Source organism: Echiichthys vipera, assembly GCF_963691815.1.
Source record: "Echiichthys vipera genome assembly, chromosome: X".
Lineage (NCBI taxonomy): Eukaryota > Metazoa > Chordata > Actinopteri > Perciformes > Trachinidae > Echiichthys > Echiichthys vipera.
Genome location: NC_139825.1, coordinates 40,550,066 through 40,622,154, shown reverse-complemented (window position 1 = coordinate 40,622,154; position 72,089 = coordinate 40,550,066). Strand labels below are relative to the sequence as shown.

The 72,089-nt window shown below is 39.7% G+C and overlaps 1 protein-coding gene across 1 annotated transcript; it reads left to right on the top strand.

Moving 5' to 3' along the window:
- Positions 1 to 65,276: 65,276 nt before the first annotated feature.
- lrrn1 (leucine rich repeat neuronal 1) lies at positions 65,277 to 67,430 on the top strand (the record flags this gene model as incomplete). The annotated part of the gene is made up of 1 exon (XM_083938935.1): positions 65,277 to 67,430. The coding sequence occupies one exon, from the start codon at positions 65,277 to 65,279 to the stop codon at positions 67,428 to 67,430; it is 2,154 nt and encodes a 717-aa protein (XP_083795061.1).
- Positions 67,431 to 72,089: the final 4,659 nt, after the last annotated feature.

Here is a 72,089-nt window from a genome sequence, read left to right as displayed (position 1 = left end):
CTTTAAAAGTTTTCCGTCCACACGTCCTTGCCTCAAGAAATATCTGTGTCCACACGAAACCATTAAAACACTGTGGTACTCATGCCAGGCATATATGTGGCGCTGTTACTCTGCCACAGAAATACACTTTCAGGGACAAGAGATGGAGCATGTGTATAAAGCTGCCGAAGAGGTTGCAGGGTTAGAGGTCGGGTCGAGAGGTGGGGCGATAACATAGTCGCTTCACAAAATAGGCTGATTCGCTCCACACAACAACAAAAGGGCGGCCTTTTTCTTCTAATCCACTCTGGGACCCGGTTTCAGAAAAAAACTGTTTCAGGATCCCATATAGCTGCCTGCCGTCGTTTTGGCCAAAACGATAAAAAACTTTTACGGACACAGCAAAACGTGTGGACACCCTCTAAATAAAGGCTTTTCCTGGTGATCCCTGATTGATTGACACCTCAGTTCAAGCGGAAGTTGGTAACTTTCAATGGAAAATACTTTTTTTTCATATGTGAGGAAACTTACTATATCCTGACAGCACAATGAATTAATCAGTAAAAAAGTCTGTTCCAGTCTGTTTCTAAAGCCCTCTCTATGTGCTCCTGCTTGTTTCTAGCACACCCGTAGAAAACAGCCATCCGAGCCAAGCTAGTATTAATAACTGCTTTGAACTCTGTCATAATCAGGCAGCGCTGATCAAATATGAATCAGTATTCTGTTACTGTATAGCCTGTTTCTCACGTAAAATGTGTTTTCAGACACATACACATAGTGTTAGTGTAGAGTTTAACGGTAAAACAAGAAAGTTTGTGACCAAGTTGTGCCAAAGCCAAGCCCCGCCCACCAACTGACCAACCAGACAAACTTTCTCCAGAGACAAAAGAGGTGCTGCATGTGACAGGAATGACGTTTGTACCCTGCATTGATGCAGACTTACTGTTAAAGGTGTTTCTAACCCACTTGCACTCCCTGCTAACTGGTTTGGAATGACACTACCCTCCACATCAACACGCAAATGGATTAAAGGTGGGTAGGGGGAGTGTATGGGGGCTGGATTGGAATTGGGCCCAATTATTTTTTTTCACAGATCGTCAGTCTCTTTATTCTCTCTATTTTGGGATATAGTGACATGTTCAGCAGAAAAAAAATACTTTTTTTTTTTACAGAAAGCTTTAAACACTTATTCTGCCATAGCTTGCCTTACTCTGTTCTCAAGTGTAAGTGTCTTTTAATGTACAATACTGTGCAAAAGTGTAAAAAAATTCTGTCAACTAAGGATGCTTTCAAAAATGGAAGTGTTGATAGTTTATTTTTATCAACCATTAACTGGCAGTGACTGAACAGAAGATAAATCTAAATCAAATCGATATTTGACTTCAATAAAGCATCAATACTTCTAGGTTCACTTGCACAGTTTTTGAAGGAACTCGGCTCAAAGGTCGTTCCAAGCATCTTGGAGAACTAACCACAGATCTTCTGTGGATGTCGGCTTCCTCAAATCCTTCTGCCTCTTCATGTAATTCCAGACAGACTCGATAATGTTGAGATCAGGGCTCTTTGGGGTCATACCATCACTTCCAGGACTTATTGTTCTTCTTTACGCTGAAGATAGTTCTTAAGACATTGGCTGTATACTTTGGGTCGTTGTCCTGCTGAAAAATACATTTGGGGCCAATCACACACCTCCCTGATGGTACTACATGATGGATAAGTATCTGCCTGTATTTCTCAGCATTGAGGACACCATTAATCCTGATCAAACCTCCAACTCCATTTGCAGAAATTGGGGATGCCTCCACCATGCTTCACCGTTGCCTACAGACACTCATTATTGTACCACTCTCCAGCCCTTTTGGTGAACAAACTGCCTTCTGCTACAGCCAAATATTTCAAATTTTGACTCATCAGTCCAGAGACCCGGCTGCCTTTTTTCTGTACCCCACTTCGTATGATTTTGTGCATTGATAAGTCACTTGGCCTTGTTTCCATGTCGGAGGTTTGGCTTTTTGGCCACAACTCTTCCATGAAGACCACTTCTGGCCAGACTACTCAGGACAGTAGATGGGTATACCTAGGTCCCACTGGTTTCTGCCAGTTCTGAGCTGATGACACTGCGGGACATCTTCCAATTTAGAAGGGGAAAAAGCTTGATGTGTCTTTCATCTGCTACACTAAGTTTCCTTGGCCGACCACTACGTCTACGATCCTCCACGATGCCTGTTTCTTTGTTCTTCTTCAAAAGAGCTTGAGCAGCACATCTTGAAACCCCAGTCTGTTTTAAAATCTGTGTGTGGAGAGAGTTTGCTGATGCAGTATAACTACCTTATGTCTTGTTGCTGTGCTTAGTCTTACCATGGTGTTTGACCTGTGACATGAAACTGTCTTACACAACCTCAACTTAGTAGCCTAAAACGTTTGCATAGTATTGTATATCAGTTTCTTTTGCAAATCACATTTCACATCCACTGCACAGCATTTGCTGTAAAATCTACCATTTTCGAAACCAGTGAGTTTTCATTAAAAACAAAATTATGACTGATGTGTGAACTGTCCAATGCAGTCACTCTACTACCAACAGGGCTACACTGCATCACTTCCAGCTAACTTAACGGAGAACAATGAGGGTAAAATGGCATCAAAGATGTACTATTCTCTGGTTTAGCTCAGCTAAAAGCACAGAAACACTATTACAACAACGATGACCAGTAGACCACGAACAACGCTCCACTTCTTCACCTCACCTGTCCAACTACCTTTAGTAGTCCATAAACGGACACACGACTGTCCTACTGTTATTGCAGACATTTGAACTAACCACAGACACCACAGTTAACTTGCAGTAGATTTAAAAGAAGTGATAGGTAATCAGCACTGCAGCAGTTTAGAGTAGAATCCATTGGTTTCCTTGTACGATTTCCTGCTACCAGTGCTTTAATTGTTCATTCATGCTGGGATTTTCCCCTTTCTGCAGAACCATCTCATGTATTGCATGTATATTGATGAGTCCTGCAGTTTTCTCACCTGTTTTCTGCTCTAACCCGCCTCTTATCCGGAGGATGGTAGCAACGCTTCCTATTCAAATCACAGCAGAGGTTTCCCTTTGGATGAGTAAAACAGAACCATTTCTTTCTTTTGGTGTTGCCATCAGGGATACAAGCTAAATTACATGTGGGCCGAGTGAGATCACAGTGAATTATTTATGTTCTTCCTGCCCTGTGCCCTGCTCATTTCGTATTGCATTGCAAGAGTAGCCGAGTCAGGCAAGGACATGCCTTCTAGCTGTTGTTACAACCTGGTACTCCTCAGGCAGCCATCATAGCAATCAATATGGTCTCTCTTCCCTTGGGGTTTACTGTATTTCAAAAGCAATACAGGGAGCATGAGTTGAGTAAAACAGATGTAGTGGTTTTTACAAAGCTATATCTTCATTTTTAGATCTAAGCAGGTAATGAAGTGATCATTTCACTGTTTGCAATCAGATTTGCCATTTGAAGTGTCCAATGATTATTTCCCCCAAGCGATCCATTGCATTTGTAAGATCACTGGACAGCAGTTTCCCATGTTTCTCACAGTGACACAGATACATTGTAGAAGTGATTGGATTGTTGGATGTGGGTAAATTGGTTTGGCTGCGAGTGCTGTGGCCTCAGAGCAGGGCTGGAGGACAGGCACTGAGGGAAGGAGATAAGGGACAATGGCACCTGATGAAGATGATGACTAAAGGGGAAGTCTTAGGATTGAGCACAACATGTTATGTTTGTCTTTTCAAGACCACAGCTAATCAGATTACTGTCTCCATGCACTGTGGGATGTCATTTGGTCTGGGTGCAATAACAGAAACCACTTATACGTAACTCAGGCTTAGGGCTGTGTTTTGATGCCTATTTGATTTGTTTGGGTAGAGGAGGGTTGGTTTATTTTGCTGTAATATATGAAGAGACTCACAATGTTCTTTCATTCTTGAAGAAAAGTTTCTCAAAATGGATTCTAACAGATTGACAGGCCATAAGCCAAGCAGATTAGATAGAGATATACTTTTTACTGCACAAAGAATATAAAATACAGTATATTGAGCTTGTAAGACCAGGGCCAGTTTAGTTCATTAACCCCTTTTATATATACATACACTGGTGATCGAAATTAGTGGACAAATTATCAATACTTGATTTATTCTGAAATACTGTTATTTTTTAATGTTCAGAATTTGATAGAATATCAGTTCTGGCCATACCACTGCTGTACTAGGATGTTTTTTTAAATAACCAAGGCACTTCAACATAAACCTTTATTTTTTGGAAAGAAAATATCAGTGAGCAAAATTAGAGAGCAGTAACCTATGATGGTGTATTAGGGCCAAGTATGGGAAAAAAAACACGGACCGGGGGAGGGGGGTAATATTTAAAGAAAAATGTTGCAGATTTAAGAGACTCAAGTCACAAATCTACGAGAAAATAAAGTTGCAGATTTACGAGTTTAAAAACGAGCAAATCTACAAGAAAAAACACACAAATTTACGAGTTTAAAAACGAGCAAATCTACAAGAAAAAACTTGCAGACTTACGAGTTTAAAAACTATCCAATCTAAGAGAAAAAAACTCACAGATTTACAAGTTTAAAAACTAGCAAATCTATGAGAAAAAAACTTGCAGATTTGCGAGTTTAACAACTAGCAAATCTACTAGAAGTTTCCATTTCCACAGTAAAGCAGCTGTGAGGGTGGTGCTGTTCCGGAGAGGGATTTATGCTTCTTATTTGATATTTTAACTTGTGACCACACACCGGTAAGGTCCTGAGGGGTTTGACTGTTTTCTCGTAGATTTGCTAGATTTTTAACTCGTAAATTTGTTGTTTTTTTGTTGTAGATTTGCTAGTTTTTTAACTTGTAAATTTGCAATTTTATGTGCTCGTAGATTTGCCACTTTAATCTCATAAATCTGCCACATTTTTTTCAAAATATTACATCCCTCCCGGGTCCATATTATTATTATTTTTTTCATACTTGGCCCTAATATGCCGTCGTAGTAACAATTGTGTCAGAAGAGAAGATTTAAACAACGTGTTCTTAGGGCTATAGGATTAAAAAATTAATAGGAAGTGTAGAGGCCCTTGCTTTGAATGACTTTAGCACATCTGCGCCCACAGGACATCACTAGTTTCTCACACTGCTCTGGTTTAATCTTGGTCCATTCTTCTTCCAATCTCCAATCTTCTTCCACAGTTCAGTAAATGTAGTTGGTTTCTTAGCCAATACTGTGTTGCCAAGGATCTTCCAGAGATTCTCTATGGGGTTTAGATCTGGACTCTAGGCTGGCGATTTTATTGTTTCAATATTCTTAGCTTCAAGGAACTGCTTAACCTGTTTGGCAGTGTGACAGGGGGCATGTCTTGCATGAAAATTGCGGGCTGATTGGGAGACAATTGCAGTGAAGGTATTAGGCAAGGCAAGTTGCCAAAGGAAGTTCACATAAACATTTGCTTTCCCCTGCCTTATAGCTGTCTAACTCCTGATGCAGAAAACATCCCCCAATCCATGACATGACATGCAGCAAAATGCAGGTGTATGTTTCCCCTGGTACTACATTTTCCTAACATATTCCTACACATAAAGGCAACAGTGTTGTGGACTTCGCAGCTGTTTGGGTCGGTTTCAGCAATGACAAAATGCCAAGAGGTCACCTTTATAAACCTGAGCATACAGAAGAAGAAGTTTTGCAGAGGGGGACTGAACCAAGGTATTGTGGTGAAAATATTCTAAAGATATACGTACACACAAACGGAAACTGATTTTTAGGTTTTTTTAAATATGCGTTGCTGCTGCCCGTTCAGCAGTATGCTGCTAAGCTTTCATGCCTCTAGTCTTCCCTGTTTCTCCAAACTCAAACTGCCATCTGCTGTAGGTAACACACTGACTTCTGAAAAGTACCTCATACAACCAAACTTCAAAAAAGCTGAACCATTACTTTAAGAAAGGCATCCAGGAAATAGTCTCAAGTACTTCCTGTATCCAGTAAATTAGTTTGTGTAATACAACCATATGACTTGCATGGGATCTTTGCAACTTATTATGCAATTTATCTTTACAGTTTATTTGTAAGATGTTTGAGATGACAGTATCACAACAGGAAATTATTCTGTAGCCTAAACCGTACAACATTCCTCTGCATCCACACAAACAGCAAATCTTTGAAGAGAGAAGTGAAAAAACAACAACATACCAAAGCATCACTTTGATGGTTTTGTTTCATTTTTGGGATGGTGACATTTATATTTGTGTGCTCCCATTTCTTTGACTGACTGTCAGAAAGTCTTATATTTATTTTGCATCCTATCCTTTTGATCACTGAATACTGAACACTGAACACCATGCATATCCCACTTTTAATTATAGAAAGGTTGGTGTTTCATTTTCACATTTTTGAAGAGAAAAACACAGGTATCTAAATACATGTGTTGAAGATCTGTTTTAAAAATAGCATTCACAAGATCAAGTCACGTGTTATTTTCAGCTGTTGAAGACCGACTATGGAGTGTTTTTTGCTCCAAGTCAAATCCACATGACTGCATAGAGATAGGATTTCAAATCAATACTAAATATAATTAGAACTTTTAACAAAATGCTCTCACACTTCATCAGCTCAGCACACTGCAAAGATGACAATTTCCAACATGGATCACATCTGCTGAGTTTAGAAATCATCTTCATCTGGTTATGGGTTTTCCTGCCATACTTCCACTCAGATGAATATTAAATAAGGAAGAAATAAGACAAAAAATCTGCAAGAAACCTTATAATAAAATATCACATTCAAAATGTACGTCTTTTGAATTTTGCAATCAGTCTTTATTACCTCAATGGACACAGAAAAATGCAAAGGTGGTCAAGGTTTATTTTACACATCTAAGTGTTTTCTGATCTGAAAACACTTAAGGTTTGGTTTAGGGAAAGAAAATATTGTTTACGGCTAAAAGAAACCAACACTGACTGTCAGTCAAACAGGAAGCAGACCGTATTCTCCCATGTTAAAGTCATATTTTATTGACACAACCAACAACCTTGAACTCCTACCTGTGGTAAATGTTTCGTTCCATGATAATGTCAAACTAATTTCCTCCTTTGCTCTAGATGGACAAGAGTCATAATTCTTCCGATCACTAGATCACTAGATCACTAGATCACTTGAACGTAAAGCTATCTCTGAATTTGGCGTTTTGGTTAAACATGTTTTCTTGAAAGAACAGTGTCGATTTAAATCCCATGTGGTGTTTCCTTTATTAGAGTAACTGTTTGAGTAATGTGACCTGTAGCTAATTAGTAAAAGGCTACATCAGGTTAGCCATTGAGTGGACTAGAATGAAATGTCTTTGACCAATGAGAGAGAAGAGTCATGAACAAGCCAACTACATTACTTATCTACTTTCGAGGGTCATGGGCAGTGTCACAACCAGTGTGCCGACTGTTACTTTTACTTTTACTTTTACCATATTTAAAAGATTCCCATGGTGGAATCTACATGAATCCAAACTGACCACAACCTCAGTTCTCCAGGAAGGGTGAAACAAAATTTTCTTTACAGGAAGTTTCACTCACAACACATAAACTGTTGGGTGGAAAAGTTGAGGAAGATACAAAGGCCTAGTCTTTTGGGTATACAGTAGCTAGACATGCTGGTGACAATTGACTTAATTGTTGGACACACCCTATTTATCTGGCAGCTAAGGGGACGGAAATCCAAATTTGTGATTTCAAGAATATTGAAACTTTAAAAGGACACAGATTAATTTAAGTCCCTCAAAAAGGCCAGTCGTCCAAGTAAAGATGTAAAAGTGTACGACAGGACAGGATGATGAAAAGACTCAATGGGGAATCGGTTCAACACTGTGGCTGGAGTTGCTAACCAGTTCAGTGCTGAACAGGGCAAGAATCTGTCTCGGCACACAGTGTTGCGTCGTTTAAGACAGTTTGGACTGAAAGCCCACTCTGCAGTGACCAAACCTCTCATCAGCAGAAAGAATAAAAAGGCTAGACTTTCATTTGCTGAGGAGCATGTTTTGTGGACAGAGGAGAACTGGTCTGGAGTGCATTTCAGTGATGACAGTAAGTTCAATTTATTTGTGTATTATGGGAAATATTATGTTCAGCGTTGGACTGGGGAAAGACTGAACCCAAAGTGTGTCAGTCAGTTAAATTTGGAGGAGGAAGTGTCATGGTTTGAGGGATGTTTTCTGCAACATGCAACGCCTCCACTGCAATTGTCTCCCAATCAACTGCAATTTTGACGGCAAGACAATGCCCTCTGTAACCCTGCAAAACGGGTTAAGCAGTTCCTTGAAGCGAAGAATATTGAGAATGATGTCTAAGAAACCCACTATAGTTACTGAACTATAGTGAAGAGACTGCAAAATGAATGGACCATATATGTATATAAATATAAATATATAGTATTTGTTTGAAAAAAATCCAACAACAATGCAGTTAATTCAATAAAGATTTGTCTTTGCTACATTGTTTCAGAGCACTGCATGTTTGGAAAAGCAGCAGCAGGATTTCAAGACACAGAGCGGTGTGAGAAACTTGTGATGTCCTGTGGGTGCAGATGTGCTGAAGTCATTCAAAGCACGGGCCTCTACACTTCCTATACATTTTTAAATCTTATAGCCCTAAGAAAACATTGTTTAAATCTTCTGTTCCTACACAGTGGTTATTGTTCTCTAATTATGATCACATTTTTTTTTACTTCACAAAATAAAGGTTTTTGTTTTTGTGCTTTGGTTATTTAAAAAAATATATGCTAGTACAGCAGTGGTCAAGTATTTGTAATTTGTTCTATAATTTGATCTCCACTGTATGTCTGTGAATTAAAGTTCCACATTAGTCACAGCGATCTTAGTTGTTTTAAACAAAATTGAGGTCATCACGTATTTTACGTAAGGCACGAAGGCTCCGAGAGTCATTGTCTGAAACCTGCCCCAGACAGTTGTGATTGACGAAGTCAGGGTGTTGTTGGCTGAAAATCTGTCTGAATGTATCTGCCAGAGCAAATTGATCATGAGCTCACAGAGTCATCTGGTTCACAGGCTACTAAAGCTCACTACTTATCAGGTTATATCGTTTGCTCTATCCATACAAAAACTGCGACAAGTCTTTTCAAGTTTTGAAATGAGGATTGGGATGTGTTGCAGCACATACTATGGCCCACTTCTGCCAGCTTCGACAAAGAGTCGACAAATATCAGCAAAAAAAATGGTTTAATCCTTGTAAATAAAAAGGGAAAACAATGACACAAACAATGGTGAAGCCTCAGTTTGATGCTCATAGCACTCTAAAGCACTTGTCCACATCCAAATAATCCACGAAGACCAGCTGGTAAAATTTAAATATTTGACTTAAAAAATGGAGGAAAAAATACAGAGAAATTAATTGTAACGAAATTAAATATTAATTGCGTCCTATACACGAAATGAGTGAGAAAGTGAGCAATGGAGAGTGAAAGAGAGAGGTCAAAAAACTTTACGGCTCCAATCCCTTCTTGTCCTGCCTCACCACCAAATTCCCGTTACCTATATAACACTCAGGAGAGTGACATATTAAAGGTGTAGTCTTCACTTAACAAAATGCATCTGTCCACAACTATTGTGAATACCAAAACATGAACATATTGCTCCATTTTAAGCAAACCATATTTATAAACTGTACATTATGTAAATATTCGTATTCTTAATCCTCCTAATGAACCTAAATTATTCAACAACAGAAAACTGCATTTAGGCTTCTACATTACCGGCCCCTAATTGTTATCAATCTTTTTTAAACAATTACCAGAATTTCAACTTAAAAAAGTTGTTGTTCCATGCTTATGTAGTTTAACTCGGGTCATCTATCAAAAAAAAATGTATTCTTTTCTTCACCCCATAACAAATAAGGTCTTGGCTTCTATGCAGCTCAGCTTAATTGTCCTCAGTTTCTTGAAGAAGACATAACTTCGATATTGGGCGACAAAGCACATTGGTCCTGGTCTTCACCTTAATCTGACGAACAAACCCTCTGCTGTCAGGAAAAGTCTCCATGATGTTTCCTAGTGGCCATGAATTCCTGGGTGATGAGAACTACATCACACACATGGAAGTGGGTTCCAGATGAAGACCATCTTTGACGTTCTTGAAGCTGTGTGAGGTACTCTCTGCACCAACACTTCCAAAAGATGTCCACAAGGTACTGGACCTGTCTCCATCTGCGGTTAGAATACTGGTCGTCCTAGTTAAATACCCCTTGTGGCAACTAAGGCTAACCTTGATCAGCACCAAATGTTTGGGAGTTAAGGCCTCTAAATTGTTGAAATCTGAAGATTCCTTCATGATGGCCCTGCTGTTCTCCTCTGCTTAACACAGTAAGGTATGAAGACCCTTTTCATCCAGAAGTTGTTCCTTTACTGTGATGTTTAGAATTTTTCTCACTGATCGGATAAGTCGCTCCTAACTTCCTCCATGGTGAGAACCTGCTTGGGGGCTGAAGTGCCAATGAACACCCCTTTGTTGCAGATGTTTGGTGGTCTTGCTGGTGCTCCATTCCTCTATTGACTTCTTCAACTCGCAGTCAGCTGAACGAAAATTAGTTCCATTATCAGAGTACATCTCCTTGACTTGTCCTCTTCTGATTGTGTTGTGCCATGCATCTGTGTCAAGAGAAGATGCAAATGTGCGGCTCCCATGGCTACACATGTAAAAATTACACCATGCCTCTTGATTTGTCCTCTTCCCCTTTTCACCAGGAAAGGGCCGAAGTAGTCGACGTCAACTTTTGTGAATGTAGGATCGTCAGGCAAGACTACATTTTGGCAAAGCTGCCATGAGCTGCTTTCCAGTTGTTCCATGGAGTCTTTTATAGGCAACACACCTGGACAAGAACTTCCTGATGACTCCATTTGCTCCAGGGATCCAAAAACGTTGACGAAGTTGGGCCAACATGTGGCTCCTTCTGGCATGGGCTGTAATCTCGTGAATTGTCTTGAATATTTGTTTCTGACAGTATTTGAAGATATGTGGTTTGGCTTCTTTCAAATCTTCACAAGTCAAAAAATCTGTTCCTTTGAAAGCTATCTTGTACTGCTCCATTCTGCTTTTTTTATCCTGCGCTTTTATTCATTTTCTCTTTGCTCTCAGTTCCTTTAACAAGTCTTTAAATCTCAGAACTCAGGCAGCAGCATACTTCAACCTTATCCAAGATGAATAGTGAGTCATCAGCTGGCCCATTGAGTCTTTGGTATCTGCCGCTTGAATGGAGTGCACTTGAACCACTCTTTTGACCTCTAGGTTGTCAACATCCAGCATTCCATAAATTAGATTCTTAGGCCACTGGTACTGTGTGCAGAGCAAGAACTCCGCTCCTGAGAGCCCACTTTCAAATTTCAAGAAAGCCTCAACAGTTTGTCCTCTTGAGACTTGATCAGCAGGATTCAGAGTAGTGTTGACATACCTCCACTGAGAACTCTGAGTTCCCCAGGATAGCTGAGGCCCTTTTAGTGACAAAAGATTCATCTGGTGCTCTTACTGTTCGGATACTTTAGCACAGATGTGCTATCTGTCTTTTGGTCTTTGACTCCTGAAGTTCCAGTTCAAGCTCTTTCTTCAGGAGCTTGTCCATCTTGACTGAAACTGTAGCAGCAGTCAACTCCGTTATTGGTATCATTGGAGATTTCAAGGTTGCAACGCTTACCTTTGCCATCATCAGAGTGGATTGCACTTTGCTGGTTCCACTGCGCAACAGCAGGTAGCTTGTTGTTCCATAAGCATCTTCACTTGCATCAGCAAAAGTGATGCAACTGTGCAAAGGCTGGTGCACCAAACTGCTTTGTTTTGATGCATCCGTCAACTCCAAAATTCTCCAGTTGTTGCAGGCCTGAGACTCACTTCTTCCAGCCTTTAATGACGTCAGCTGACAAATCTTCATTCCAGCCATACTTTTGCCGACCACCTTGTCAGTCGAAATCCACCTTTTGCCAACATGGTCCTCAAATCAGCACAAAGGGGGATTGCAGTGTCTTCATCTGTAGTTGATGCAAGGCAATAATCTATGTACATATTGGTCTTGACCATTTTGGAAAGTTCTTGACAAAACTCATCCTCAAAGTCTGTTGCACATTTCTGCAGCATGAAAGTTTCACATGTTGCCCCAAAAATGTCGACCAACATTTTGTGTTTGACAAGCTCTTGCTCATGGTTCCCATCGGGCCACCAGAGAAATCTGAAGAGATGTGTCCTCACTGTTGACTGGAACATGGCCTCCCCGTCAGCCATAACTACCACAGTCTCTTGTCGAAACCTTACAAGGATCCCTGCCAGCGAGCTTGTTCAGTCAGGTCCCTGTAGCAGCTGCTGGTTCAATGATGTTCCTTGAAATCTTGCTCTGCAGTCAAAGACCACGTGCAGGTTTTGTCTGGCACCATGGTGAGGCAAATTCCATTTTTGTCCTTCTGTAGGCTCACTTTCAGTACTGTTGAGCTTCACAGCATAACCTTTCTTGAGGAGGTTCTCCATGAACTCTCCATACTCTGAGAAAAACTTGACATCTTTAGAGAATTTTCAAATTCAATGCGTGTTGCTTTGCAACTGACCTGTTTTTTGGCATGCTCAGTGACTTGTTTCTCACCAGAAGTAATGTCCATCTACAATCCGTGTAGATTGAGACGCCATGCTCAGGAACTGATGATCATCTTTGAACATTTAAATATCCTCATCTTGTCCAGCGTTGGGAAAGACCTGCTTGAATTGTAGTTGCTAGCTTTGCTACTGAGATCTGAATTGCAGTAACTCTAAAGTGTTTGCCTGATTCCTTTACATTGCTTCCACCCCTGAGTGGTCCATTGACTGTCAAGCCTATTAGAGTTCTCACGGCGTATGGTCCACCGTTCTAGCTGTTGATGACTTGAAGTGGTTCCATAGCCTTGGGAATGTTAGCTCCTATAAGTAATCCAATCTCTGCTTGGATAGTGGGATGATTCACATCCTTCAGGTGAGGCCAACTTTTAATATCCCCTTGGCAGGGAATATTATCCTTTGTTACAGGGATGGTGCTCTGTGAATACACCTCTGAAAGTTCAAGAAAATGGTTGCCGTCCAGGCTACCGATTTCCTACGTGTTGAGTTGGTTTATTAGTGACTTGGTGAAGGTAGCTGAGCTTCCAGGGTCCAGAAAGGCATATCCTGTCACTGCTCTGGTTCCCTTTTGTGCCTTGACATACACTGGAACAATTTAAAGCACACAATCTTTCCTATCTGCCCTATCTGGTTACACCAACAGTTTCCATGGTTTATATTGGTGATAGTGATATGGATTGTCGTTCACAACTTTCCTGTGTTGTTTCACCTCTTGAATCCTTAAAGTTCATGTGCAGCAGTGTAGGATGTAGCCAAGAACATTCTTGACATTGCAGTTTCTCTCTGCAACTGCTACTTATGTGACCATGTTACAAACATGCAAAGCAAAGACCTTTGCTTCTCAGAAAGTCAATTTTTTTCCTTGTGTAGCTTTCTCTTGAGTTTCCTGCAGACAATGAGGCTGTGTTGCTCTCCTTTGCACAAAACACAAGACTTGCTGTGTGCGTCCACTGGTTCTGTGTTCAATGTTGCATGTTTGCCATTTCCTATTTTGATTCTGTCTTCGGTCTTCCAGGTAGGACAACTTATGTAGTGAACGCCTTCTTTGCCTTGTGTCTCTCAACGAATTGGAGTTTTGCCCTTGGTCTGAATTGCTCCGTTGTGACAGTTTCGTTGATGTTTCCATAGAGTGGGTGTAATATGTTTTTCACTTGATGGAAACTGGAAATACATCTGTCCACAACTATTGTAAATACCAAAACATGAACATATTGCTCCATTTTAGGCAAATCATATGTATAAACTGTACATTGTGTAAATATTCTTATTATTAATCCTTCTAATGAACTTAAATTATTCAACAAAAACAACCGCATTTAGGCTCCTACAGATAACTGGAGAGAATGTTTTATGTACAAATATATGACATTGGTCAAATTCACCTATACAAAAAGCGGTGTGTGACCACTCACAGGCATATAGACCTACTGTAACACAATGTATGACTAAGCTCTTTTTGCAGAGCCCCAGCTGACAGCTTATCCAATTACTGCCATAGTTACAGGGGAGTCAACTCTGAAATTACCTAGTGTGATTCAATGTGGCCCACACAACATCTAAAATTGACAGTGTGATTTCTGACTTGGCTACCAGCAGAGATTACCTCCCACTGGACACTGCTGTCTCAGAACCTCGGGCTGTGTGCCAAAAAGGAAGGTGAGTGTTGTACAGTGTTGTAGGCTGTTGAAATCTCCAGTGAAATTCTCTTAAAAGCAGAGTGAGTGGCTGTCCTGAAAGTAATTATGTTAGAGATTGTAAACTGCAGTGTTTAGCACATTCAGTTGGTGGTTGGTGTTTGATTTTGATTGATATAATTTGGACTGTCTATTCAAGGAACAGAGAGTTATGTCTTAACACTTAATTTAAGACGATAAGGTTATCTGAGAGCTCTCTTCAGTGATGATGATGATTTTTCGGTCAAACAGTAATTTCATAACATATTACAAATGTACAATTCCATGTCAAAAAGGGTTAGACTGAGGCAACAGGTTAGGCTGAGAAAACGATAGCGGTTTGGGTTTTTAAAAATAATAAGTTTGTGTTCAAAGTTCAACTACCTTATGTAGGTACTAAACTTAAATAGTTTATTTATTTATGAAACATAAGTAAAAAGAATTTAATTTGTGTCCATCCACCCCCGAACTCCTCTCTTTGTGGACTTTTTTATTATCATCCTCCCTACACAGACTTTGAATAAGACACAACCATCAACAAAACCTTTGTATACCAAGTATTGTGCTAACTATAGCTGTATGTGCACCGTTGGGGTATTTGGAGAAATCCAAAGCTTGAAAAGGCTCATTGTCTATGGTTGTTCATCTTTACAGTTGCTAGTAGGAGAGGCTTAGAAAAGTCTATTCCTCTCCTAATCTTTTTTTTGCTCTGCAATGCTACTTTGCAATTATAATGAAGGCCGAGAAAGTTACAAGAACAGACGAATCAGAAGTTAGGCTGTTATGAAATGACACGATTAAACATATAATAATCCAGCAGCACATCTTCTGCAAGCTTCTCTAAAATGTATGAGTTGGTGTTCCAGTGGGTCTAAACTACTCTCTTCTTTGGTAATAAATAGAGAATTTGCTTTGCTGTGAAGTTGATGTGCAGCGAGTGTAACTTACTTGGAAAGGCACACTTTTGGTCTTTGTCAAAGTTGCCTTGCAGAATATTCATCAATTTGCCTCAAATCTGACACCCCTTTTGATGTGCCTGAAGCTAACACTCAATTGCTTATTAGAAATTCCTTAAACTCACAGCCTCAAATCGCATTAGCCGAGCAAGGCAGAATCCCTGGTGATGCAACCCTATACAGTTGCTGTATGAGTTCACCTACTGCGCTCAAGGCAAGAGCGTGCTCAGGAAGTTGTTTTCCTCTCGTCTAGTCTGTCTGCCCTCTCAAGGTCAGGAGAGTCAGACACGCATATTGATGATGGAGATGATATCCCATGTGCTAATTCTGCCCGTGAGCAAGTACTAATCGATGTGGAGAGGAAAACAAATTAGCTGGACAAAATGTTCAGCAATTGAAGGTGATCACACTTTCATTCACATGAAAACACTCCACCATCCAACATTTGACCTCCCCTATAATTATCTCTGCAAACATTAGGGTCATTCAAATAAATACATTTCTCTTGTTTTCATTGGACAAACATCCAGAAAAACAAAATCCCAGTAAATGTTCCAGCTTGCCAAGTCAATAATGCATGAAGGTGGCTTAATAATTGATCACATGCTTCATATAATTTCAGTTCTCCTCTGTGTTGAATAATTGAGGGGGACAATTGTTATCTTTTGGGATACCTCATGGTTGCTGCTTCCCTGCAGCGGCTGGAGGTGTTTTACATTTCCAAGTTCCAACAACAAGGAGCACAGTGTTTGTGATTACAGACCAACTCCCAGCTGGGCACAGTTACATCACTACTGCAGCCACAACAGACATGATTGCTGAATGAAAGCAGGTCAAATAAGGTAATGTGACAGCTGATGTTTAAATCATATAGAACATTATTGATACATCATTGATAATAGCAGTGGCGTGTGGTCGTCCCTACTGCGATTCCACTTGTGAAATACATTAACAAAAAATCTATTATTATTATTTTTATTATACACCACAACAATATATTTTATATTATTGTTGTGGTGTGTGTTAACATTTCAGTCGTTACTCTCACATAAATCCTCCATTAATACAGAAACATGCAATGACTAATAAAAAAGCGCTACATACATTCTTTGTGAGTCGAAGGGTGCACTTTTCTCCGCTCCGTGGCTGTATGTATGTAATATGTTTAGATTTTTTTGGAGACCCTGATTGGTTGACAGTGCACACTGAACATAACTGGAACTAGAGTGGAAAACCTTCCGCCAAAGAGATACTACCAACATTTTCTGCGCAATTGGGTGGCTTTAGGGTGGATTATATTATATTTTTTTCAATATTCATATTCTTTTCTGGCTAATAATAACATTTTTCAACCAACGTGACAACACCGTATTAACTAGACGGCTGATTTATCAGGCAGCCTTGGTGTCTGGTTGGAGACCAATAGCGAATGTTTTGACATAAGATTACAGGATTGTGTGATATACATATTTGTGAATTTGAGTAGATATTATGAATCTAAAAATATCAGGTTATTGTCTACCGGCAAGGGACTTCTGTTCCACCCAGACTGCTGCCATGTCTTACCACAGCAAAACACAGTGGTATTCAGAGCTCTAGAGAACCAGGGATAAGAACAGGTGAGCAGCTCTCTGTCAAAAAACTCCGACACATCACCGACAGCAAGACAATAACATTCAATCAGCAGATTCACAATTGACAATTGACGATACTGTTTCAGTGCTCAATTTGAATTCATAGTTATATTTGTGACTTTGGGATGCAATGTAAATGTACTTGTGTATTTCGCTCAGGTGACATGACTTTGGAAAGATGCATCTATTTATTTCTTTTAGCTCCTGTGAGGTATGTAATAACAAAGATATGAGTTCAATATGATAATAACTGTCCCTGCCTCCTCTAATCTCAGAACCTCTCTCTTCCCTTAGATCATTGCATTTCTATGGACTTTTCCAGGCCTTGTTGTTGCTCCATGTGTACTACATGTTTTCTTTGTGAGTTCATGAAACTTTCTACTCACTGCACACCATCATCATTCCTTCATCAAACCCCACATGTCCTTCAAAAACATTATATTCACTGTATACTGACCAGTTTGCCACTCATGATGATTTATCTTTGATATTTTTCCAATTCATTCAGTTACATTTCCCAGTTAAGTTGTGAAAATATTGTGTTGTGCAGCCTGTTGGCTTATAATATCATCATATAAGTATGTTATTCAAATATAACATACCATATAATATAAGAAAGACTGTATTTAGAATAATAAAGACATGTTTATAATCATATAATATATTACAATATATAGTTATATTCTATCCTGTCTTCTCTTCACATATTTACACCAAAACGGCGCGCTTGTGTCTGATTGAAGTGCTGGCTCTGCTAGTTGCCTTTTGGGGCTGGTGACATCAGAGGGGGTGAATAGTCAAATCTCTTACGATAATATAGCAAAGATATGAGATATGAATCTTTTTTTTTAGTGATTAGTGTCTTACTTTCATATAGACACTTACTTATAAAGACATATATTCATACCTAATTTTATATATAAAATATATAATATATAATAATATAATAATATAATAATAATAATTTAATATATAAATAATATAATTGTATATTCTTATTCAATTTCAATTCAATGTGTGTTAAAAGCTGAAGTCAGTAACTTATTACTGACTCACTATATCCATGTTCAAGTCAAGAGATCTTTATTGCCCCCGGAGGGCAATTTGCGGCGCAGCCAGCAGCAAAAAAACTAAATTTTACAGGAAAACAATTAACATCAATTCATCAACAAACAAACAAACAAAGTGCAACAGTGCCTCACTGGATAAAAACTGGATAAACTGACCACAGTGCTATTAATTGTTAAGAAGGCCAATGGCCTATGGAACCCAAATATGTCAGTCCTGCATCTGGGCACATTAAATCTGCGTCTTGATGGAAGCAGTTTAAATTCAGGTGCTAAGGGACGGCTCGGGTCAGACAGGAAAAGTCTCGCCTTGTTCAGGGCCCTGGTTTTGTACAAGATGGTAATGTCCGTGAGTGAAATTCTTTTACTGCTCACTCTAACAATGCCCTGAAGTCTGTTGCGGTTTTTAAGGTTAATTGACCCAAACCAGCAGATAAAAGCAAATGTCAGGACAGATTCAATAAAACAAGAATAAAACATTTCCATGAACTTGGAGTCAATGTTTATGTTCCTGAGCTTCTGAAGAAAGTACATGCGCTGATTGACCCCTGTCGATATTATAATTTGAGAGACGCTCGGCTAAAATATGTGTTGATAGACAGCAACATGGAGAGAACACAATGAAGCTGTGCAGAAGAATGGCCACAGGGTGAAAGTTGATGAGGCTTACAGTGCAATGGCACAGCTGTTTGTCACAGTTAGTTGTTGTGTCCATGTGCAGTTACAAGCATTCCTGGATGAATATAGTGTTGCGTGTGTCTTTTTGAGTGTGTGTTTCTGTCAGGGTGAGGGATTCTCAGTGTGAGGGTGCCAGTGTGTTGCATTTTGAGATTAGCAGGTGCTTGAGGGGAAAACGGCAAGGCAGCTGACAGGTCCTCACACATGTATGTTCACAGTCCATTTATTGACTTATAAACTTTCCAAAGTCTTATTTAAATGATGATGATGCTCTGTGAAATGTGCTTACAGAGGTGTTATAACTGCAGTGCCATCGGCCCTTATTGTCGAATGCTTACAAGTCTGTCTGTTTTCTCTATCAGACACTACAGCTGTGGCACAGCAGCAAAGTGCTTTATAGAGCCATATCTGTCTATTATGTGAAGCCTTTAAGGCTGCATGGCACTAATCCAAATATGTGACAGTAGAAGCTCTTTATTCTGAGTCACACTCCTATTTAAGAAGAGACTGTGTGTGTGTGTGTGTGTGTGTGTGTGTGTGTGTGTGTGTGTGTGTGTGTGTGTGTGTGTGTGTGTGTGTGTGTGTGTGTGTGTGTGTGTGTGTGTGTGTGTGTGTGTGTGTGTGTGTTTAGTGAAATATCATTCTGATGATTCAGCAAGTGACACTGTATGTATAATTTGTTGGCTCACCAATCACATAGTAACAGTTTTTAATTCACAAATTCAACCTCTACTTACACATCACACTGGAGACTCGCCAAGCATGGACAGTGATTTGATCTGTTGTTTCGTGGTTTATGATACAATAAAATACTTCTAAAGGGGTGGAATCTATTTTAATGGATGCCCTAATCAGTCTGTGTATCATCGCGGACCAGTCAGTCTGTGTAGAAAATACACCACATCTGAATGCGTTTTTTATGTAGAAAAATATAGCCTTCGGTTCTATAGATTGTCAGTGATAAAGCTTATTAAGTGTATGGGGCTTTTTTTCATTCAGTCTAAGTGGAATCATAGTGCTTGTTTTTCCTACTGTAGAATACAAATACTGCTCCACGTGTCCTCTGCTCTCCTTTGAGAATGAGTCAGTAAGAAATGTATATTTTCTATCGCTAGAAGGAACAGTCGACTTTAAAATACAGTATATTTGAGTGAAGCACTCTGATACTAATGCACAAAAATAATATTCACTAAGGATAAGTGAACTGTTAATGTAATTGTATAGCCTTATGTAGCCCAGGCTGTAAAGTGACATTAATTTGTTAAAATCTATTCCTTTGAAATAATTCATTTTATTTTTTGAAAGAAACAATTAATTGAAAAGTAATTTAAACTTCTAAAAGTAGTTCATTTTATTTTGAAATTAGTTGATAAGTCATTGAAATTTATTTATATGCACCAACAACTTAAAAATGGGAAATAGAGAGAAAAAGGGGAAAAAGCAGTGGCTGCAGAAAGCCACGTAGAACGAGCCACTCAGTGGACCCCCATTGAGTCCAGGGTATCAACCCTGTAGGGTCACGTCATGTTTACCTCCACTGCCTCGTGTGTTATCTGATCCAAACCGAGAGTAAAGCCATTTCCATCCATGGGGTGAGACGTGAAAAATAATGTTCCAAACTGAGTAATTCTTTTAGGTGAAAGCACTAGTTGACCGGTATACTGGTAACATTCAAATTTTGTAGAGCTCTGTGAGACCGGATGATTTCCACCGCCCTGGCGAGGGTAAATGCTGAAACAGTGCTCCTAGCTTGGTCACTGTGTGAGTGAAAATCCCCTTTAACCTGTTTGGTTAACTTGGAGTGCATTTTATACTCATGTGTAACCGTGACAGTTGCGTTAATCTGCGCAGAGAGACATGAAAAAGAAGGTGCTAATGGTGCTATAGCTACCATAGACTGTTTGTTGTGATGCTAATGAACCATTGATTTATGCATAGCCACCTAACTTATTTGGTATCATATGCAAATTATTGTTTTATTGTGTTTTATAGTTGTGCACTTGGGAATCATTCATTCATTCATTCATCTTCAACCGCTTATCCCTGTCGGGGTCGCGGGGGGAGGACGCCAGTCTATCGCAGGGCACATAGGGACGAACATAGACAGACAACCATTCACACCTACGGGCAATTTAAAGTCATCACTGAACTTATGCACGTCTTTGGATTGTGGGAGGAAACCGGAGAACCCAGAGAAAACCCACGCTGACACGGGGAGAACATGCAAACTCCACACAGAAAGGCCCCAGCCGGGATGCGAACCTAGAATCTTCTCGCTGTGAGGCGATTTCTAAAATCTCGTACACTACAAATATTGAAAAAATAAGATGATGGTGAGATTATTGATATGTGTGCTTGTGGTAAATGCAGAGGTAAATGTTTGGTGCAGTTACTCACTGTTACCGGTGCAAGGGGAGACATAAGCACAGTAAGCCTTAATGCCTCTAAATTACCAGGAGTTTCTTTGAATTTAATGCAGTTTTCTACAAGATTAACTATGCAATTTCTTTTTGTGAAATTATATTTTCTGTGTTACTGATGTAACTAGGACTGTTTAAGATCTTGAAACAGTTATTAATGTAGTTACAGTACTTGAATATGTAATTATACAATGCACTTTGAATGTATTTATAGTTTCACAATAGTGAATTAATAATTGAACTGAAGATTTTTGTTGTACAACTGAACCTTTTTGAGAGCATGATTTAATCCAGTTAATGTGAAGGGAGTATTATTGATTGGTGATAATCAACAAGCTATTTGGATCTCCTGACCTCCTTTTAGGCCAGGGTTGTTTTTCTCCTGTGACATCATTAGATGACATCCCAGTCACATCCCACCGTCCATTGGAGAGCTTCAGCTGGTTTCATGTGAAGTTTCCAAAGATCCAGAGATTGTGTCCAGATCCCAGATCCGTAGATTCCCAGTGTGAGCTGGGTGGCGAGCCGCATCGAACTCCTGATACCGAACCCTGAGAGTGGCAAAGGATTCCTTCCATCCCCCTTCCTCACTGACTGTGTGGTAGGACAAAACAAATATACACTGATACACTTGACATGGATCCAAGGGAAAAAAGGGTTTTATTTGCCGGCTTTATTATTTTATTTTTTATTTATCATTGAATGCTTTGCAACAAATTGTTTTATTTTAATTGTGTTATTGTTTAATAATTACAAGTGGCCACAGAAAGAAACCCAAACCACTGTGACCTGTGTCTTTTGATTACCCAACATCAAGGGCTCTCACTACCTTAGTGTTCTATTACTGGTCCACTTACCTGTGCTCTGTTGTTACATCGTAATAAGGGGTTACCCTTACATGCTTTAATATTTAAAAAAACACATTATTGTTCTATGAATATACTTGTATTCACCCTCTGTCTGAAACGTTCAGCTTTTTCTCCCTTCGAAGAGCTTTTTCTGCTCTTATTGGTGAGCATTTCCACATCTGCACTTTTGGTGTCTCTGCGCCATCACTGCAGTTGGGAAATTAATGTAATGGCATTTTATGTTATAGTTGCGACATCACAACCATTTATGACATCACAACCATTCATAAAAAATGACTATGTAGCAGACTAGTAGACTTGGATAGGACTAGTAAATTACATTAGAAATGCAACTTCATGTTAGAACTTGTACACTACCAGTGAAAAAAGTATGTTAGCACAGCATATCTTAACAGAATACCAAACACTTTAGATTATGGAGCATGTCACGCACTAAGATGCTGAACCTATTTTTGGGGCAAAAACTGTGAAAAACCTCATCTATTTTTGTACTTCTTTACAGCTGTTTGTGCTTCTGAAACTGCAAATGGGATCACTCTTATGTTCTTCTCAATGATGAAACCTGCCGGAGAAGGAGACTTTTAAAATGAATTGTATCACTGAGCCCGTATCCAAGCAGAGCTGAAATCAAACAAATGGCAATCTTTGTGTACTTTGTGATGTATGTGGAGGCTGTCAATAATTATGTGGTTCTTAAAAAGGGCATATGGATTGGGAAGTGTTTAAAGCCGCCAGATTGTTTGGAGGAATCTGTTAGGACAGAGCACATCTTTCAGTTGCCTTCTGACAAATCTGAGGCTTTATGCTCCCTTTTTCTCACAGCTTGGCGGATATGAAATAGGCCTCTTCAGTGCTGATTGCTCAGTGAAGCTGTGTTCCGCATCTGAGTCTATGAATTGTGCTTGGTCTAATTGTAAGCCATTTAGGATCCATAAAGCCACAGCTTTCTTCTTTTTGATGTTAATGGCTTCTATATTTACCCCAGTGTATTATAAAAGGGATTTTTTTCCAGGAATACGGCCATGTGGTCTGCATGACAAACTATGCACCATTATCAGCCACCATGAGGGGACTTTTAAGACACATCCTGCCTCTGTCTGTCTCTCTGTGCTCATCAACATCTTCCACTTAGAGCAACAAGCTGCCATAACCTCATGGTAAAGCTGTCAGACAAACCAAGTGTCAGAATTTTTCTCAAAGAGTCGAAAAAAAGAGCACCGGACATATTGTACATGACAGTTTCTCCTTACTTGTCTGTGTATTATTCATTGGCCGTAGATGTATCCATGTGCAGAAGCTTTGTTACAGCTCTGCTGGCTCCTGAGGATGAAGTGAAGCTATTTGCCATTCACTGACTCCACTTATTTTGCATATGTATTTTTAATCAAGCTCACTATTGCCTCTTTTTGCCTCTTTTATGCATATATTAGTAGATGACTACACATACTTTATATTAAACAACTTAATCAGGACTTGATGAATGACATACCGATTTTCAACAAAACAGCTTTATTAAACGGTTATAAACGGCTTTATTTACACTTCTGTGAAATAATTAATCATCTACAATGTTTCTCACCTCAATATACAGAGACATCCAGTCCATTCGGCTTTTATGATGTGTGCACTCCATAATGTCAGAGGTGGGTGTTCAGTTTTACAGATTCATTTTTGAAATCTGTCAAAGTAGCCTTAACCTGTACTAAACAGAAAACGTGAACATTTAAACACCATAGAGCCACATGCATAGCTGAACATGAGTGAGGAGGAGGATGAAGAGAGGGAGGTGAAGCATTTCCAAGTGTATGAGAATCTTCTCACTCCAACTTAAGACCAGGACTGACACTTCTCTCAACAGGAAGCACCAGATACATCACAGTGAGACAAAATCAATGTCAGTGAACACTATTAAAAACAAATGTTTTCCTTCAAGACCATCCAGAATAAAGGCATGGATCAAATTGGCATTTGTCTTGTACACTAGGAAAGTCTTTTGGACAGATGTTATGGAATTTTTGGAATTAGCCCAAAAGTAGTCTTGTTTAATTTAGTAAAATTGTTACATTTAGGTTAATGCCACCTCTAGGGATGGTAATGTCTATAAATTGTCTCTTCGATTGGTCCACCATTTTAGACCAGTCCAAAATATTTCATCAATTGGATGGATTGTCATGAAATTTGGTACAGATATGAATGGTCCCCCAAGGCTGAACCCATAGACTGTATATAGAACATGGACGTAGGCTCCTTCTAATTTTGGCTCTTCAGGTTTCTGAAGAGCATTCAAGAAGTAAGTGCTACAGTTTTTTGGGGGGTATGAAATTCTTAGGGCGCACTCACACTGTCCTTCCGCACCGCGACCCAGGCTTTAGGGTACTTGTCCCCCCTCCCTCTCCCCCCGCGCCCCAGCCCCGTTTGTACTCACACTGCCAGGGCCTCGGCCAATGCTTCTTGCTGTCCATACGACATCACGCCGTAACACGTCACACGTCACACACATTGATCGCGTGTGTGTGGCTTTGTTTACAAATCTTTCCACAGACCTCGGAGTTTTTGTGTGTCTTGTCGACTGTTTTTAAATATTTTCATCCGACCAAATCAGCAGTAAACACTCCACCTCCGCATCACACCAACGTGAACCTTTCACCGCCATTGTTGTTGTTGTTAAATGTCCGCGCATGGTCCGTCGTTCTATTTTCTATGTCCGAACAGGCGCACATACCGCTACCGTCGTAGGGCTCGTGCTCGTGCTCGTACACGTGCGCAAGCTCGTGCTCGTACATGTGCAAACGGCTCTGCTAAAGCCCACCTCTTTCAAGCGGGCCGTGGGCAGCCCGCTGTCCGCAGTTATGCACGGAACGGGTGCACTCACACTGCTTAAAGGTACTAGTCTTTAGCTGAAAAAACGGTTTTGGCCCGGTACAGAACGACAGTGTGAGTGCGCCCTTAGTTTGTATTATTTAATTTACATGTTAGGATTGTTATTTCTCAACAGCCATATTCAAGATAATTCATCACAGCTTCATTATGGGTCTTCAAAAATGTCCATTATTTATGTAGTCTATGGGATTAACTCACTTTTAGAGCTAGCCTCAAGTTGCCATTTGAGGAACGGCAGTTTTTGGTACTTCTGTGCTGGCTTAATTTTTAAGCCCTAGAGGTTGATGCTTGGATGTCTCAATGGATTGTTTGGCCATAACATTTTGTATACACATTCATGTTCCCCCTCAGGATGAATTGAAATAAACATTGTGAGCATGTAAGCCTTCTTACATTTGCATCTAGCTCAAAGTACAGATGTGCCTAACAGCGTGCTCACACTGTCCTTTTGGCCGCGGCCAAAACCGGTTTTTCAGCTAAAGTCTAGTACCTTTAAGTAGTGTGAGCGCACCCGCTCCGCGCTCAACTGCGGCCAGCGGACCGTCCACGGCCCGCTTGAAAGAGGTGGGCTTTAGCGGAGCCGTTTGCACATGTATGAGCACGAGCGTGCGCACGTGCACGCGCACGCGCACGAGCCCTACGGCAGTAGCGTTATGTCCGCCTGTTCTGACATGTAAATAGAAGGACGGACCATGCGCGGACATTTAACTACAACAACAATGGCGGTGAAAGGTTCACGTTGGTGTGGTGCGGAGGTGGAGTGTTTACTGCAGATTTGGTCGGATGAAAATATTCAAAAACAGTCGACAAGACGCACAAAAACTCCGAGGTCTATGGAAAGATTTGTAAACAAAGCCACACACACACGCGATCAATGCGTGTGACGTGTTACGGCGTGATGGCGTATGGACAGCAAGAAGCATTGGCCGAGGCCCTGGTAGTGTGAGTACAAACGGGGCTGGGGCGCGGGGGGGAGAGGGAGGGGGGACAAGTACCCTAAAGTCCGGGTCTCGGTCCGGGAGGACAGTGTGATCACGCCCTTAGTATGGCTGAGGACTCTTCACATCTTCTGGTGCAAAAGTAAAACAAGGTCATAATTAAATATACAATGTGTGTCCCAGTGAGTATTAGTCAAATAAATTGTCTACTGTATAATATACAAAAACATTTGTGTAATTTCTGTAAAATAGGCAGGTGGGAGACAATACTGTATGTCAAAAATGACAGTGCCCGTACAAAAATAGCCAAGTTCCCATACATTTCAAAACCTTAGACAGGCTTTATTCAAGTCACTTTTAGACTATCTATTTGCATCTTTTCGGTTTGCCACTGTCATCTATTTTGGGGACGAGGTTGATTTTGCCTCTCTGTTCTCCTTCAGCTTGTGTCGGTCCCATCTCTGTTGCTCTCCTTTTATGAGAACTTTCAAAGCCATCAGTGGGACACAAAGTGAAAGACATCATTTGAATTTCAAAGGAACTGACAGAACACATTGCTTCTATCAGCCGAGGAAAGGTCCTCTTGACAAGAGGAAAAAGCGCCTTCAGAATTAATCATCCACGCTGAGAATCCTCCTGAATGCTGCTTCTTCTGCCAGCAAGGCAAACAGCCGAGGAGGTGGTTTGAGAAAGCAGGGTGAAGTAGCCAGACTTGACAAAGGAGCTGAAACCCTCCCACCCTGTGAGCTTCGTGTTTGAAAAGATTCAAAGATGTGTTTTAGGGGATAAACAGCATGTGGTCATCTTTTTCTCATTTGTAATATTTACTCACAACACTTGTTTTGCACTTGCACTTGTTCTGTTTTGCAAAAACAGATCTTAAACTGTGCCATTTTCAGTGCACCCTGGGGAAATGTAAAATGACCCATGAATAGACAAAGCTGCTTCTCCTGAGCCTTCAGAGGTCCTGTTCAGGGAACATACGGCCACAGTGAGCAGCAGACAGCTTCTAGCTGTCACTGCTATGAGCTAATTAGCCATCACTAATGTGAATCAGCTTCCATTTTTACTCACTTTGATTTACAGGGCCTGTCCCCATTACATCTCCATGGAGACAATGCAGTCTCTATGGACCGTTGTGCACTCTGTGCACCAAATGAGCCCTTACACGAACATGTATTGCTACTAAGTATCACCAGTACCTTTTTGATGGCATTGTTGGAATCAGATGTCCCCAGATCTTCATTTCCGAGATCAGGCATTGGTCCAGATGATGAGCACATGGGTAAATCTTTTATTTTAGTGGCCACAAACTTTCTGATCATGCCTGAAGCTCTTTCTGTGTTTTCATTCCAGTGTGTAGTCATAGTTGATATATGTTTCTCTGTATCTTGTATGTAAGAGAGTTTATGTTGATTTATTGTGATATTGTTGTAGTGAAAGAAAGAAAGACAAATGCAAGGCTGATGCAAAGGTAAATAAACAGTCGTCTTGTGGCTGTTTCAAGTACTTCTGATTGCAATAAAGGCTCACGTATTCAACGTGTCATCTGAACTTGGTTAAAGGAAAATGCCATTTTAAATGGCCAGTATCCTGCTGCCTGCTCGATCTCTCTCTTAGAATTGTGTGACTTTTGTGTGAATCATAAATGGGATGAGGGTGCATACTTTTAGACTTTCAAAAGCCTTCATGGGCTTGCACTTGGAGGTACACAAAATGATTGATGACCCTGCTTAATTATAAAATTAATGTAATGCAGACTGACTTACAAAAAGCTCTTTCTCAACATTTAAAGTCGATTAGGGGCACCAACAGATGATTCTGCTCATCGACTTTAAGACGGCAGCCCTGTACTGCGGGAGACAAAAATGATTAAAACTTTGGTTTGTTACACATTATTTAGTAGTATAATCGTCGTTTCGTTCATCACTCAATTCTATTTAGTTGCTTCTCATAGTTTAATCTTGAAAAATTGTAAATTTGCAACTGCACTTGCTGCTGTGATGTTTGTGACATTTTAATAGAAAGAACATGCTGTGAAATAAAAAAGCCGCTTTGAGCCCAATAAACAGCAGGCAGATTATGCTATTTAGAGTTATATTCTCTGTTGTGTACTTTAAAACCAAGAGCCTCTAAATTAATTTACAGTGCTATGTCATGAATAATGCTCACTCCCCTCATCATTACCTTTCAAGTATGTTACAAAAAAATCTGCCCTGTCTGCATTGGTGTTTTCTTAATGTCAAATATAAAGCTTCATACTCTCTAGATACTCACCTTAATAAGAAGAGAATATGCAGATGGTTTATTTTTATTATTTGGGAACGTATAATAAACTCTCACTACTCAAAGTGACCTATCACTGACATGCACCTTATCTCACTTGCACATTAAAATCCACATTGTACATTTTAATATAGTGTTTTATCTGCAATACTGTACTTCTATTTTATTATATTTTATTGTTGTTCATATTTTATCTTATTTTTAGTACTTCTGATTGCTCTGTACCGCTGCTACGATGACCTAATTTCCTCTTGGGGATAAATAAAGTTATCTATCCATCTATTCTGACTGCTAGTCTGTTTAGTTTGTGGATATCTCTCCATATTTTAAAGTGCAGACTGACTTTTGTTTTTTCAATGAAACTAAAGTTGCACTTGCTTTGTATCCCTTTCATTATTCAATCTGTCTACTTCTGGGGGTTGGGTTCCTGTCAGGGGAATCAATCTACAGGACCAGGGAGGAGAGGAATGACACAGCACCCATTGCTCACCCACACCGCCCCAATCTGCCCCTGACGGTAAGCCTTGCAATGATGGGAGGAGTGTGTGACAAGATGGAGAAGAGGTCTCTTCATCACAGCTGAAGCCCTGTCAGCGCATCACAACCACTCCTTTTCCCCTTCCAACTTTAACTATGTAAAACCCCTTTTTTCTGTCTGTCTCTGCATGCAGAAGTCTATGCCTCCATGCTAATGAGGACGCAGTTATTGGTGTTATCATTCAGCACTGATAAAACCAGTCTGCCTGCAGAAATTTCTTGTCGGGGGGTAAGGAGCAATGAACAGCTGCTGATAATTCAAACAACCTGGTATTAAGCAGAGAGTTATTCCTGCCGGCAGCCGTCATCCTCTCTTTATAAATCTGTAAATGTATTTACTGTTTAATTTCAATTAACTTTTAATTGTCTAAAAGCTGTAAATCATCTTACGTACACACAGCGTCCTGCACCTGTCTGGAGGAGAACAGAGAAGCACCACCATTTCATCTTTTAACATCTCCACCCTGGTGATGTTGAAAAAAGCCAAGGATCGCAAAACTGCAGACCTGAGGGGATGTACCCCACCTGTCAGTAAGGGAAGAAACCCTACAAAGCTGTATGCTTTTATGATATTAAGAGCAAAGGTGGATTTAAAAAATATGATGAATATTCTAGATTCTATGTGAATGTTTATGGGCAGCAGTCCATGAACCCCAGCTGAATACTAAATGCTAATCAGAGACGGTGGCAGGCCAGAGGCCAGAAAGCAGCACAAGTAGCAGCTGTGTTGTGCTTTATCAGGCCACAAAGATCCACAGAGCCCCTGTATTCAATCCCAAATCCAGCACTATCAGAGCACTGTGTGTGCTGTTGTACTGCTATTTCTCTTCATTATATCCATGCACGGACATGAGAGAGTGTAACCAGTGGCCAACCACAGTCTGCTGCTGATTGACCACCATCATTTATTGTCCCAAGAGGCACCTCTACAGAATGTTGGCTACCCAGACCAAAAAATATCCTGATAATTTATTCAACAAAAAGCCATGCTGGAAAATATTTGTTAACATTTTTGGGGGTGGCAGTAGCTTAGTCCATAGGTGACTTGTCTGGGAACCGTAGTGTTGTGGTTCGAGTCCCTGTGTGGACCATCGTCGATCCATTTGGCAGCCCCCTCACTCTGACATCTCTCCATTAATTGCATGTATATAGGTCCTGTTTGTGCATGTGTGTGTATTTCAGGCCTGTGTGTGTGTGTAACATGTCTAATACAAAACCAGAGTGAAACAATTGAATTTCCACTTGCAGGATTAATAAAGTAATTCTTCTTTTACATTTGCATTTTCCAGCGACCGGCGTGTGACATGTGACTACAGTTGTGAACAGAAACAAAACTACTTAGCGAAGTTCAGAAAAAGATAATGGTTTGGGTTAAAATAAGTAAGCTTATTACATAATTTAAGTTATCTGTGTGTGTGTGAGTTAATGTTACATAGATTAATGTTATGTGCCTTTCCCAAGGGACATAAAGAGCAGTCTTCTGGGTGAAAGTCTAGTGTTTGTTTGATTAATCCATCTACCAAGTTGTATGAGAATGCAATATTTTGGAGAAAGGGCTGATGTCTTTGAATCACCAGTGTAGAACTCAGATATTTTACTAAAGTAAAGATAGCAATAGCCCAGTGTTACACATAGATGGATGGAGCAGGGAAAAAGGACAAAGGAAGACACTAAATACCAAATACCAAATAACAGTTTGACGGTTACTGAAGGTCAGCTACAAGATCAAGTGTAATTTTTTATATATATATGTCCTTATGATAGATGGCATGTATCTTCAGACTTCAGTTCATACTTCAGTCACAATGGTTGTAGGTTTCATCCCTCTTTGATTTACATAAGAGAAACACCATCACTTCATATGCAAAAGGAAACCTCCTTGATATTCAAATGTAAAAAGGCTGATGTATTCTTACATGCTGTATGCAGATTTATTAATTTATGCTATTTGGGTTTGTGAATAGATACATAGCGGTTTCCTTTTAAAGTGGATAATGTAACATCAGCATTTCATTAGTTGCTAGGAGGAAAGAATGTGAATGGTGGAAGCAAATCCCTGGTTGTGAGGTGGATTTAGGTCTCCTGGGATATATAACGCCTCAGGTCAAAGGCTGATGAAACTAGGCTTTAGCAGGGATCTTATTATGTGTAGGTACAGCATGTGTTTGCTATTTTAGGACCAATAAAAGGAAGTGTAAGAGCCATTGCTGAAACATTTTTTCCTCTAAAACAGTTGTTGGATAAAAAAAGGATGAGACACACTAATTTAATCATTAGAATTTCTGCATACGTTTGCAATTGTTGGTTGTATGTCTCCAAAAGGCTGTAAAAAGGTTGTTTTATTACTCTGGTGCCCTTGGTCCTTGAGATAGCTCTCTATATGGGATGTTCTTTGTATTCTTCAAGCTCTTGGTGTCTATCCATACATGATGTACTAAGAACTTCTCGGGAAACGGGAGAGTTGTGATCTAGGCTGTCAAAAACGGTGCATTTATCCGTCTCAATATTATGCACCTTTAGATGTTTTGAGACACTGCTTGTTTCTCTTTACATGCAAAACTTTGTTGCACTTATGAGCACTACTATTTGCAACAGTTTTGTTGAAATAAAGCCTCACTTTATACCGCTTAGTTCTCTCCACCATCTCTCTAGTGCCGCGTGTGAGAGAATGACAGGCCACGCACCCTGCACAGGAGGTCAGGGCTCTGACTACAGTTTCAAAATCTTGCCCCAGAGCAAATTCAGTATCCATCCCTAGTCACGAGTCTCTTTTTAAAATGTAAGGAGTAGAAAGTACAGATAATTGCGTGAAAATGTAACGAGTAGAAGTAAAAGGTCGTCTGAAAAATAATTACTCCAGTTAAGTATAGATACTCAAAATTTCTACCTAAGTAAGGTAACAAAGTATTTTCACTATGTTACTTGACACCGCTGATTGTTAGAGAGTTATTTTGGTCGGGTAGAGAGGAACACTTAAGCAATCAAGGAGGCACTTTACAAATAATAATATTTACTTAAAGGTAAATGTGTGTATCTCCCTTATATGATGATCCGATACAGACCTAGATACGCGGGCTACAATACCATTCAGGGAACGCTACATAATATATAGCAATGTTGTGTGGTTCGATGCAGTCTGATACAGTTCTCAACATTTGCTTAAAGAAGACATTCAATCTCCTTAATAAATTAAAATAAGCTAACTCTTATAAGTGGCATTGCTGCTTACCTTAAAATAGATATATTCCATAAAAGACGAGGGAATCTCAAATATTTTTGTTACTTCACACTATGGCAAGGGAAGAAAAGGCAAGACAAATCCATTGTTACTTTTCCTATAGAGACAGGTCGACAAAAAAGACTTCAAATCAAAACTTTGACCTATTTTACGCTAACACGTTCCAGAGCAACATCAAGCCAGCTATAAAGATGGAGAAAAAAAGGTATAAAGGTCTGAGTTTCCTGGATTAATGTCATATCCTGACGTACAGCATACACATAATCCTCATCATCCTACAAATAATAAATCCATGCATCACCTGCGTAGCTTTCCCCATGTCATCTCACAAGGGGAGTTCTCAGATTCCTTGTGCTGACACTGGACTTTAAAGCTGTTCTACAGACTTAAAAAGACTTTTGTCATTTTTTCCCTCCTTGTAACTGAATCCAAATTTCTTCACTTTAGATTTTAGATTTGATGGTGCATTGTAAACTGTGTCGGCCATGTTGTTATTACTCACAAGCAACCATGGCAACACTTAACACTTCTCTTACATTATACATTGTTAATGTGAGTCCCTTGTTTCGGGCATTGACCTTTTATCTTTTATAAGAGTGGAGCAGAGTGGAGTGGAGATGCTGTGCAGAAGCATAAGAACTTAGTCAACCGTTTCATAACTTCATAATCATGCCATCGACCGGTTCATGGTACATTTTGACCAGACCCCTGGTCCGCGTATTGATGTAGTCCGACCTTTAATGTAAAAACAAGATTTAAAAAAACAAGGCCTTGTGACATACAAAATAAATAGATAAAATTCTTCTAAAAAATTGAAATGATCTTAGTCTGTTCCTGGATAGGGGAACAACTTTTGCACAGTGGTGTGACCTCTGGGGACGATCCTGTCACTGCGTCTCTACTAGGCAAAAACAGGAAGTGCTGCAGTGTTTTGACTGCCCTTGCTGTTTGCTGCATTAGAGTCTGGATGATGTACAATACTTATACGGGAGCTCCGCGTTACGCTGAGACTCTATTGATGCCGGCCGGCCTGTGAAAGGCTACTTCTCCTTTCTTCGATATCCACTTTTTTCCTTTCTCGGTTCTTCGGGTGTTGTTCTCGTCCTCCGGTAAACCCTCGCTCTTCTACTCCTTTCTCACAGCTGGGTAGCTGGCAGTCGATGATGCTGACACAGAGCCCGGAAAACACACGAAAAAATAAAGCCATCACTTCTGCCGTGTGACAAGAACATGTGTGATACGGACAATTGTTTTCCACTTCATGTGTGAAAGGGAAATTCTGGACAATGTCTGCACTTGATTCTCCTGACATAAGAAAATGGCTCATCTCTTCAGCAGATTAAATACAGATAGTAGTGTATTTTATTTTTTGGTGTTAAAGAATATGTGAGAATGGCAGGTGAAGGGCACCACGTTGCATGAATAAATGATTTGAAGAGATCTGGATCTGGTGGGTGATTTCACTCTGAAAATCTTCCTCATTAAACTTCCTTGAAAGATTTAATATGAAGGACATCTGCTCAGGACCGCACAAGGCTAATTAGAGGGTATTTTTGCTCTCATCATTTGTTTCCTTTGGATAGGCTGTATCTCTCCAAGGCCACCTGTACTGATGGATGCTTTTTGCATTTCTTACGACCATTATTTTTTTGATTGTGGCAGCATGTGAGCTGGAGATATTTAACACCTGTGACTGCTCAAACAGTGTGAGAAAAAGGAAGGGACAACTGTGGCTTTTCAGACGATAGCCTGCTCTTTGCTGAGCCTACACCCATATCATACCATTTCATGTTTTCATTTAAAAACACATCTTTTTCTACGTTTATGGGTCGTGTCCAAACTAATCCAGCGATTTAGAGCCCAGAAAACAGAGACTTACAGAAATGCTGCTGACCCCGTAATAGTTGCACCTCGCCATTGGTCCAAGTCAAAAAAAAGTCTTGCCGGTCTTACTTTTCATCATTGTTGTTCTTTCCCTATTGTTCTTCCTCTGAAGTATTTTCTGTATTTTTAGCTTATACTTAAATGCATTTTCAGCAGTGTTACATGGACAGGGATTATATTGGATACAGAGGTAAACACTTGTGTGGAAGGGGATAGTTTTAATTTTTAAACACTGATTTAGAATTAAAATGTAATGGAGAATGAAAAAATGATGTAAATTAATACATATCGTGTAGGGGAAAGGGAGTTATTGCTGTTGTCACAAACCAGATCAACTGTTATCATCCTCACTTCAGTTTGCTCATCCGGACTCTTAAAAACTACAAACAGTTCTTCCAAAAGGGAAGAATAAGTGACTTTGGATGTGGAAAGTAGGACAGTTACAGTATGTCCTTCCTCCAAGTAAGGAGGAGCTGACAGTGATAGTATTGATTATCACTGAGCTTACTGAGCTTCTCTCTGTGGTGGAGTGATTGCTATCCTTGGTCCTTATGCAGCTTTCCAGTCAGTACTTTGTCCTTGGGCACTGCTGTCTTATACTATACATATGCTGTGTTTGTTTGTGTGTGTGTGTGTGTGTGTGTGTGTGTGTGTGTGTGTGTGTGTGTGTGTGTGTGTGTGTGTGTGTGTGTGTGTGTGTGTGTGTGTGTGTGTGTGTGTGTGTGTGTGTGTGTGTGTGTGTGTGTGTGTGTGTGTGTGTGTGTGTGTGTGTGTGTGAGACGAGACCCAGATAAGATGAATGCAAACAATTACAGCTCACGTAACAGTTAAAATGAGCAGAATTATTTGGTTAGTGTAAGTTCACACCAAAATATATTGGAATTTAAAGGAACTGTGCAGGAAATATTGAAAAAAAGGTGGGCTAGGACTGCCTCTCATGGACTTTTTCCCAACTTGTCAAATACCAATGTACTGTCAATGCCCTTGGCGTCATTCAAGGCACTCACATGCACTCTCAGAGAAACTCAGATTACAACACACACACACAAGGAGAGTGACTCACTCCCCTGAAGCCTTACATAGCAAATAGTTGTGTGTTGCAATAATAATGCTGTGAATGATGAGTGCAGTTTCTTTAAAGGGTTAATTTACATTGATCGCAAACCTCTCCATATAATATACATCAATATTGGTGCTTGGTCTTAGTTTTTTTTTTTTTTTTTCAGGTTATAAGAAACCATCCATCCATCATCCTCAACCACTTGTTCCTAACGGGGTCGCAGGGGGCTGGAGCCAATACCAGCTGACATTGGGCGTGAGGCGGGGTACACCCTGGACAGGACGCCAGTCTAGGTGTTGAGAAACCTCCACCCCTGAACATTAGAGTTGAATTTTACAGCAATGTGTTATATGTTGTAAAAACCATGTCACACTTACTTTCGATAACCCACAGACCTCACTCTGTTGAAAAAAATAACACACATTTAATGTTTTGCAAATTATTTCTCTTTGCAGTGCACACGGGGATTAGGCTACATATTTTAAAATATGTTTTTCTTTATCTGCATTTCATTCTTTTTGATTTACCATCTGCTGCAGAATCTCACTTTATTCAGCTGCCAACTCTACCATTTATATTTACATGACTATATGGTACAGTACACAATATAAAATGTATTACAGACAAGTGCCAGTTTCCAGGCTTAGGTCTTGTTGTAAGGCTTAATGTGAGCCGCTGTGCATCTCAAGATTACTGTCATAATAATTTAAATTGAATTGTCTTGTAATTAAATTTAAATTCAAATGTGCCAGCTAGTAAAAAAATGCCAATAAACCCTTTTAAATTCCTTATTTACAGTATAATATTTTTATCATTGAGAGAAACCCGAGACAGTGGTGAGAGATGAGCTACACGAGCCAGCCTCCTGTGGGGTGTGGTGATGACAGGAGCATGACACTGACTCACCCCCAACTGTGCTTGGAAAGTCAAGCACACACACACCCACACCCACACACACACACACACACACACACACACGCACGCGCACACACACACACACACACACACACACACACACACACACACACACACACACACACACACACACACACACACACACACACACACGCACACGCACACATACACACACACACTTCAGACCTCCTGCAGCACTCAGACATTGAAAATCCTTTTTGTCACAGAATTGTGTGGGGGCTTTAATTTATAAGGCTTGGGCTGGTAGAAAATAGAATTAAATGATTACAGTAAACAATGGTGGTGGTAATTCTAGGAATGAAATGGTATTTGAGATCGCAGTTCACCACCATCTACATTAATCAAGGAAAAATGCATCGTCTTCACCAGTTAGGATTTACCACAGACTTTCCAGACTCAATATTATGAGTTGAGTGAGTTATGTAACCAAGTAGAAACACTCTACAAGGTTGATCTAATCAGGTATTTCAATGACAGTACTCCTTTCTGTGCTGTCATGCATGTGCACACGTACGCACGCACTCAATGCTCAGTGTCATCTCCCAGCTTGTGTTTGCTGTCTCTTTGTTCTGCTTGCCTCAGCAACGTGAGTTTTCAAGGAGACACACTCCAGCTCTCTCCATAGGGAACTTCCCCCACTCTGGCCAACTTGTTGTTTTTCTGTGCATCACAATGGCACCATTCCCTCGTTTTTACAGCCAGCTTTCCTCCGCAGAAGGATGCACATGTGGAAGCAGAAATACTCCCTGCTTCCACATGGGAATCCCTACAGTAACTAATGTGTTGTTGGCGTCTGCATTGGGAATACTGACAAATATGGTGCAGTCAAAAAAGTGATATACTGCAGCAGTTAAATAAAGTTAACTGCAGGAATCATAAGGAGAGCTTCTATTCCATATGATTCTCTCTCAGGTAAGCTTTAGGTCTTCATTAATCACTACATATCTCTGGAGTACTATGTAAAGAATATATACAATAATGCTCATGGATATGAGTCTTATGTGCGTTCATTTAACTTTAGAGCTACAGCTTTGTGTAGGTCTGAACTAGTTAGAGGTCTAGTTAGAGATTTGCAGATAAAAGTTTCACCAGCTTTAGTAGGAGCAGATTTACGCATCAATACATTCAAACGTGTTGCATCACTAAAGCTACTTTTTTTACAGATTAGATGCTACTTGCTAAGTGTAAATGCTGTGTAGCTACAGTTACTGACAAAAAGTGTCCCATTGAAAGTGAAGGGTAAAAGAGATGAGCCGTACTGTATCTGACATGGCACTGTGTCATATAATAATAATAATAATAATAATAATAATAATATTAATAATAATAACAATAATAATAGTGCAAACTGGTAAGTTTTAAAATTACCTTGCACATAAACAACAAAATATACATTTTATTACAAAATGTTGTGCTAATATCTTAACATTTTGCTAAATGACCTCATAATGTCATCTATAGCATGACTAGATATTTCTTACTAATTTTAACCTCTCAAATACGCCCATCACTAATTCTGAAACATATAGTTCTCCATACTATATGCATATACCTTTAAGTTAAACTAAGTAATGACTACATATGAGGAGCTTTTTTCCAAAACGCTATAAATCCATTTGAATAGTTTTCAGGAAAATTATATTTTTTACCCAGACCCACACATTTGGTTAATATTCAATGTATCTTGGTAAAATGTTTTTTATGGCTCAGTCTGAACATGTTGAACGGACAAAGGAAACAAAAAACTCTCCCGCTTCAGAGCGCCGCCATGTTGGATCGCATAGAACGCTCACTGAATTCTGATTGGTCGAGAGGACGTATCGCATTTAGGCTAAAAATAGGTTTGGCGCTGGTCGCGGTTTGGAAAGGAACTGCATCTTGCGGACCGTTTTAAACAAGGACATATAGAGATTTGGCAGAAACACTGATGAAGCAGTGAATAGGTTCTGTATACAGCAAATTAGCATGACAAACTCATTTTTTTTAAATTTGGCTTTTATCTGGTTTTGGAAAAGAGCTCTTCATATACACTTCCATGCAGAGATAATAATAATGGACTTACTTATACATATAGCTGGTGTAACCGAGTCCTGGGCTGTATCACTGCAGCTGTAGCATTGAGTGTTATTTGTGGCACTTGATTGTGATTTCGTTTTGTGTTGCATTCATATGGTGTCAAACAATCTAAAAATAATAATAATAATAACATCAATGCAAGTCAGAACAACATTTCTGAAATGTTGGTTGACATTATCACCAAACCATCATGAACTAAAGTATCGTTGGGTTGAGAGAAATAAACTTTTTATGAATTCACATGTTGCTCACATGCTATTTTACCATTATTAATTTACATAAGATAAGTTAAGATAACTTTTTTATAGAAGTAATACTTCCTGCTTTTGTAAGGTTATTTGCGCATATTGTATTTTCTCCTGTTATTTGTAATATGGCTTTAAGTTGTAACCATAAGAGTGACTAAGATTAGTTTATTAACCCTGATAACAAGTCAGGTAAAGTGGTTTTAGAGAATATTCTGGTGGCGCAACAATTCTGGGACAGAATCACTAAGGTAAAGCTTCAAAGTGGAACTAAATACTGCAAACAGCTATCAAGTATCTTCTTTTTTTACGCTCTGAGCAATACGATACAAAAAAACAAGCATCCATGATGTGCCCTCATTACTTAAAACTGATGAATGCAAGAACAACTTCCCAACTCAGTATATGGGGCCATCTAAGTAGCATGTGATTGCACCATTAGTCCTTCAACTACTTAGTTTTAGAAACATTTTAGCCATTTGATTTGTAGTTTAAGTGTTGAAAAAAGGTGGCATTGGAAGAATGTTGTCAACACACATGTTGTCAACACATATGTTGTCAACATAACGTGAAAATATATCGGCTGACATGTTTTGATATCATTCATTCCTCCATCGTGTCGTTACACATGGCATGTCACTGTGCCTTCATCTTTTTTATACAAAGGTCACATCCATTGGCATGCTGAGGCAGAGGGGCCTTTGAAGAGTGGGAATTAAATTCCCATCACTGTGAGAGGAATCTGTTTCCACAGACGGGAACAAACAAGGCCGAGACAGCCCTGTGAAAAGTTAATTTAAATTATGGATTGCAGTCATTCCTGTTGCATTTTTCACTGTGATTGTTTTTAGTTTTCCTGGAACAGTGTAAAGGTTAATTGTATAATTAAGCGGCTGTTTCTGCCTTTCCTTTTGTCAACATGTCAGGAGGGATCCAAAATAATAGGAAACCATTACACTTCTGTTTCATTTCCATGTAGGTGCAAATGATGTAGAATATATATTTTGTAATATTTTGTTGTTATGTTTAAAAGTCAGGATTTCTTTTTGAGAACAGACAAGTTATTTTTTTACCCTTCATCCCACTCTGAAAGCTGTGCTCCTTTCCAAGGCATCTGCCTTATATACAGAAGCGTCTTTGTGACTTTTTCTCATGTCTCCTCCCCTCCATCCATCATTTACTAACATGAATTGCATGTGACCAGGCAGGTGTTGGAAAGCAGAGTGGCGTTCCTCCACAGCCTCACAATTACAGCCTGGAATACTGGCGTCACGAGCCTCAGCCTCTTTTCTCAGCTCCAGGATAAAGCCTTACACGCACGGCTCAGACTGGTCCCATTCTCTTCCATTGAGTCCAAGGTCACAGTCCCATAGCAAGGGTCAAGGTGATAGGCTGGCAGCCTCCTGCCTCATGCATATGGATGACAGATGCTCCATCTGTTCTGCTGCAGAATGCAAATACACAAGCCTCTTTCTCTGCTCTCTTTTCCTGCCTCAAAGGGCAACCCTGCCAGACCTTACATGGTATCAGTTCCACTTGTTGGTCGCAGAGTGGCGATTTATGCAAAACCATTATAGAAATGCAAGTCATTGCTGCACAACCCAACCCCCAGCTCCACCACAGCTGACCCTCATACTTCCCTGCCTGCATTTAGTGTCATTTGTTCAAATTAAAGCAAGACTACATAATTTGTATGCTGTTGTATGCTATTGCCTCATCATGCAAGCTTAATTATGTTTCCAATTGTAAGAAGGGGAGAATCAATGAGCACAAATGCTCTTTTCCACTTCATTTTGATTCACACCTTCACATTTGGCCGCTTTCCAGTACAACCACAATCTGATTTTGCCACTGAGAAACTGCAATAGAGTAGGTGGAAGTTAAGTGCCTTGCCTGGTGGCACCTCATTGTGGACCCCGAATTGCAAGACAGTCCTTCCTAAATAAGACAATATTCCCTGGAGAAATAAATGTAGCCTTTATTTTCTAATTCTATGTAAACATTACACACAGTGATTTAATGAGAGAAACTTTATGGAGCCAGTAACAGTTTCACGTTCAATACTGTCCTTTTGCTGTCTGCCAGCATGAAACAATTCTGTAACTGCCCTTTTTGAGCTCCAGAGACATTTTCCTTTTTCCTATTTTTACTGGTAGGCTAATGTCCAACTGGATCTTATTCCAACTCGTCACATTTGGATGCTTTACCATGATCAGTTGCCCTGTGCATTAAACATTGATACCCTACTAGGGTTTCTGTCTTGATCAGGGGGAACAAATCGTTAACATTGTGAATTCAGACAAAACTACTTGGTTATGTTTAAGCAACAAAACCACCTGGTTAGGGTGAGGACAGATTGTGAGAGGGTTTAGAATAAATCCGTATGTAACGTAATTCAATTGATGCACTGGAATTTAATTGATAATGAGAACAGACTGCAATGTCAGACAGTTTTATTCTTGGCTGAAAAATCTCAACAACTAAGCTACTGGATGGATGTCATTACATTTCATGCAGATCATCAAGGCGGAAAAAAATCTTATAGACATTTCTTCTCTTGTTATCATCACAGTCCAAAAGCCAGCATCCGTGATTGTATGGGGGTGCATTAGTGCTCATGGCATGGGTAACCTGCACATTCGTGAAGGCACTATTAATGCTGAATGATATATATAGGTTTTAGAGCAACATGTACTAAACAGACAACGTCTTTTTCAGTGAAGGCTTTGCATATTTGAGCAAGACAATGCAAAACCCCGGTCTGCACTTACTCACTTGTCACTCATTGAAAATGTTTGGCAAATTATGAAACGAAAAATACAAAGGAGATCCCGAACTGTTGAGCAGCTGAAACTGCTTACAGAGTTGTTAAAGGAAAAGGTGATGCAACAGAGTGGTAAACATGACCCTGACCCAACTGTTTTGAAACATTTTGGCATCAAATTCTTAATGAGGGTGTAACTTTCAAAAACAACTACATTTTTCTGTTTCATCATTTGAAATGTTGTCTGTGCTATTTTCAATTACATAGGGGTGTTGCAAATTATATATTTTACAAAATACCTCAACTTTTGTTTTTCAACTTCTATCTTTAATTGTGAGTATTGCTGACGTTAGCATTTAGCGCAAAGCACAGTAGTGCCTAACAGCCCCCACAAAGCCGCTAGCATGGCTATAGGCAGTTAGCCTTGTTAATGAGCTAAGAAGAAGCACATTGATAAAATTACAAGTTCACTGATACATTTATGGTGTTTTTTTGTGTGTTTCTTTTAAAATGTATTGTTTGACACAATATAAAGAGCCAAGACTGAATGTCAACAGGGACCATTCTAAATCAGGAGAATTAGGGACAATATTGTCAGATTAAGACATATTAACATACTGTGTATGTACAACATACTGTTACAGAATTTATTACTAATTTCCTGATTGTTAATCAATGTTTCCTTGGTTATCCAATTACATAATAAGGGTGTTGAGATGCCATTTAAGGAGTTAATTACAGTCCACTGTATATTATACAGTCTATCAATTCTATATTATTTGTTATACCATAGTCGGGGTAAACATTTGCTTCTGATTGTCTGCAGCATGTCTGTTAAGTGTCAAAAAACACCTAATTCCAGTGAAACTGTCATTTGTAGGCTAACACAACAAGCTAACATTTAATTTAGGCTACAACACTGAGAGTAGTATCATTTTTGATAATGGACACATCATCTGACATTAACCCTTAGGCCTACTTATGCATTTGTAACTTAGTATCAGACCTGAAAAATGATCGAGGATTGGCTTGATCCGTTTATATTTACTTTAATGACAGCGCAAAGATCCAAACAAACCAGCATAAGAAAAGTGTTTTCTGTAACCAAGGCAACAATACATTAACTGCTCTGTGTTCCAATGTTACAGTTGCTGTGACAACATTAGTTCCATTACATAAACTATATATGACAAGACCAGATTAGCATTAACAGTTATCAGCAGGTCAATAAACGTATGGGCAACATTATATTCATAGACCCAAAACAAAAAACTGGAGAGGGAGATGGTGTCTTTTTGATAGCAGTATGACATTAATGTAAATTAAGAGCAGTTTAATGGCCTGTTGGGTGAGGGAGTCCATCTCTGCACCCATGGTGAGATGTCATGCTGTTAGCCAGGCTGCTACTTGGTCCGTCGACTCTATGTTTGATCCCCATGAGATCGGCCTTTAATCTCCTTCCGTCTGTGCCAGGCATGGGAGGGGGCTGAACATGCTCACAATCCTCTTTTGGCAAATGTGTTTGAAAGAGCCTCATTGTGTCTTCCCCAACAAGGGCCGGCAGGTGTATTCACCACTTTTGTGTAGCTTTAACAGCCTGCTTAATGGCAGCAGACTTTTGCTATTTATCGAATACAATACACAACCTCAGATTTCCTTGAATTGGTCCCTGGTACCACACATGGCTGGGCATGCTTATTTGTTGTCATATTAGATCCACATGACAATTAGTTTTCTTGTTTTGGTAGGGGGTGGCAGGGAGGAGTAAAGACACTCAGTCATAGGTGTGGATATAATTCAGCCTAAACGTTTATTTTCTTACCAAAAGACGTTTCATCAAAGCAGTGATTCTGAATGTCTAAATACTTAAAGGAATATTTTACCCATTTAATCCAGGTCTGTTTCATGGTATTGTGTTCAGATCTCTATAGCGGAAGTCCTTGAGGAACAGAGTACTGATGACATGAAATGTGCCACAGTGATAAAGCAAAATGACATGTTTAAATTCATTTGGCAGATTTCTGCATATCTCCGATGCTCTGTTTCTCTGGAACTTTTGCTACAGAGACAGGCCAAACACCGTTCATCTGAACACAGTGCCCACATTGCCATGACACAGCCCTGGATTATAATGGGCAAAATGTGTCTTTATTGTTCATTTGAGGAAAAAATCACGATGGAGATGTTGCGTCCACTCTCCAGCACTGAATGAAAGTCATCTACATTATAAGGGGGTCTCAGAATAGTAAGATCCAGGCCCAGAGAAGGACAACAAAACCCCAGGACTGAGCACATAACTTTCCCTTTAGTTTAACAGACTCTCTGAGAGTGCAACTCTGCCTGCATGTCCTTGAGAAAATCTGAATGTCACTTTGACACTTTGACCGGACTGGCAGGATAAATTTTGGTGGAGAAAATAGAAAAGCAGTGCTTGCCCCTCCCTCATTACTACCACTGAGGTGCCCTTGTGCAAGGCCCTTAACCCCAATCGCTCTATGTGAATGTGGCCTATTAATGGCAATGTCCTACTAGATATTGTTACCATTTGTCTTTCTATATTGATCCATTTGCCTTTCATCCAGTTCATATTTGTGACGCGTGTTGCATGAAAATAATTCTGTAGATTTGGAACAGCTAAACCTCATTTTAGATGTTCAACAGCAATGTTTCTTTCTAGAAATCTTGACACGGTTACCCTGGATAATCAACCTGGTAGTCACCGGTTTATCAAACTAGACCCACCGATGTGCGACGACCACAGAAGGTTTAAATGTCTTCTTTATGGTGTGACATTTCCATCTTTCGGAGATTAGTTTATAGTTTACCGATACTGCTAGCTTAAGTTACACCTCAGCAGAGGATGTTGCACTGTCACAACCATGAGACTCTTATCCATGAGTATGCTTCCTTCTGTGCAGTGATACCGTAAGTGGTTATAGTTCAGTAGAAAGAAAATAGTTCCCACATGAAAATTTTCACAACAGGTCTGTGGATTATCTTGGGTTACGTGGTCTTTGAGGACTTTGGTGTTGAGTTTTTCAAAGGTTTTCTTGTTTTTGGCACTTTGAGCACCAAGTTGAGTGCCATCTAGTTGCATACACTGGAGAGAAAGCAGACATCTCAGGCCGATATTTCCAGCACTATTACCGTAATTTCCGGACTATAAAGCGCACCTGACTATAGGCCGCACCAGCTAAATTTAGGGAAAAATACAGATTGCTCCATATATAAGCCGCACCCGACTATAAACCGCAGGCGTTTTGATGTGTAATAACCGTAGTATATAGGGGTTCCTGCTACCACGGAGGGGATTGTCGGGACAGAGATGACTGTTTGGGAACGCAAAGCGTCCCATTTATTAACAATAAATCTTTCAATCATTCAATCAAACTTTCACATCTTTGACATGGCGAACAAAGTGCTCGCCTGTAACACGGCAGTAAAAGTGCAGTCCCGCGGCCGTTTACGTTATCAAAATAACCAGCCATTCATTGATGTCAAAGGTACGTGCAGCAGCTCTATTTCCTTCTTTGACAGCCAGATCGATGCCTTTAACTTAAAAGCAGCATCATAGGCACTTCTCCGTTTGTTTTCCATGTTGAGGGTGTTTGCATGAACACTTCCTTCGCGCAAACTGTCGCTGAAGCTCTCCTACTCTTTGTTTTGCTCTCGTTACCTGGCGCCAGATGTCTGCCTCGGTCTCGTGCATCCTCGGTAGTGCGCGCCCCTTGTTTTTACAGTTTTTACAGCAATGATTCATTTTATTGATATGATAGATTCTGTACTTGAATATTCTCACTGCAGATTATCGAGCATTAATTAAAGTACATGAGGCTTGAAGTCAGCATCCAAAATTGATTTTTCTTTCTTTCACTGAATCTTTTTGTCAGAATTCAACAACAAAGCAATAGGAAACAATCATGTCAAACAAAGCAAAGTTAACAACTGGAGTCTTAGCCCACATAATACCATGCTTATCAGATTATTTGGATTATAGATGTGTTTGCATGACATTTGGCAGCCATTTCTGCTTAAATAACCATAACTGCATTGCTGTCGAATGTGCTAAACATTGAAGTGAAAAAGAAGTTTGAGATTCCACGGGAGAATCAGACAAATACCTATTCATAATATATTTTGAGGGGGAACACTTCTCGAGCTGGGAAGAGTTCCTTGTTGGAAATTGTCAACTTTAAAGCTGAAGCTCTGGCTGACGTGATGAAATCACTCTCCCTGCTCTGACGGTGATTTTGAATCTTGGAAGTGATTTCCACCAGTGTCCCAGAGAATGGATCATCCATTCACACATGAGTTTCACTCCCAACTTCACCCTGCAGGTGCTCAGTGATCACAGGAGGATATCCCCTACCTAAGTAGAGAGAGCGAGAGCAGATTATCAGTTTGCTTTTGATCTGTCTTTGGGTGCCCATGTGGGAATATATGAACTTCATTGGTAATGGGTTTTCTACACCTCTTGATTTACCCACCATGACTCCATCCATTTCAGAGAAAAGCTGACCTCTCTATCAAGCTTGATATGTTTTCACTGCTCTGTGAGAAAAAGCTGTGGAGCATCACATGGATAGCTCATGTTTGGTTACTAGGCAGATGTTATTAATATTTAAAGACAGTGTTCTTGTTCATGTTGTGTTGTAAATTCACGTCTTCAGTGGTGCAAAGGCTGCACACTATCCTGGGATAAGATGAAAGACTCCTCCAGATTCAGAATTGTTCCTCTGCCATTGTCACACACAGTTGACAGAGTACAGAGAAACCCTCTTACTATGTGTTTCCTTATTCATATTCCAGAGCCCTTAACCCTCAAAAAGATACAGAAAGACATTCTTGAGCTTTTGGTAAGCATATTTGGCTGGGTTTCTTCAACCATATGCTGTCTAGAGGTCAGAATTTGTATTTATAGGTAAGTTTAAATGAGCACATATGCATGCCTTATTGCTGAGATGCATGACTGAAGTCGGTGAGCAAAGTGTGGAAGTGACTGAGTAATGAAACACCTCTCAAATCTGTTACTTGGAGAGAGGGGTTGCTACAAGGGAGGGAAAGGAGGTGGAAAAAAAAAACAGGACAAAAATAGGGCAAGTGAGAAAGTGATCAGACTGTCTAACCGATATGAAGCTGCCTAATCTGCCCGGTAACCACAGTAAGTCATGCAACTATCAGCTGACTAACTGTGAGCTCAGTTCCTAACTTTGACTTTCTCACCATCAACCTATAATGTCCCTGTCTGTGTTAAAAGTGGTTCTGATGTATCAGTTCTGTATGTAAACAGATTGTAGAGTGTAAGTTATATCACTTGTGTATGTTAATACAAGGTGGACGAAGGAGGACAGAAAGCGTCTTCATTTCCAGAACATGCCCGTGCATGCACATCCTGAGTGTTGATTATTGACTGCAAATAGATGCAACATAAGCAGATAAATAGGTCACTAAATGACTGCCTGTATGTCATAGAGGCAAAACACACACACAAAGGGCTGATAGATTATTGAGTGATTTGTGGCACATCGCGATATTCAAAATCTTACCAACTGCCTACTGTTACTACTATTACTCCTGCTACTATGAATGACAACTGTTTAGTGCAGTATTCACTCCTTTGTCTGTTCTCTTAAAATCTAATCAGGAAAAAAAATCTTTCAGCAGTCAGTGAGGTGTATTTTAACCTCTGCGTTGGTGCATTATTAAGGAAAAACCCATGCTAAGCAGAAGAGCAGACATTGTATAAACCCTGGGAGGATACAGTAGCTTGGCTTGCCGGAGGAAATAGCAACGTGAGCTCTGAGGCTAACGGGAGATAAACAGAACAGAGAGAGAAACAGGGATGGGTAGCATGAAGAGTTCATCATTTACTGGTACATGTTTTACAAAATAATTCAGCCTCTAGAACATGGTTGGTAAAATGTTCAGATTTAAATATGTTGAAAAAAAAAATTATTATATTAAAAATAATTAAATTACACTTTTCCTATTTTCTCTCCTGGGTGCAAATTTTGCTGGTGTGTACCCTGTTCCACAACGAGTCACACTAAATGAGAGTTAGGAGTGTGTTTTGCTGAGACTCCAGCCAGCCAGCTACTAAGCATCTCCGTCTGCTTCTGCCTCCTCCCAGCAGCATCACCTGGCTCATGCTCAGCTGACTGTCAGTTCTTCTGACAGCCTGACCTCCCAGAGGCTCGCCAGCCAAATGCCACATAACATCGGGCTCGTGTCTGGTCCTCAATCATTTTCACACCCACATCCACCTCTAACCTCCCCAACCCCACACCCCCTTCAACTTAACGCTACCTGAAAAAGAGAACTATTTGTTTGATTATCTCTGTGTAGGGCTCTCTGTTTCTGCAGTGTGGGTTTGTAAGGCTAGTGCAATGCTCTACTGTTGGAGAATGGAAATGTTAATATTAATGTTAATAAATATACTGCCATAATTTTTACACACAGCCTCCACTGGGAGATTATCAATATTTGCTATCCGCCTTGAAACAAGAACTTTCACAGCATGCTTAAGCATTCCCATCACAGGCTAATTTCACTGCTGTTTCTCCTCCTCGCTTGTCTCTAAGCTGCCATAAAACAAAGATATCATTTGATTGCACCTTGAAGTCATGAGAACAAAAAGTTTCTGTTTAATTCAACTCATCAGAGATTATAGTTTTCTGGAAACTGAGACACACAGCACAGAATGTGTCTGCTGCTTGCACTTGAAGCCTCTTTTGAAGCTGGTTATGTTATCTAAAGCTTAGCATGCACAGTGTCTCATTCTGCAAGGAGATGACAAGGCCTGATAAACCACAGTGTTTACTGCACAAGTTAACAGAGGCAATCAATAGCAGCACTCAATACTCTGAATACAGAATGGCTGCAGTATCACCACCTGGGGTGATGGGAAGGAGGGGGCATTTTCATAGAAAATGTGTCATAATAAACTGACAAGAAAAATAAACAATGGGTTTTCAAATTAAAAAATAATGTCCTTGTATCCCTAATAATCCATGCCATAATCATACCTGGCAGCTGATCAGAAAGGCCAGCCACCTAAACATGATGGATGGATGAGGACACAGACATTGTTAGTCCACCCATGCCCCTCAGGCCTGATAATGTCCAGTAATAACAAAAGAGAAAATCATGTGTTATACAGTTGGAAGCAGGCCTTAACCAACAGACCACACCAGTTTCTTCCTCTAAGATAAGCCAGACTAAACCAGCCCTACATGGTAAAAACACAATATACAGTATGATATGCATCTATAGCTGAATCAAAGTTGTTGATTTTCTCTCACAAAAAAAGCTTTTTCTTTTTGTTGTCGTTATCTAATTTCAAAAAGTGACTGAGAAGAAGCAACATATAAACAGCAAACTGCCAGGCTGAGTAGACTAATGTCAAGATTTTACACCATGAATAAACCCAGTGAAAGATCGAGTAAAGACTAAACGTATTGCAAAGCTTATGAGAGATTAAGCAAGAAGCGTAAACACTCAATATTAGCCTACATTGTAGGGATGCTTGATTATGGCAAAAAACAAAATCCTCATTACTTTGGTCAATATTGAGATCACAATTATTTAACACAATAACTTATTGACTTTTATCTGCACTTTGACAGCTAAAAGGCGCACAGGCCGACAGAAGAAGAGAACAGACATTGACTGACTGACAGAATGCTGTTTTAGCTGTATAGTTCCCACCACTGGAGCACAGAGTAAATTAAAACAACTTTATGTGGCTTAATGGGGGGCAAACATTTGATGATTCAAGTACATTGCCAGGCCATGTGTCAGGTGCCTGCTTATAGACGATGCAAAAATGATTCTCTGGCACTGTTGAGATGTTATGCAGGCTATTGTTTTCCAAGACTTCCTCCAACTCTTAAGAATGGAGGACAGAAGCTATATATATATATATATATATATATATATATATATATATATATATATATATATATATAGTATAATCAATATGGCCTGCCTGAGTTGCACCTGATGACTCTGTATTTACATCGCTTGGAGAAAATTAATAGCCATTAATATATACACACTTACAGATTTGTCTGCTTATTCAAAGATCTACGTTTGTCAACACATTTACAAATCTCAATACACTTGCAAATCTGAAGTACACATTTGCGTATTCCTGCACACATTCACAAATATCAGTACGCATTTAGAAATTATTTTACAAATCTGATTACGTTGAAAAGGTAAATCAAGAAGAAAATTAAAACAGAAATAGCTATTTATGTTGCATTCTATAAATCAATAAATTTCGACATTTTTTTACTAATATTTTGGAACATTGAAATTACTTATTTATGGAGCCATTTATTTATGTATATTTGATAGCTTCCGCCCTCCATCCAAGAGGTATAGATCAAGCAACTGGAAGAGTGCGACGGTTAATAAGTAGATGTCCAGGATGCAGGTTAAGGAGGCTTTGTTCTGTTGTTAAATGATTGGCCAAAAAAAAGAGTTGAGTTCAAATTCATGCTTTTGTTTTTTAGAAATGCCTCTACGACTTTTTGTAGAAGGTGTGGAAGAAGTGAACAACGACCTTAACATGACAGACACCTGCATGAAGCAAGTCAAAGACATGATGTTTCTTAAAAGATGAAGTGATGTTTTCATTCATTTGTCTTATTGCCAACACATCTCACAAAAAGACCCAAACCAACAATGTGTGAGTACCTCTATCAATACTTTTGGACTTCACTAAGCCCATTCATTACTGAAGTAATTTCCTGTAACAGGGGTTCTGTAGGTTTTAGCAAATGTTACTTAAACAAAATTGCTTTAGGGATAACGATGACCTGGACACATGAGAACATTCACAGGCTTACTAAAACAGGAGTAAATGTATAGTGGTAGCATTTGTTGGGGACTATGTGGGATTGACTCAAAACAAACTACAAAGACAATACTTCTTAGCAGGGTCTGTTGATTCTTGAAATCAGTCTGTGGATTTCTGACTTTAGTGGAAAGAAGAGGATGAAGGATGGAGGAATGCCTTCTTCCTTAACCCTTCTCAGGTGTTCACATTATGTCCCGAGCATCTCCGTATCTAAACATTGTTCTACATATTCAAGACAAGACTTGAATAACAGAAACATTGTGCTTATTTTCACTCTCACTCTCTGTAGCATTGTATGGTGACACAGGTGGCTGTGGGTCATCCTTCATTCGAGGGTCGTCCTCTATTCGAGAGATTGGCGGTTCGATCCCCAGATCCCCCACATATCGAAGTGTCCTTGGGCAAGACACTGAACCCTGTGCTGTGCATGGGTGTGTAAATGGGTATGAATGGTTAGATTGGATGGTATGTAGATGTCCTCTGCCATCTGTGTGAATGGGTGAATGTGACAAGTAGTGTGAAAGCGCCTTGATCAGTCAGAAGACTAGAAAGGCGCTATATAAGTACAAGTCCATTTACCATCAGCACATGTTCACAGGATCCATGTGCTGAACCAGCTGCTAAATTGGTGTGGTATGAGAAAAACACTTTATTCTGCAAACAGGAGGAGGTCCTGAAACCACAAAACCTATTGATCTATTGGGAAAAAACACTTGAGGCTCTGTGTCTGTAGGGTGTGTATCAACAGCCTTGTGTCTCTGACAGGGCCAGAATGAGCCAACTGTCTTCGTCTCTCTATGGATGAGAAGCAGAGACAAGGTGTACGGATAAGCGTTTTACTCTCCACCTGCTTTCCACCCAGACACCCTCTTCCTTCACCTCACCAAGGGTGGCTTTGAAGCCTGCAATACACCTCCTGATAGAAAGCTTTGTCTGTTTGAAAATCAACCCAACAAAGCACCCCCTGTGCTCCCCCTTTAGATCTTCTTTACCTGCATGCCATGGCAATTATGTTTAATATAAGAAAAACACCTTTTCCACCAAAATTAGTGCATATGTGAATTTTTTTAAACACAGGATAAGCAGCTAAATAAGTTTACATTGCCAGTAGACAAGTACGCACTGGAAAACACTAACACTCATCCAGTGATTACTTCTTTTTTATATCTGTTACTTATTCAGTCTGTCTATAAAACTCGTTACTGACTAATTTGGAATAATGTTTGAACATTGCTTGTCAAGGGATGGACAGAAATAGTGGCTGAGAGGCATGATTGGAGCGATGATCCAAATATGATCTCACTTGCATGTCTTGTAATTTAATCGCATCGCAGCTTTGGGGTAGATGCTTGATCTTACCCTGGCATACTATGCAAGCATCAACAGCTAAAGGTGATCTACTCGAAATACTGAATATTACCACCACACATCTCTTATCCCATTACATGAAATAACAAAATTCTTTCACAGCCATATGCACTCACATGCACATGCAGCCGGGCTGTCTATCGCAACAGCAAAAAAGCTTGGCGTAAAGTGACTTCATTCTCTGCTCAGGATGCCATTATGCCACCATATATTTACATAAAAAAATAGTTGTTTGCTGTTATGCTAATGAACAAAGGGTTATTGTTAAAAGACAGGGTTAAGTTTACATTACAGCTCTTTCCCCCATTGTGGAACCAGGAGAGCAAACAGACAGGGTTCTGTTGAGCGCCCATATTAAAAGAGTAGCAAACCATTTGGTAGTAGCAGTATAGTGGACAAGCTGGGGTGTAAGGTTTGACCTTGTCCTGGATGTATGAAGGGCCTGAGCCATTCGCTGCCTGGTAGGCTATTACCAGAGCCTTGTATTGGATTCAAGCCACAACCTGCAGAGGAAAGGTGGCACATGCCGATAGACCAGACCAGCTAGGAGGGAGTTGCAGTATAGTATATAATGTATATACGTATATATATATATATATATATATATATATATATATATATAATATATACTAGTATAGTAGTCAAGATGTGAGATGACAAGAACCTTCACCAAAACTTGCGTCGCCTTCTCAGTGATGGAAGGAAATTTGTGCTTCCACCTTGGTTTCAGACTGTGGAAAGGACCAAATGAGTTGGGTGTCATCTGAATAGCTGTGGTAGGAAAAGCCATGTGAGTAAAGAACACAGCCCAATGGCATGAGCTACAGAGAGAAGAGGATGGGGCTCAGAACAGGGACCTGAGGGACCCCAGTAGTGACGTTACAGGATTCAGACACAGATCCTCTCCAAGTAGCCATGCAAATGCATTCAAATTTCTTATAAGGTTATAACTTATGAGTTTAAATAACCTGCATGTGTATGCGTGCACAGTATGCCTGCGTTGTTATTTGATGGGTAAGATCTAGCATCAATCGAAAATAAGCGTGTCCAACCGGGTGTCATGTTTCCTTTGCTGCTGATCGGAGCTGGAGCCAATATACTGCAGAGTAATTTGTACCAGAAATGAATGCCAATTGTAACCTTCCCACTAAAAAAATTAGATGTTGGTTAGCATTTTCAAATGTCTAAAATCTACAATATGTGTGATATTAGTGCCCGAAATAGCCTAAGTGGTTGCAGTTGAGTTCAGCTCGCTGCTGTTCCCAAGATTTCAAGAACAGGCAGCTCTATCATGTGAAGGAGCGCATTAGGATGGTGGTGCTTCAAAGTGAAGGACACTCATGCAACAAATTGATTCTAGAGGACAGTGCATGCAGCTTTCCACCAGGGCTGCCCCAAGAAAAGGCAGGTATTCGCAGAGAAATATGTGCTTTTGGGGTAGGCTTATTTTACTATAAAAAGACTAACGTTCATAACAAATTTCACCACAGTTGTATTCAGGCTACATGCTTTTTAAAATATGAGGTTCAATGAAAGGTGGATTTGAGGGGAGGATTGGGTTTGGTGGTTGTGGTTCGAAGCACAGTTATTCATTCAGGGCCTCTACTTCAATCACTTCACATCTCATTTTTGCTTTGCTGCAGTTGCCATGCACTTTGGGACATGGCAACACACAACAGGAGCAGTCGCAGCACATTCTGCTGCTACACATAAGGCAACACCAGGTTCATAATCTCCTTGTCTCGCCGCAACAGTGAGCAAATGGATTTTTCAAATCGTGCTAATGCTTTACAGATGTCATCATGCATCATATACATTCAAATAAATGCTAATGGAGCCAGGATGCTCTACAGCCCTTGCTCCAGTGTCGTGTGATATTAATCTGAATTTATATTTAAAGATCACTGCATGATATTTCTTACTCTAATGGCCCATGTGCATATTTTTTCATGCATGTTCTTGTGTGTAATTATGATGCTATTTCATTATTTCTTGTGTAAAATGAATGACTGGTTTGAATATGACATTAATTATGCATGTTACTTGTAGCTTTTAACAAAGACATATATCTTCTGTTATTTTTCCACTGATTTTGACTGCCAACCGAAAAAAGACAATGGGGATTACCCATTGTCACCTAACCTAATAGTTGATGATAAATTAGCATGATTCTCTGATGTCTTCATTCCTTCAAATTGAAATACATATTTCCCTGCAGTACGGCCCATCATGTTTATAATCCTTGGAAACTTCGAGGTCTTCAATAGATTTTAAAATTAAGTTCTGTTGCTAAAGTGGGCATGTGATAGTCAACCAGTGAACATGGATGTTGGACTTTGTGGCATGCATGTTGAAAGAAAATGTCAGTTTAGCTCTTTAGAGCAGAGTTTACACAAAATTAATAAATACAAACAAAAACCTTCTTTCAAAGGGGAACAGCAAATGTGATTTTTTTTGCAGTAGTGTACTGCTTTTGAGCAGCATTTTACACCAAGAATAATAAACATATTGAGAGATCACATAAGTCTTATTTGTGATCTTTTAGTGACAAAGTAACACATCTTTTCTTCAAGGTTTGTGTACAGAGGAGATTTTTTTCAGCAGTAATGCCATGTACCACCCCACCCCCTTCGCCCCATGCCCTGCCGCCCCGCCGCCCTCTCCTGCCTTTGTTCTCATCACAACAAGCCCGGAGCAGATGGTGCTCTGCTTTGCTTGGCCGACAGTGACAGACAGGCGCTCTCAGCCAATAGTCTGCTGGGGAATCAGCTGACTGGTCTGGCCAGCGCCAGGTGTTTTTATCATTTTTCTTCTCCATCCGTAGGAGGAGCAGTCGGCGGCACAGCGGAGGAATATCGGGGCGACAAACCTGTCGGTGGTTGGTTGCAGCAGGTTGGAGATCTCAGCACCATGCCTCTCTCCGAGGCGCCCTGTGACTGATCGAATACACAAGCGACAACTCGCTGTGAACAGCCACCAGCTGATCCCTCTAGGATACAGGAATATGTGTTCTTACTTTGATAACATTGATATTGCTGTGTGTTGACGCGATCTGGATAAAGAACCCGTGCGCTTGGGAACATCGGACTGGAATGCAAACAAGGTGAGACCCCCTCAGGAAAGAAATACAGGGTTTCCACTGCTGTAGTGTTAGTTTCTTTATGAACTGCATTTTTGGATGGAAGAACATATGTGTTTAGTGATGTGGTCTGCAGCCAACGTTTAGCGTTGTAGATAATTGTTGTTTTCATGTTTAGAACTATGCATACTTTGTAAATATGTTTTCATTCATAACATATTTCCGTGCAAGGGCGATGCAATGAGTTAGGATTATTTAGGATGCAGACACTCAAGGGCATGCTCAGTTTTTTAAAGGCAGCCTGGTTTGACTGGCTAGATTTCAGGTTAAAAATCTGCTTTGAATCCCCATTAAAATATGTGACCTTACAGTATATTTGATCAAATACGTGTATCAACGCGTGAAATGTTATTCCACAGAGAACAAACTTTGATCTCGTTGCGTTGCGGCTCCTGCCGTGGCAGCGGCGTGCGCAACGCGTAAATGTGATTTGCATATTAATGTTAAAGTACGTCGGCAGATGTCTCGATTCCTCCGTTCTAAGCAAAAAGTCGCGGAGTCTTGAGACAGACAAGGCCCTCTGTAAAAGATGCTGGGGTGATAATGGGGTTGCATTGGCAGGGGGTCTATTGTGGTTCACCAACGCTGCTTCTGTCGCTGCAGCTGTTGCGCTTTTGTGAGGGAGACTGCTGACTTGCATCACTCAACTTTAGGCAGAGGGACATAGTCTACTATTGAAAGGTTAGGGTGATAGTGGTATTTATTTTAATGTGCAGAGTTTGCTTGTGCTCCGTTTCTGCCCACAGGACTCTATTTATGACCTCTTTTAACTACAAAGTGATGAGAGTCCTCTTTTCTTTGTGGACCTCTGGGCCAAATAAAGCACTTTAGAGGATAATAAACAGCTTAGTATCATTATGTACAGTTGCTTCTTGACTTCCCTGAGGTTTTAAGCCAAACTGCTATTGACTACCCATCATGTTGGAACCAAAACTGTTTCGTTATTATAAATTTTGTCTTGGTTGGTGCTGCAGTGCTGTTGTAAACACTAAACTGTTCATTAAAACTGAATGAACAGGATAGGGCAGATCACCTGATTGATTTCTTCTTTTTTTGTCTTCACTAAAGGGGGCCTCCTGCCTGTGTACACACATGCATACACACAACATACTGCACACTGAGGCACACAAAAACACTCAAGATATATATTTTTTAAGTTTTATCTTGACGATATAGTCTGACAATAGGGAGCGTGTGTCTGTGTTGTAGGCAGGTGTCTGTGTGTGTGTGTGTGTGTGTGGGGGGGGGGTTGTTAGGAGACAGCAGGGCTCATGGGAGGGGGTATAAGGCTTCACCCCCCCTCCCACACACACACACACACACACACACACACACACACACATACACACACAACATTTAGGTCCCAAGGGTATAAGAAAGGGTGTGGAGGGGGTAAGTGGGTGGGTTATTGAGCTCAGGCCTCCACCGTTATTCCTAGAAGGGCTGAGACATTAACCCTTTGTCCTAGACTACAGGTTTCAGAGACTAGGGTAGCACTTCAGCTCAACCTGCTGTCTATGATCTCCTAAACATCAATGTGTGCTCTGTAGCCAGTGCAACAGTTCTGACATTCACAGACACACCCGTGCAGCCCACTGACTCTGGGTAACAGAGGTGTGTGTGTGTGTGTGTGGTTGGACAACAAGGGCCCCTCCTGGGCAGCCCTCTGTGGTCATGTACACCCAGTAAGGTGCCAGGCAAGAAAGGGTAGATCAAGTCCAGCTGCTTGCATCACAATCCTAAAGGACATTTGCCTCACATACACAACATTATTATGCACTTAAATCATTCATGACCATCACATTTATGATACTGGAAGGGCCAACACAGATATCTGCCCCCTGTATGCTCTACCCAGGCTCTACCAAACAGAGAGTATTTCCAGCTATTGAGAATGTGTCTGACATTCGGATAATGTCCAGACCTGATTCATTGGACATTGTTTGGTGATGCACAAGAAAACATCCTTGTCAATAGGATCTAGGCAGCATTTATGAAAAGTCGAATCTGGTCTTCCTGCACATTTATAGGCAATCACTAAAGGTCAGATGGCAGAGGGCATTAATTGTAGCTGGTTGAAGGTAATTGTTGGTGGTTTAATCTTTAATTGTTACAATTATCTATGAAATTAGCTGCTCTACCCTTTACCTTTTAATCTTGCTAATTTCAACCCTTTTTTCCGATGGAAATACTTTTTATGATACTCCTCATTCAAAGTTGATAGCCTAATCATGAACTGTATGACAATAACTTAGGTGGGATTGTTGTGAGTTTGTGTTTTAAAAGACCAGTCTTTTAAGATATATAGACAGGTTCCTATCCTGTGTTTCAAATGTGTTTACACTGCAGTTTGCTCTTCTCACTATAACACCTTACTATCAGTTGTTCCACCAAAACATTGTTGTATAGTTTAGACCTTCAGCTTACCACAAATCAATCAGCTTGTAGAGAGGGTGAAGATTTCCACACAAGTGTCCCTTGACACTTACACTTCCTGGCTGAAGGTGAACTAGTTTGAAAGGCGCAGCAATCAAGCAGCTGTAAAATCAATACTACAAGTGTTGCTGATGAAGTGGCCCAGATGCCATCAACCAGGAGAGACCTAAGGTGAATCATCTAATGTGAAACCAACCAGAATGTACACCGGCATGCTCACACTTACTCTTATTTACACATTTACAAGAAATCCAACAGCTTGTGTGCAAGTATAACTCAACTTCCTCTTCAAATGATCATCTATCTGTCATAATGTGTGTTACTTAAAATATTTTTTGTGGATGTCAGGGCAAGCTATCCATAAACTGTACACACAGCATTGTTTCCCCTCTGCTGTACCCTGGATGGGTGAAAACAGTTCTACAGAAAATATGGGCCCATTTTTCAACTACTGCTAATTTGAGACTCTTGCATGAAAGCAGAGTGTGTTATATTAAATCCGTAGAGGGAGGAGATGGAGAGAGCATTAGAGGCAGGTGTGAGCACGAGCGAAAATATCACAAAAACTCATTTTGGGCACATTGAAGTCCAGATTTCTCCATCATGCTAGGAGAAAGATATATTTTACATATTATAGTCCGCAAGGAAGATTTTGATCTAACTGTTCATGTGCCTGCTGGAATCTGATTGGATATGTTTCACAAGAGTCTGTAATGTGTTTTTTTCTCCACTTATTCTTGTGTTAACATGCCAACAGATAAGGAAAGAGAGACAGTTGAGTTTTCACTTCATATATTAGGTGTTTCTTTCTCTTCATTTAGCCTTCTTGTCACAGCAGGTAGTTCTCTATATAACACATCCCCCCTGTTGAGTTTCCTTCTCACTCATCTTTTCTCATCTAATTCAGAAGTGTTTTTGTCACCTCTATTTTGTTCAGTTTGTGACAATATGTCTTTATAGGCTCCCTGGGGTTGTTTATCTCACTTTCTCCACCTGTAATTTGTTTTCCCACATTTCTGTTATCATTTTTTATTTGTGTGCAGATGAGTAAACTAAAGCTCTAAAGCAAACTTGGGCTAGTGGGGTTATATTTGTGTCTCCCCAGAGAGGCCTATAATGCAAGACTCTTGTTATCCAGTTGAAATCATATTTTCATTTTCTCATGTCACTCTCAATTCTTATCACATTCAAGGAAGGATTTTCTTGACGATGAGCCCGAGTGTCCTCCGACTGACTTGGATAGTAATTTGAAAACTGAGCCTTGGACTTAGTCAATCAGAGTGGTTCAGAGGGAGACTTCTACTTTAACTAGCAAAGGGCTTTCACATCTTCCGTCACTCACATATCACCCTGGATTATTTAAACTTTGATACATAGAAGAAAATGCTTACTTTCCTCTTGTCAGTACGCATCACATACATGTTTTTTACAGTACATAAGAAAATTGTACATTCAAAAGCTATTTCTGGTAAAAAAAAAAATCCTATTCTGGAAAAGAAGGTTTTCAGGTGCAGGATTAATAAATCTCACTGAGGCAAAAATCAGGAAAAAGATCTGAACCTTGCGATTTTAATCATGCAACATTTGTATGAATGTATTTATTTCGGAAATTTCTGTTCCCTTTCATGCATTAACATTTCACAATTAAAATTTCTAGTAGCTTTTAATACAGTCTGCATATATTTTCCCTGATTCTAGCCACCCTACATGATCATATGAACTTAAGTCATTCAGACCATGCAAAGGTTCCCATCTTTGGAGGTAGCCTATTGAACTAGGATCCACTGTAGTTACCAGCAACACTGGCCACATGCTCACACCATAACAACACAATACATGAGGCCTAAAACAATGTTGTATTAGTGCTGTTACTTAAGGGGAAAAATATAAAAACACACATATATATGTATGAAAATCTACTTTCTCAAATTCATCAATTTTGAGCAGCATACAGTAATTGAATTTAATACAGTGAAAACATGGTCTCCTGCAGCCATTAAACATACCATTATGCAATGGATATGAGCAAAGGTGTTGATTCTTCAGAAGAAAATAGTTCACACATAAAAGTAATGTCTGTAGATGATCGAGAATAATATTGTCGTGTGTTAGAATAGTTTACAACATCATATTAAAAACATAATTCTTATTTAGTTACTATACTATACTTAATTATTTTACTTTTCCAAAGTGCTCACGCTGTACACCAAATCCAGCGTAAAATTACCATGTAGTATTTATTTTTGACACAGATAGATTTAGTCAGTATTATGTTGTGAATAATGTAGTATATAGTGTCAGGTATGTGCGCCCTGTAGTAGTTTATCACTGTGACTGCTAAACTGGGTTTGACTGCTGTGTATTTGTGTCACCATCATGTCACATCACCCAGTGTGATTCTTCACCTCAGGGTTAGATTCGGTGACTTAATGATCATATTAGCAACCTGTTTGACTATAAATATGGACATTATGCACAATGCTGTAACTGCCACTACATAAAGACTGGGATGCAGCAGGTGCATTCAGTGGATGCCTAAATTGAAACTTAATAAATAATAGCGTGAGTATAATGGAAATCACTGCACTGCATAAATAAATAGTCTAAATAGCTTTTGGTTCATAGACTCTCATGGCATGCAGCTTGTTGTTACAACCTGCCATTTAAAATTTAAATGCTTATTCACTTAATTTCCTTTGACATCATAAAAAGTAATGTTTTTTTACCATAATAAAATCTTAATGCATTTCATCCAGTTCATCAGAGCTCTTTCTGCTACATTAACTTTGTATTGTTAATTAGCATCAATGCTCTAACCACTTACGTCGACCACCAGCAGAACCCAGCATTGACAACAATGCATTTGTTAAATTTGGATCATTTAAAAAGTATGAAATGATTATGTGAATATGTATCAATGTTAGATTAGGGTAGATAAAGGAGATATGGAGGCGGATGGGGGGGTTGGGGGGGGGTAAAAACGAGATAAACTCAAAGACTAAATGACTGAAAAGTATACTAATATACTACCCCTTGTCTAAAGGATGAGACATTTACATATTCAGATTACAAATCCAATTTTATGGATTCAGTGTTAAAATACCTGCCCCACTTGTGAGTTATGTTTTTTTGATGAATAAAAACTGTATTACAGTTACACCCCATAACAAAGCAATACAAAGTTTTGCTGCATCTTACAGCAGTTATTGTTGAATGGGGCTTTAGACAACAGAGTTTAGGTCTTAAACGATTGGTGTTTATTTCAAGTACGGTATTCATGTCACAGGTTCAAAGGTGGCCGTGGTTACAACCTCACGGTTTCCTGCCTTCCTGCCTTTGATGTTGTGTTGTGTTCTTTCTCCTGCTGTGTTTTCAGCTTTCCTGTGGCTCTGGGGATCACTATGGGTCTGTGAAGCCTGTGTCAGGATGTCCCCGACAGCTTTTAGTTGTTGCTGAAAACTAACAGGATGTTGACACTGAATTTTGTTTTTGTTTTTTTAAGTTCTCATAATTACATCAGAACAACTTTTTATATATATTTTGGCTAACCTACTTTTCACAAGTTTGTCATATTGTGTTTTCTCTGTATTAACTGGGATCAGAAACGTCTTTATCTTACATTACAGGGGAGCAAAGTCAAAGCTATTTGCATGTACCGAATTGGGAGAATCTAAGATTAACCTCATTTGTGGTAAATAAATGACGAAGAATGTGAGAGCAAGCAATTACGTATTTAAACATATGGCTTAAAATATTGATGCATTGTATACATATATATTAGAATAAACTAAAAAAAATGTTTTTAAATATCTTATTTTAAATATAGCTTCTGTATTCCAACATTTTTTTTTCAATACTGTAACAGATTTTAATTATTTTATATTGTATTGGGACAAAATAAAAAACAAGCACTTAAGGAATTATATTCATAATGAGATTACCATTGTATTAAGAATCCTCCCACTGGATGTGTCTCAGATTCCACTGATATGTTGCTTTTAATCAAAGTGCTAAGTGACCTGCTTTTCTCCTCTGGGTTTCAATCCAGTACACTGCCTCAAGCTAATCTAAACTTCAGTATCTCCATACATTAATCCTGACTAGTGCAGCAATCGTCCCAATATACAGTTATTTAGCCCTTAAGAACAAGATACTGTACTATCCCTGTTTCACCCATGCTCCGCCCTGTCCCATAGGGAACCCTCAGTATAGGAGGAGCAGAGACGTGTTCCTGTCTCCCTGGTGCTGTTGCCAGGCAGTTTGCATTCAGATGAATTAGTCAGCTCTCTTGTTTGAAAGCCTCTTAAGTGCTATCTTCTTAAGCTGGTGTTGACCACAAAGCTGTGTGGTGAAGAAGGCCATGGTACTGAGGTGCTGCCGCATGGCTCTGCATTGTGTAGTGCCTCCTATTAGTAAATGGACTGAATTGAGTTTTGGGATCTATGTTGTTGTAGGATAGTGCAAAGGCTTGTTGAAGATATGCGTGCAACCTAATCCTGCTTATATATAATGCTGAGGGATAAAACTCTTGCATAGAAACAATATGTCTATATGTATTTTCATATGCACAGAATTATCCAGTGAGTGTGACACAATAAGACAAAAGGAATATGATAGGCATGATTTATTCCACATCATCATAAACAAAACTAAGAGTCCCGTGAGGGTGCTTGGGAACAATGGTGCTTGGAGATTAATATCACCATGCTTAAATGCATAAAATGTCTAACATGCAGATGTTTAGTAGGTATAATGTTTAATATGTTCAGCATCGTAGTTTAGCAATATAAGCTCGTATATAATTAGCAGTACAGCTTGTTGATTCCAAATTCAGTAGTTTTGCAGTATTTGGCCATTAACCAAAGTACTGGAACAATTAAGATTTTGATATTGTAAAGAGTGAAACTATCTTTTTTTTTATAAAGAAGGTCAGGGTGCTATATGAATACTTTGGAAGTATCAAAGTGTTCAATCCACAGAGAAATGCAAAAGCTGTATTTAAAAAGTGCCTTTAAATGATCCTAAGAAGTTCTATGTGGTTGTGATGTCACAACTAAAATATACAAAGGTAGAAACTATTGCTACAGTGCCGTACAGTCATTCTCTGACTGTAATGACGTGCAAAGATGCAAAGAGCACAGATGCGAAAGACCGGTAAATGCTGACCAGTCAGAGCAGACTGTGTTTTTTTCAGGAGGGGGACTTAAAGACACAGGCACTAAAATAGAGCATTGCAGACAGAGGTTGAATACAGGTGGGGCGGCAGTAACTCAGTCCTAGGTGACTTGGCTGGGAACCGGAGGGTCGCCGGATCGAGTCCTTGTGTGGACCATGAATGGAGCCTGGACTGGTGGCTGGAGAGGTGCCAGTTCATCTCCTGGGCACTAGTGAGGTGCTGTTGAGCAAGGCACCGAACCCCCAACTGCTTGGGGCGCTTGTCACTGGCCTGTGTGTGTGTAACCTGAATAATAATAATGGAGTGAAAAACTCGAATTTCCCCATTGCGGGACTAATAAAGGAATTCTTCTTCTTCTTCTTCTATTTAGACGGCAGTAAAACAATATACAAGTCTGAAGCTGAAAATTAGCATATTTCCCCTTAAGTGGATTTACAAAGTAATTACAATTCATCGAAAGGGAAATATGAATGTCTGTAGCAAATTGAATGGAAATCCATCAAGTGGTAGTTGAGGCATTTCTGTCAAAACTACAAATGTAGCGCTTGAGGAAAAATCAGGAGGATCGTTGTCTGGGGACCATTAATGTCGAAATATCGATGAGAAGAGCTGAACGCTGACTTCAAATCACAAATGTATTCAGATGTTTCTATCCCAGTCCAATCTTCATCAGATGGAGATGTTGACCATGAAATAATCACCACCGTATATATATATATATATATATATATATATATATATATATATATATATATATATATATATATATAACTGCCAGCCAACATCCCCCTTTCCGCATCCATAATTAACCTCGGTGTTAAAATGGATCCTCAACTCTCTTTTGACACCCTCATCAAACACATCTTTAAGACATCCTTCAACCACCTCAGGAACATTTCCAAACTCCGTCCATCACTCACCCTGGCAGATGTAGAGAAGCTCGCCCATGCCTTTGTCTCCTCCACACTCGATCACTGTAATGCGCTACTCATCAGGATCTCTGGCTAAAGCATTCAAAGGTTGCAATACATCCAGAACAGTGCTGCCAGGATCCTGATGAGGGTACGGAAACCCAATCACATCAACCCCATCCTGAATCTCTTCAGTGCCTCCCTGTCCCTCTCAGAATCGAGTACAAGGTCTCTCTCCTCATCCACCAGTGTATTCTCGGGCATGCCCCCCTATACCTGAAGGAACTCCTCAACCCCCAGAACCTCCTCACACTACCTCCATTCTGGTATCTCAAACACCCTCCAAGTCCCAAGAACCAAGCTCTGCACCATGGGTAATCAGGCCTTTTCCTTGGCTGCTCCTAGGTTATGGAACACCCTCCCTGACCCCCTAAGGGCCCCACAGACTACAGATGCTTTTAAAACAGACCTTAAAACCTTCTTGTTCACCAAAGCATTTTGCTAAATGTCTTTTAGATGTTCTCCTTTTAACTTATTACTTACTTTTCATTTTACCTTTTATTTTTATATTGTTTCTATTCGGCTCTATAGCACTTTGAGATTGATGAATGTAAGTGCAATACAAATAAAATGTAGTATTTATGTTATTATTATTATGATGATGTTGATGTTGACGATGACGATGATGATGAGGATGAGGATGAGGATGATGATGCAGGTGTGGACTATCCAACCCATCCAGAGTGATAAACATCTTATAACAATTAACAATTCAAGTATGCAATGAAAACCCTCTCAAGAACACATCAATCCCAAAATAGAGTGCAAAGACAATAATAGTGTATAATGAAAGTGTACTTAATCATATCTCAATATATTTAAAAAATAGTTCTAATTAACATGAAAGGAAACTGGCCTTGGATGTCTTGGCAATATTTCAGGGAAATCCATCCAATATTTCAGTCTGGACCAAAGTGGCGGGCTGACAGAGACCAAGATTGCCAAAAAATAAATAAATGATATGTCTATAATGCACATGTATTCAAAGATAGTTAGAGGTTTAAAATATAAGACTGTCATTGAGTAGAAGTGATCTATTGTTTGCCAGAATGAATGCTTTATCTTCCAAGTCACTGGAGTAAGTATTACTGCCATATGGTTAAGCAGATGCCCATGGTACCTCTTGTGAGCTTGCATCCTCTGAACCAAGCAACTGAGCTAGATCAGATTCTTTAGTCATAAGTCTTAGAGTTAAAAAAAATTCTGCTGAAAGTTTTGACAATTTTCCTCTGTACCTAATCATCCCAGAAAAAAATCCTGCTGAAAACTTTTTTTCATGTTTGCCCTAAATTCAGAATGCTGAAGACATTAATTATTTTAACATTATTAAAAATTGAGACACATCTTTTTTTACTTTCTTTGAGGCATGGTACATACTAATATCCAATAGTGTTTAATGATGTTCAGAGAAGCTAATGATCGAGTCCTTATGGACCTGATGGATAGATGAAAGCCCTCAAAGGAATTTAATCTGTTTCCAAGTAGTTCAGAGCAGTGATTTTTGCAGGCATTGTAATGAGCTGAACTTGCATATTCTCAAAACTGTTTATGTTGCACATAACTCAGTCTCATAAGGATAGCAGGAAAGCAGTTGCTGTTCTTATTCAGTCTGTTGTCTTAGGTAATTGCATCATTTACAAGATCAAGAAAGGTTATGTGATAATCTAGTAATTGTTACATGTTGAAAGACCAGAGTCTTCATTAATGCTAACTGCTCTGTGAGCTTAGACACAGAAGTGCTTTGAGCTAAATGTTAATGTCAAAATGCCAACATGCTCACAATGACAACAGTAACATGTTTATATTTAGCGAGTATTTGTTCATAAACTGAAGTATTAGACAGATTTACATTTTGAAATAATGGTGATGCCAAATTCCATTGCAATTCATTCAATAATAGATATTTCAATCAAAACCACAAATGTCAACCTCAAGCTGGCACAGGAGGAAAAGTAATGGGCTCATCAAAGTCATGAGGATGTATCCTCTCAGAACCATATATGATTGTACAAAATTTGATGTCAATCCATCCAATGGTTGAAATATTTCAGACGAAAGTGAAAGGATGACCAACTCACGGGATGAAAGGACCTAGGATAAAGCTTTTCACAAGATATCCGAGTAACTGGATTTGACCTGTTGGTGGTGCTGGAAGTAAAGATCAGGGACTCACCAACATTAAGCGATGTAGAATTCATCCTCTGGAATGTGAGAAGATTTTCATGCCAATCCATCTTATAGTTGTTGGGATATTTCAGTCTGGATCAAAGTGGTGGACTAGCTGAACAACATTGCTGTGAACATAAATGTGTATTGTATATCCTCTTCATTATTAACATGGGATATACACTGTTGGCTGTATAATAACATGTTCTTCCTTTCTTTTCCAGATTATTATCGGGCTGCAAGATCTTGATCTACCCTCTGCTTCAACCCCTTACCATTCCACTGAACTGAAAGACCTAATCAGCAGAAAGTCTGGTTGATGACTGTAACACACTTTCTCCCAAAATTATCTGCCACTCCTCCTGTCCTACTCAAGCATGGCTAGACGGAGGTTAGACTGCTTACTTCTAGGCCAGGTGTTCGCGGGGCTGATGTTGGTATCTATAGGACTCTGCTTTGTCCAAAGCAATGAGTGCCCTCAGCTGTGTGTATGCGAGATCCGGCCCTGGTTTACCCCCCAGTCCACATACAGAGAAGCAATCACTGTGGACTGCAATGACCTTCGCTTAACACGCATCCCTGGAAACCTCTCCAGTGACACTCAGGTTCTCCTCCTACAGAGCAACTACATTGCCAGGACCAATGACGAGCTGGAGCAGCTCTTCAACCTGACTGAGCTGGACTTATCCCAGAACAACTTCAGTAGCATTCGGGATGTTGGTCTTACCAATATGTCCCAACTTACCACGCTTCATCTGGAGGAGAATCAGATCACGGAAATGCCAGATTTCTGTCTGCAGGACCTTAGCAACCTGCAGGAGCTCTACATCAACCACAATCAGATCAATGCCATCTCTCCCAATGCCTTCTCTGGTCTCCACAACTTGCTCAGGCTTCACCTCAACTCCAACAAGCTCAAGACCATCAACAGCCAGTGGTTTGAATTTACACCCAACTTAGAGATCCTCATGATTGGGGAGAACCCTGTTGTTGGAATAATGGACTTTAATTTCAAGCCATTGGGCAATCTTAGAAGTCTGGTTTTGGCCGGGATGGATTTGACAGACATCCCTGGAAATGCCTTTGTGGGACTTGACAATCTTGAGAGCCTCTCTTTCTACGACAATAAACTGGTCCAAGTTCCTCAGAGAGCCCTTCAGAAACTACCTAACCTGAAGTTCTTGGATTTGAACAAAAACCCAGTTCACAAGATTCAGGAAGGAGATTTTAAAAACATGCTGAGACTGAAGGAGCTGGGTATTAATAACATGGGAGAGCTGGTTTCTATTGACCGATATGCTCTGGACAATCTACCTGAGCTCACAAAGCTGGAGGCTACAAACAACCCCAAGTTCTCATACATTAACCGTCAGACCTTCCGTGATGTCCCAGCCTTGGAGAGTCTAATGCTCAACAACAATGCCCTGAATGCACTCTATCAGTCCACAGTGGACTCTCTCCCGAACTTGCGTGAGATCAGCATCCATAGCAATCCTCTGCGCTGTGACTGCGTCATACAGTGGATGAGCTCCAACAAAACCACTGTACGTTTCATGGAACCTCTGTCCATGTTTTGTGCCATGCCAACAGAAGTGAGGGGTATGCATGTACGGGAGGTGCTGCAGAATAATTTAGTAAACCAGTGTCTGCCCCTGATTTCCCATGATACTTTCCCAAGCCACCTTAACCTTGACATTGGCATGACCTTGGACTTGGACTGCAGAGCCATGTCCCAGCCTGAGCCTGAAATCTACTGGGTGACACCAATGGGGAACAAGGTAATGATGGACACCCTATCTGACAAGTACAGTCTCAGCAGCGAAGGGACATTGAGAATTTCTCATATCCAAGTAGAAGACTCTGGCAGATACACCTGTGTGGCTCAAAATTCACAGGGAGCTGACACAAGAGTGACAGCTATACGGGTGAATGGCACTCTGTTAGACAGCACTCAGCTTATGAAGATCTACGTCAAACAAACAGAATCTCACTCTATCCTAGTCTCTTGGAAAATAAACTCCAATGTAATGACCTCTAACCTCAAGTGGTCGTCTGCCACCATGAAAATAGACAACCCACATATTACTTACACTGCCAGAGTACCTGTTGATGTCCATGAGTATAACCTTACACATTTACAACCAGCGACTGAGTATGAGGTGTGCCTCACCGTCTCCAACATCCACCAACAAACACAGAAGTCGTGTGTGAATGTGACAACAAAGCAATCAACCTTCGCTGTGGAAATATCTGACCAAGGGACCAACACTGCTCTGGCAGCAGTTATGGGAACTATGTTTGCAATCATCAGTCTGGCCTCTCTGGGAGTGTACATTGCCAAGAGGTGGAAGAGGAAAAACTATCACCATTCTCTGAAAAAGTACATGCAGAAAACCTCGTCAATACCACTAAATGAGTTGTACCCTCCTCTTATCAACTTGTGGGAGGCAGACAGTGAGAAGGAGAAAGAGGGCTCATCCGAGACCAAACCCAGTCAGGTGGACACCACACGCAGCTATTACATGTGGTGAGGTCCACTTTATCCATCGGGAGGTATAGAGACATGTTTCTTTCAGGAGCACAAATATACATACTTGCTTCTTTGTGTAAGTGAACAAAGTCATGTATTTCTTTCATGTTTCCTCTTTGTTTTCTTCCATTCACTCAGACTTGCTCTTTAAAGCAAACGACGAACCGAGATATTCAGATCTTTAGTTTAGCATATTGCCTTTTTACCTCACACCCATTTTGACACACAATATGGCAGCTTTGTTTAGCTTCCTGGACTTAGTAGTCACTGTGCTTTATTTTTAGTACTTGTTTAATGAACACAGCATGAGCATTGTCACGGATTCAGTATACGCAAGCAAAGGAAAAGCTGAAATCCAACCTGTTTTTGACATGTTTCTATGGCAGAACTGTTAGAGACTGCCATCTTTCTTTCTCTTGTAAAACAGTTTCACTGTTGACTGTTGTGCACTGAAATATATATACTAATTTGTCTCTCAATTCAAATATAAGCTGACAAAGTATGTTTAGACTTGATATACTGTCTATTGAATAATGTTAGCAATTCCTCTGTAATGTTGTATCAGCTATGACTTGAGTTATTTTGTACATTAAATAATTATAATAACATAATAAGAATGTTTGATTTAGACTTTACGTTTGCAGAGCAGCTACTGTAAACCAGCAATAGAAATATGAATGTTATGAACTAGGTAAATAGATGTAAGGCTTTTTAAATTTCTTAAATATTTCTTTTATTTTGCTAGAATATGTCTACAATCACTGGTTTTGCTGTGGTTTACACACACAAACATGTTGTTTATTGAGGAGCAAGTTAAATAAAATCTTCTTTGCTCGTATTTTTCAAACCATGATTTCAACATCAAGTGTCTTTTTTATAGATAAGTGAATTGTGTATCTGAATATGTAATAAATATGCTTTATATAACAGGTTGAAAGTAAAGGTTTAAAAGCTTAAATTGATGTTGCAGGGAAAAATCATAATTTCCTTTTACTACAGGATTTCATGAATTTTAGGGTGATAGGCATAGCTGTAGATGTTTGGTTACCTCAGTGTTGATAAAGAGAGAATGGACGATGCAGACTGCAGTGTTTGCCTCTGCAAAGCAATTATCAGAGAATAATTTAAATTCTGTTCCAGGTACAATATAATTACCACACAATATGCCTCAGCGTACATACAGTAACTTCAAAAACAAAGACATTTATCACTTAAAACCAAGACAGTGGTGCCTGCATGGTTTGTCCACTGACTGTTTTATAATACCATACATACCTCTGTATCTCCAAGGCTTAAGAGAAGAAGCAATATAGGGAGTATAATTTAGCTAAAACAAGATTAAAGGAGGAGGTGATAATGGATAATGGAAAGTTACAGCAAGTACAAACTGCAGCATTATTTGGCACCAAGCAACCATTCTATAGTCAGCCAAATTTTTCATACTGTCAGCATTTTGTATTGTTCGTGGACGGTACATTTACAGTGTTTACAGTACGTCAAATTTCCATTTGATATAACATTAAAGGTAGAATTTCTTCCTCTCTTTCAGTAAAAAAACATGAGACAACCTTGTTTCCCTGCAAAATTTAGTGAGACAGTAATTTGTTGAGTCCACCACAATGCAAATCCTAATTTCAGCTCCTCACTGTCTAGAAAAGTTTGTATACATGCTTATTTCCTGTGAAGTATCCAAAACTGATGCATAGAGTTAATAGAGTTGAGCAATGAATAGCAAATAATTCCACAATATAACAACTTACAATCACATCTTTATTTGTGTTAATAAAATATATATTTATTTAAATACTCTCATGATAACTGAACAAACTCCAACTGCTGGTGAAGGCCATGAGATGCAGCTAAAAGCTCCGGAAGAAATCAGGAAGGCATAAAAATGTTGGCCACGTACAGATTCATAAACATTTAAACAATCTTAATATCATGATAGTGTGTTAAACACAATGTATTGATTGTTTATAAATGCTTATAAATTGCTAATAAATGCTAATTAGGGGGTTAAAAAAGAGTGTTACTGATAAAGTCCCTTGACTAATGTCACACTATTGTCAGTAACTGATTTGTGTGCACTGTGCATGATGAAATGGATTAAACACTATCTCATAGTGGTCAGGATGTGAGGAGAAAGAAAGAAAAATGTCAGTGAATGCCATGGACCCTTTAGGGAGACCCATTTCTTGTGCTGAGAATGATGGACAGAGGAGGGCACAGCAGCAGTAGTCTGGCATTTGTTAAACATTTAAAAAATCCAATGCTGTCCTTTTATCTGCACTGAATGGACAAGCCTTTATTCCATCTCAGTGGGTATCCTAGTAACAGGCCGGATATCAGCTCATTGGGACAGCTATCAATGAAAGCTTTTGAAACCGTGTGCTAGAGCCTGCACCATGTCCCATCCCAGTGGCCTGTTTCCATGACAACCCTTCCCTCCATCCACCTGCGGGTGTTGGCAGCCAAGTGAGAGAAGTCCCCAGAGCCTGAAATACCACTGACAAGGTCAACACCCCGCAGGTGGGACACTACTAAGACATCATGTATGCGTTCAAAGGTGTGGAGGGAGAAAAAGCTGCATCTTTGCACTGCAGGTAAAGAATGGCACAGAGCGCTCCTAAGCTGGGCTTCATGACTCTTTTTCTATTGTCATGCTTTAGGTGAACTACGCTTGTACGTAAAACTGCAGCTGAAAACGTATGATTCTGTACTAGAAACAAAATATCACTATGTAAATATTTTAGTTTTTAAATATTTTTTAATTTTCAGCTGATTTCAAACCTGCTGCAGTCGCTGGAAGAAATTAATCTAAAATTAATCTCTGTCCAGTGAGAAGGCAGGAGGAAGCCAGAGCCTGAAGCTCTTTATTCACTTAAAGCCGAAAAGATTGAGAGTCTGCTTTAAGAGCAGAAGATAAACCAAGGAGAGGGTGAAGGAGTAGTTGAACTTTAAGTACAGGAGAATGAATCCATCCATCACTGCTGGCAACACAGCTCTTCTGCTCCTGATGGTGTTGCTTCAGTAGGAAATATGCTTCTTATTGACCATTTGCTAAGTCCCCCTGCCTTAGTTTCTTTTTCTATATCTGCCAAGCTTTCCTTTACTCAAACAGCACCTATGTGTATGTGTTTAACAATGTCCTTGACTTCAGACAGAGGTAGACAAAAGCAGCTTTTTGTATTTATAGCCAGACAAAATTACATATCACTTCCAGATTTCAGCTTGTGCTAACATTAGCCCTATGTCTTAGTTCAAAACACTTCATACAATGGATGGCGAATTCTCGATTCTGATTGGCTGCAGGGTGTCTGTAAAAAAGTGTTGATGGACACTTGCTATGAAGTTCCACTGAAACTGCCTGTTGACCTTTCTAATTTAATGTGCCTCCATTTACAATGTATTAGCAACACAACGAGCCAACATGTTATTCACAACACTGAGCAATAGTATCTGTAGTCCTTCAGTCATCTGAACACCACAGGATAGGGACTGCTGCAAGAAGTAGCCTACACTGCCCCTCTGAACATACTAATAATTTGCATCACATAACATATCATCTTACATCCCATTTCCTGTTTACTACAGGCTGCAGCAGACATAGCAACATATGGTATATCATTTGTTCATGAAAATCTTGATATTCATTTGGGGACAACGTGGCTGGATAGCTTGTTAAACATACTGTTGAATCGTATTTACTGTTAGTCAACCGTACACAAAGTTAAAGACTTTGAATCTATCTAGCATAACATTAGCTTTAGCTTTCTGGCTCAGCTAAAAGGTTCAATGACAGGGCTATTCAACTGCTGGCCCCTGGGCTGGATCTGGCCCGCGAGGGAATATTTACTGGCCCTTTAAGTAGAAGCTTATGTGAAAAAGTAATTCCATGGCCGCTGTTCCTCTCTCGTATCTATCTCAGTGCAACTGTCTCAGAGCGAGAGTAGAAGGGAAAAGAAAATACTCAAATAAAGAACAAGAGCCTCAAACTTGTACCTTAGTTCAATAACTGAGTGAAAACCTCTGGTTAACAGGTATGTTAATCTAATTAGGATTGTTTTTTGACAAGGTTGTTGCACTTTGAGTTGGTCTATGACTACTATTTACATGGATAATAAAAAGACAATATACAGTATGCATTCCTATGTCGCTGTAGTGTGTTACAATATCCATTAATGTGATGTTCATATTTTTCTGGCCCCTGAAACTGGATCATTTTCACCAAACGGCCCCAATTCCAAATCAATTGAATAGCCTTGTTCTATGAGCTGAGCTGACTAGAAATATCTCCTGTTGCCAAGTTGTATCTACAGTCCGTCCTATTTATAGAGCAGTGATTAACGTTTTCATATCATAAAAACCTTAAGAGAAGGGAATGATTATTCCAGGTATTAGTCAAACCCTCGGGTGTTACCAGGTAAACTGAGTTATCTTTTGAAAAAACTTTAAGTTTGATTGCAAAACACCTGAAAATAAACATGAATGGTCTTTAAAAAATGTGTTTTGGTAATTGCCCTAGGTATCATAAATAAATGGACAATGGGGAACGTCCAGCGGACATTTTAATGTTCCAAGCTGACTTATTTAATAAAGAGAATCTGATAGAAATGGGTCTTAAATGTGCACTATATAACTGTATATACTACATGTACAT